Below are 63,536 nucleotides of genomic sequence, written 5' to 3'. Positions count from 1 at the left end.
TACTAATCTTATAAGTAAAGTGTGGTACTGTGTAAGTAATGTGACCTTAGTTTTTCATAGTGTGTGTGTGGCTGTTAAAAGTCAACCATGCATTTTAATATTGTGATAGATAGCACAGCACGTGTCCTTGTCTCTTAATAAATACATGAATTAGTGCACAATTTACTGATTTCCAGATACATACATGTGTTAGTTTGGTGTAAGATACATATGTGTGTTTACCCCAGGCCCCATCCTCCCTGCTGTGACATTAGAAGCTGCCTTCTACTCTAACCTCTCTCCTCACAGCCACACTGTCCTCACTGTGGTTTCGCCTAATTGACTCATAAACAGTGCTCTCTCTCTCTGCCTCCAGACCTCTGATCATTCCAATGCTTACCGTCTGCACCAGTCTCTGTTGTTCATCTTGTTTTAATGATTATTATTAACTGATGATATGTGTATCCACTATAATATAAACACAATAGTTTCAGCTGGACAACCTGTCATGCTTGTTCCTCTCTCTCTCCTTCGTCCACTCTGTCCTGTCTACATCTTCTTCTACTCCTCTACCGACTGTCAGCAGGAAGGTTCTCCTCTATTTTGAATGTATGCGCTATATAAATAAAATCTTTCATATAATAGCATCTAATAATGGAATCTCCGTTGAGACCCAGACACAAACCACTCTCCATCCAGCAGCCCTGCTCCTTTGAAACACTGGTTTCCCTTTGGTGCTTTGATATGCCAGGTGGTACTCTCAAGCACTAAGCGAGGGTTTCTGTGAAGAGCTTTACTACATGTCACACACAGGCCACTCAGCTGCCTCGCTTTTCTTCTGTCTTGGATACGTTGATCTTGTCTGATGTGCACTCTTCACTCTGGTCCCTGGAGATCCCTCGTTCCCCGCATGCAGTCCGTCTTCTCCATCTGTTTGTATGCACATACACTCAGTGGAAGCCCTTGATCTGAGCCTTCAGCTGTGATGGAAGATGATCATGTGCTGCTGTTGTCACAGAAAGGCAAGTACCTCACCTGTAAAGCACCTTGAGACATTTCTGATTGTAAAAAGCACCATATAAATAAAATGGAATGGAACTGAATTCAAATGATAATTTGGTGTATTTATTGAAACAACAATTGCAAATGAGGGACTTCTGCTTTTTGAGGACTTTTACACTTGCATTTTGATAGGGAACTTTGCACACTGGTTTGGAATCAGCATCAAACTGGTTTGGCAAAAAAAAAAAAAACACTACAGGAAAACCACCTAAATGTTTCCTCATCCTTTGTGATGGTAGATCTGGACTGGAGGTGACAGAAATTTGATGGGAAGTCTCATTTAAACACATCAGTTAAATGGTTAAGCTTAACTCACATTTTTCATTTGTGGGACACATTGTTAATTATATGCACTGTGACTTTGGGCTGGGTCATTATGTGCGCTCCATTGGTGACTTGACGCCTACAAGTGGTTAAATCCCTTAAGTCCTCCGTGCTGTTGTGTTTCCATGGCACATGTCGTTTGTTGTTTGATTGTGATGTTTGTGTGTATGTGTCACGCGGGTGTGTTCCTTACATTGGGTAACTAATTATAAGAAGTGTAAGGAGTGTGTTTGTTTGCGAGTGTGTGCACCAGCGTGATTCGTCAGAGGAGGTCAGAGTGAGCTGGGTGTGCTGGTCTCTCATAAGCTGCTGGATTTGACTAATCTGACCAACGAGGATGTGGAGAGGAGGGTCAGCGTGGGCTTGTGACCCTGACAACACACACACGCACACTGAGCGAAACAAACACCACTTACACAACTCCGCCAATCACATTTCCATACACACACCAGGTAGGCTGTGTCAATATGCTCAGCTGGAGTGTGTTGTACTTGGCTCAGGCGGAGCTGCATTGCGGCATCTGTCTCCTGTTTCATTAGACGTAAAGTGTGTCTTTTGGTTTACTGCAGTTGGAGTGGGCTAAAACTAAAGGATTATCATAGACAGACAGACGCAGTGTGCACACGTTCTGATTGCCCTGGCCACTTTCACTGTGCTCAGCCTCTCTCAAGCCTCTCCTTGACACCCCTGACCCATGCTTTACCTCCCCCGCAGCATAGCCTGACCTCAACACTGTACAGTCCACAAAAACAAGGCAGACACACACAGCTCAACTTTCAATGACAATTAGGATGCAGACAGTTTTATTTGTTAATATACTGTTGTGGTGCGTCTTTAAGATAATTCAGCTATTTGTTAGTTGTTTTATTTTATGGACTGCCATAGGCTTCGAAACATATAAGCTGTACTGCAATGACAGGTCTTGGGGAAAAACATCACACCAATTCCTGTTTTCTGTGGGTTACCAATTATGTAGTTCCTGCATCACTTCATTTATGTCAGCTACTTCAGATGGAGCGACTCACAACCATACAAAAACATGTGTAAACAGAACAGAAACAGAAATGAACAATAACGTCTAACATCTACAGACGTCTACAGCCATGCTATTGTGGCTATTTATCTATTTATGTGTTGTTTGGAGCGTTGTGTCTGTTGGTGCTCACACTGACGCTAAAATGTCGACACTGAATAGTACGCTGTGTGGATTTAATTACTGTCAGGTGATGTGTATTTGTGTAAAGGTTGGAGAATGGGTGCATCTAAGCTTGTCAGTCCTGATGTAGGATCCATGATTGAATCTGGTGAGGTGTCACGGAGCGATCTGCGATTTATTTGTATTTATTTTTCTATGGTTCTCTTCCCCTCTCAGCAGTCAAGACAGCTCAGAGAAGGATGCGGGATTCTACGCCTCCACCCCCATCTCCAATTCTGGCTTTGTGTGTGTATTGCTTATTGAGCAGCAGTCAGATGGCTGAGATCACACAAGCCTGGGATTTGGCCAACAGATTACTCTGAAACACAGTGGATGGCTGGCGAGGACCAGGCCCCCATGGAGGCTTTCTTTTCATCTCCTGTGCAAAAAACCTCCTCATTACTGTCTATTCAACCTCCACATGACAATTATTCAGGAAACCGGTGGGCCTTCAATTGTCCTCTCAGTGTAATTATTGCTGAAGCATTAGTCTTGAATAACAAATAAGACCATGACTAGAAGATAGGTAGGTAAACAAGGGTTTCAAATGTTTAATTTTTTTTTACTATTACTGGCAAATATAAATTGCTGCTCCACAATTCGTTGTCAAAGGTTTTTTTTTTCCCCATTTGAAGTGATTTATTGAGAAGATAAAGACAGTGTCCAAATTCTCCAATCCTTAAAAAGTAAGTGCACAAAACGTCCACCTTATTCAGCAAATAGACATTAGACCTTTCTGAGGAGAAAGGCCGGCATGGAGCTGTGATGCAGTGTGTGTTTGTAATGCATGAAAGCACCACGCCTGAGACCGTCACAATGAAAAGGAATGACCTTTGTGAAACATACATCATAAACACTCATACATATCATAAACTTCGGTCAGGTTTTACATTTGTGTCTGTTTTAAGGCATTACTAGCCACTTTGTATGCAGGGACAATATATGCAACAAAAAAAACAAACAAAACCCAAAACAAACAAACAAACAAATATATACATGAACATGAGTTTCCCCTGATGCTGAAAGCTGTAGCTTAAATAACTGGTGTGACTGTAGTCTTGTTCTTTGAGAGATTCCACACCTGCTTCCTAAGGCAGATGCTGAGAGCACCAGGGTCTTTGTTTTGGAGGAGGGGTGAGGGAGGTGGCAGTTGAGACATTCAGTCACTGCCCCCACCTAACTCACTGCTCCTGCACCATGGACACACACGGAAGACAGACAAGAGGCCACGGATGGGGACAAAAAAGAAGGAAACATGAGACTCCCACAAACAAATAATGCTCAGGTTCATAGATGACTGGGTTTTGTGTGTGTGTTTTTTTTTACTAGAAAACAAACCAGAACAGAAACACAGCCTTACCATTTTTTATACCACCCGCCCTCAACCACCCCCCCCCCGAAAAAATTCTCTCTGAAGACAGTGACGCAATAAACACACACACACACACTTACTGTATACACATGCACACGCTGACAGATGGCATTTCAGTGAACACACCTGCCCACTCACACCTACTTTTCGATACATTTCTCCTGTAAGTGTGGCTACATCTGAAAGGGTTCAACAAAAAATATGCAGCCTTCCACACTCGAAGACCAAACAATCCTATATTTATTTTTCTGCTTTTCTTTTTCTTCTTTTTTTTTGGTGTACCATCTTCATGCTTTATAACTGAGATTTGCAAGTGGCGCATGCACGAGCAGGGAGCTTCCTTTGGCAACGTGCTGCTACACTGCAGGGGTTGAGGACATGTACATTCAAAAAGCTGCAATCCCTTCCCTGCCAATGATAATTCTGAACCACATGAAAGGGCTAGAGTCTCATGAGGGTGAGCAGCCATTTTGTCTGAGGTTCTTAGGCATGGGATGAGGATAGATTGGAGGTGCAATGCTACTCTGCCAGAGGGAACTACCCCTGCCCTCAGCCTGGCCACTGGCTCCTCTCATTTTTTATACTTTTTAATTCACATTTTTATGAGTTATTCTGATTTTTTTTTACTTATTATACCTCCATTAAAAAGGGCAAGATGGCTTAAAAACAGCTAAAACTAGAATCAACCACAAAAAAAACATTTCATTTTCTAGGAGAACTGTGCCAAATTCAACACAGACACAGAAGCCTGGAGGCACAACAGACATTTCTAAATATTCTATGGATTGACTAGGCTGTGCAAACAAACTACATATAAGAAACTCTTAATAAACCTCACGAGAAGAACATAAGCTATGACTAATTAAATAGATTTTTATATATTCATCTATATATTTAGGATATCTAATAAATACATTTGCTGATAGACATAGAGATCTTTCTGTAAACTATTTACATTAAAAGGTGTACATTTTTGCAGAAACAGTAATAATAATAATATGAAGGCAAGGCAAAGGAGAGAAGATCTGTGGTTTTAACATTTTTAGTGCTTTTCAGATGTAAAAACAGTTAAAGAGCATGCTTCCACTGAAAAGTCTAAGCCAGTCGCCTCGTCTAAAACTCAACTCTCCCTTCATAAATAATTAGCAGGAACATCCACTTGCAAACAAAAAATAATGCTCAGTATCACCTGCCTGTCTCTCTATATAGTGGAATGTGCTCCAGTCTATTGACTGCTCTCAGTATATAGGCTCTTCCTTTCCTATTAATACCTGGTGAATTGGGGCAGTGAAGGAGGAGTGTACAAAAATGTACCAGCACCTGCCAAAATATACCAGCATTCGGCCTAGTGGCTGGTGTTTTTAAGTTTCCAAACCTGCTAACAGCCGCCATCTTCGCCAGGGCCTGATGTGACACACACACACAGACACACGCACACATACTTTATGAGAAAAGGATGCTGTAAAAACGCCACAGTCATCAGAGAGAGGAAGAGAACATCAGACCCCACCCCCTAATCCTTCCCATTACCCCCTGAAATCCTTCACAATCTCATGCTGCAATGCAACCTTTTTTTTTTAGTTTTTCTGTTACTGTTTTTTCTCTGTATGGCAGATGTGGACATAAAATTACAAGGTAGCTGCAAGCTGGTCTGCCAAATCCTGGGTACCAAGGGACATATTGCTGTCGGCCCCAACAGTTTAACACCACACATTGTCTAGTTTTGTGTCCACAAAGTCTGCTGACGCATGTTTTTCAAACACTTACTTCATCTGGTAACAACCGCTGCCCAAGCTCCAGTGGGAATGGGGGGGGGGCGCTTACATTTTTGAGACAGCGTTTGAAAAAAATCACACAGTTTTGTTTACAAAAACAATTTTAAGTGCAAGTACCATGCACAGATGGTTGACTGGTGAGTGGGGCAGAAAAAAAAGCCCCAGGTCATAACAGCGTCGCACCTTTGGGAGGTCTCACTGGACAACTAGGAGCGATGGAGGTGTGTGTATATGTGTGTGTGAATGTATGCATGTGTGTGAAGAAAGGGTGAAATCTCATAAGTGCTTCCCATGGCTCTTGAGGCATAGAAAAAGAGGCAGTGGGACATTGTGTGGTAACATTCTCTGGCTGAAAGTTGTGTTTCTGAAGGACGGAGGGGGAGGAGTGTCTTTTAAAATCCCACTCATTTGATTGGTGCAGAGCAGAGTGGGTGACACCCTAAAGACTGACCGCTGATGATGGGCTTGATGTGGGCGGGTGTCTCAGTCTGAATGGAAGTCATCGTGCGGATGTGAAGTCCGCAGAGGCCTGGCAGGGAGAGGCCTCAGACTTGGTCAGTCCTGGAGGGAGGGAGGGAGGGAGAAGGGGGCAGGAGAGAGGGAAGGGGAGGTGAGGTCTGAACAGGACCAAACTTGGGAAGGGGTTGGCTGAGGGAAGAAAGTGGGTATTGGGTCGGTGACCAGTGCTGTTTATAGGCTGCAGGCCAGCTGCTTGGCCCTCTCCTGAGTGTCCTGCAGGTGCTGCAGGCTGGCGCTGGAGTAGCCCTCGTCGCTATAGCTGCTGCGCAGGCTGCCTCGCTCATCCCCTGAGTCGCTCACGCTGCTGGTGCTCCACTCTAGATCACCCAGCAGGAAGTCCGTCCCCTCGACGTCCACATCCAGGTCCTCTGCAGGAACACAGGCAAAACAAAGACAACATTAGTTTGGTTTATTTTTTTTTTTACCACCGCAGGAACTCCTGAAAAACAACAAGTGAGAAAGGGGCTTGTTGTTGTCTACTACAGCAGCTGTGTGTCTTGATAGTATTCTAAATGTAGGTACTTAAACTGATAGTCCTGTAGGTGTGATGAAGAAATAATCTGATTTAAGAGAGGACAGCAGGAGAAATTCTGAATATTTACATAACATAAAACATCAAAAATGATCATGTCTGCACAAAAGACTGAAACTGTAACACTTGCGTCTGTGTTGCTGCTTTACCTTGGTCAGAATCAGACTTGTCAGAGGACCGAGTGGAGCCAGTACTGTCCATGCGGGTCCTCTCCACCCCCAGCTGCTCTAGACGCCTCCTCAGGTGTCTCTGCTCCCGTTGTAGCTGCTCCAAGGTGTGCTGAGATCTCCTATCGCTCTCCTCCAACCTCTGAACGGTAAAAAAGACACAAAATACACTTGAAGTACAGCTGTGGATGTGTTTGTGTGTCTTCATGTCCACTGCAGCTTATTAGAGACATTTCAGGTACTCACACAATACTAACACACTTAACCACTGCAGCAGTCAACAGCCCTCGTCACACCGATTAGGTGAATAGTCGTCGCACGTGCACACTCACCTTGATGTGATCTTTGGCCTTCATCAGCAGGCTGAGGGTAGTATGCCTGTTAGCATCTGGGCCCAAGGGAACAAGGGATTTCAAGCGCTCTAAACACAGCCGTAGATGTGCCCGTCTGGAAGGGGAGAGACGAGAAAAACAAAGATGGCAGAAATTGTTAAACATCATATCTGTGTTTTACGGTCAAATACACAAATGACAGGGATGAGAGGAAGTTTGTACCTGGTGAGATCTTACAACGCTGACTGTAAAATAGCTAGTCAAAAACAGTAACTGATGAAGCCGAGTTTTTCAATACCTGTCAACTTTTGCCACAAACACCATGCGACCTGGAGTATCATTAGATTTTACTGCTATGTCAAAAGTCAAGTGTGGACCTGATTCACTCAGCCTGCTACGCACATGTCCACATTTTTCTCCACCTATGGCCTGACATCCACTAAAAGGGTCAGATTTAAAAGCATGAAGTCACAGCCAGCCTAATTAGCTTCCTTTGTGGGATAGAATGGGATAACTTCCTTGTTATTGATAGTAACACAGTCAAAATTGAGCCTGCCTCAATTACCCACTACTCCACCACTAACAGTTTGCACTGGATGTTAGAATAGTAGCAGCCTATGAGTTGCACACACTAAATGAGGAGGGAGCTACAGGGGGAGTCTGATAGGTCTCTTCTTTCCAACCCTGCACCACTGCAGCCCCACCTGAAGCGGACTCAGGTGTCATCACATATCAGATTTTGCTCAGTAGCATCCCTCAAGATCTGTTCCAAGACATTGAAGTCTTGTTAATAAAAGAAGGTTCTCCTCTAAAGCAACTTTGTGATGATGAAATCACAAAGAAATATTTATTTGAAAAATGTATATACTGTGTAGTATACATGTGTTTTGAAGTTTAATTATCCATATTAAGAAGTAGTGAATTAATACTGACAGGATGCCCTAAATTAAATGATGACACAATCCTGTGCATGTTTCAGGAAGCCACCTTTGTAACATTATTGTTATTATTATGTTACTACAAAGAGCAACAGAGTAGAACCCCTTCCTATACCAAGTCAAAATTTGAATGTGCTCAAATCTTTGCAACATGTGCTCAGACCAGACGTGATTATTAATGTGAACTATGCTGTAACACAGCTCACATTCCCATTTCTCATCTCCTCTCCATTTCCTCCTGTATGGGTGTCAGCTGCACTAAGTTGGCAGTTGCTAAGGTCTGGTGGGTGTTGGTGACCACTTGACCCTGCTGTTACACAACACACACCTCCAGCTCCAGCCTTGTCAGAGTGTGTACGTGTCTGTAAACTTGTGTTGGGCTGAGCGAGTGGGTGTGTGTACGTCAGACTCTTCCTGACAGTTAGTGTATTTGGTTTTTTTTGTTTGTTTTATTTGTATGGACAACTAAGTGCTTGTTGAGCTGCCCATTTATTGTCTGCTGCAGGTAATCCTGATGCCAGCGTCACTGCCGGGAAGGCTTCATTCAAATCAGACCCATCAAGAGGTGTAAGGTGAATTTGAATGCACACAAATATATTTGCCACTTAAAACCTAACCCTTTAGCCCTTGCATGAACATACAAAGCAGTATTTATGGCCAGAGACCAAGAGCCTTTTCCTCAGCTGACCCAGTCCAAAGGGCATGCAGACTGCCATTACATAACATGGAAATGCCCTGGTCTGTGTTGTTCTGACATAATAAGGAATCGGCAGGGCTAGCTAATGTTTGTTATACACTGATGAGATGCAGACTCATCAAACAGCAGAGGTCACATGGTGTGAGTGCAGGACACAGCAAGACATAGCCCTAACACACACTGCTATTTGAGCAACAGGTTATTCTGGTTCAGTGTGTCAATAGGTGATACTGAAGTATGTTGAGCTACAGACTTGGGCACTTTTTTGCCCTAAATTCACACTGTGCTTTAAATGCTTACAACCAATCACAAGTGCATATTTGGTCCAAATTGTTAAAACACAAGATGAGATTGTTACATAACTGAAAAGGTTTCCCTTTAAGCAGCTGTTTCCTGCTAAAAAAAACTACACCTAGGTCACCCGGTGCCCTTTGCCTGACCAGCAGTAAATCACCCCTGTCCTCACTCTTGTCACCTGATCCCTTTACAGTCAGTGTCCAGTGGCTAGCTTTAAGAAACTTGCATGTTAAAGGGTGTGGTGGTGGCTGGAGTCATGTTACGTGGACATAAACATGCTCACATGAACACACCCTCTGTGAGCAACAACAGAGAAGAAAACAAAACAGGAATGTACAGACAGTGATTTCGGATTCATGAAAGGGGGTCTTGTTGAACTCTTGTGGCTTTGCTAGCAGTGGGTCGCCGTGACTAATTTACTCTAGGTTTTCTATTATTAGGTGTGGTGAGAGAAACTAGCTAAAGGCTGTTAATGTTCTCCAGTGGTCATAGTTTTGACTTACTGCTGAACGTGAGGTGTCTCCAGACACACAGTACTACACACACATGCAGAGGGCTAAAAACCTGTCACAGGCTTCAGTGACATATATTATTCAAGCTGCTGGTTTGGATCAACTAGCACAAGCAGGATGAAAGCACTGAGCAGTGACAGGGACTCACAAATATATTAGACCAATATATTAAAATGCAATGCAATTCAAATGCAAAATGAGTCTGACTGTCATCTGCTGACTGTCATCATGACAAAATACATTAGTAAACATATAAAATGCCAAAAATTATGAAAAAAGCCTGTTTAAATTTGACTCACAGAGGTATAATGCAAAATACAAGATGCTTAATATTTTATATATGATAAATAAAAGCTTGCCCTTGAAGCTCTAATCATTTCACCTTAGTTAAGCCATACTATCGTGTCTGATAACCATGACTATTTATATTAACACATCAAACAATCGAATACTGTACATTTACCAGCTATCAGGGCAGCACTTTTGCATGATATCGAAACAAGATCAGGCGCGTACAGGAGCCAAAGGGCACAGTGTGTCACTTGATACAACTATTGACACCTCATTTGTCTCATCTGAGTCAGGAGGCCATGGTGAAAAAACAATGGCTCTTTTAGCAACGACCTATTTAGGCAATGAACCTAAAGAATTGCTGTATCCATCAATCTATGTCATGTGAGAATATACTTTAAAAAAATCTTATCTTTGTGAACCTCCTCTACTTTAAATTGTGTGTTTGGGTCATGATATAACTAATTTAAAACACATATTTTCCTACATAGGCCTTAAGCACAGCTACAAAGCTACAAGTGATATTGCCCAGGTCCCTGGGCCAGTTTGGTATGATCTGTTTTCCACTTCTGCATTTTAAACTGGCCCAAAGCTCATTTCCATGTACGATTCCTCAACCACTCATTTTAGTTATGGGTTTACAAAATGATAACGTGGCCTACTGTGTGGACAGACACACCCAGAAAAACCACTGACTCACATATGGCAGCAAAACAGCTGATGTTCCTGCTTATTACAGGTTATCTAGGGACTTTACATAACCCTGCAAGAGCATAATAAAATGATCACTAGTATAAAAGTTACCGCACAGGGTAAATAATGAATAACTAGCTCATCTTGTCTGTCTGCAGCACTTGGAATATGTAGACATGCACCAAAGAAATCAGGTTCCACAGGAAGCCAATGACGTGTTGTCGTTCATTGTAGTGAACTGGTAAAATCACTGTTAAGCTATGATGATGAGTAATCAGCTTTAATTTGTAACCATCTCTTCAAGCATGTTTAGACCTTGCTCATGATGTATGATGGTTCTACTGATTTAAGATGCACATTTACTGGGTAAAAGGTTACATTTCAGTTTCATTTCTATGTGTCTATATATTTGCCCACACAGAAAGATCACTCTATCTTTCTATTTAAATTTTCAAATAACATATTTTGTTTTCAGTTAAATAATGTTACTTTTAGAGTTTCTCTCCCATACTTACCAATGATTCTTACTAATTCAATATGAGTAAAATGTCTTCTATTGGCAACCCATAATTTTCACATAGGTGACAGTGGGGGAGGGATTTTGGTGGTGTAATTTGATATTCACAGGGATTGAGGGACAGCACAAACACACACAGATATGAAGATTTTTAGGCTTTTTTTTTTTTACATACCTGTTCTTTTCCATTTCATTGTGCGTAGACCTGCAGAGATAAAACAAAACACAAATGAGAAACTGCACATAATAATAACAGAGTCTCTGATTAAACTGGATTCCCTTTTCTGTGTACCATCACTGCAGTGAAGGGCAGGGTAGTGAGTGTGAGAGAAAAGGCTGTGTGGGAGTCTATGAGCAGTCAGAATGGCTGACAAAATGAAATTCTATGGAAAAATAAAATGGAGAAAAGGCTGGGTGTTCTGATGCCTGAGGCCTGTTCTATGAAGGAAGCTTTTTTAAGGACTGCACTCGCACAGAGATACGTGGTGAGGAGGCCCGGGGGTAAACATAGTAACAGTAACCAGAAACAGCAGGAAGGAGTAGATGAGACTATGCCCCCTTCATATTGCCTGATTATCTATTGTGCATGTAGTGCTGAGAAGGGTGGGGGTGGGGAAGTTAAGGTGAAAGGATGGAAAGAGATGGAGGTGTGCTAGTGGCCAGCGTGACTCCTGCATTGCAGAGCCAAAGCAGCACAAACACACGCATACACAGAGAAATAGAAATTAGGTCAAGTGTAGACCTTGGAAGAAATATGGCAGTCTGACCTGTGTGTAAACAGATTGGTGGAGCGGTAGAAGGAAAAGAAGAAGTTCCCTGCATTCCTGAACTGTCCTCCACCTCCACTGACCCCCTGCTCCCAACACCCCAAAATAGCCTTTGCAGTTTCAGCTTTGCTAGGCTCTACACTCACACCAGCTCTCACTCACTGCTTCATTGATGCACCTTCATGTTGTTGCTACATTTAAAAAATTACTTCCAAGATTAACCACAAGTTACAACCCGTGCCGAGGTTTTCTTCTTGTCGCCACATAAGAGCACAGAAAAGGGATACAGCAGACCCCTTTTTTCCTTGTGTCACACAGTGTTCCTGCCTGTGTGTGTGACCGCAGGGTATCATCTTATTTCAGCTAGCTGCTTTGGGTGCTCTCTTTCTCACTTGGCCCCCTCCAGCCAGTGTGCATTTCTGTGGAGGGTAGACAGCCGCTGGTGACATCACAGCACTAGCAGGGAAGCGATCCCACATATTCAGGCCAGATTTCAGGCTCTGGGACACCTCCTGCCATCATCCCTCAACCCTCTACAGCCATGCCAATACAATGGAAAAGTGTGTAATACAGCTAGGATTAATGTTTCACTTTACATCACTAAATTACTCTGAAACCCGGCCAATAGAATCACACTGACTTAATCATTGTTAAATGCTACACGTGATTATGTTAAATCACAGCTTACATCCTGCTATCTGACTTGAGGTTTCTGGGTGTTTTTTCACTCCTGCTCACCTCAAGAACTAGAGAGAATCCAAATATGTATTTTGCGCAGTATAACATTTTTCAATGTGGTGTGATTTAGACCAAATACTATATACTATAAATTTTTGTATTTTCATCGAATCTTCCCCGTGGGATTAATAAAGTATTTCTGATTCTGATTGTTGGTGCAAATTGTTTATTTTGAGAAGTAATTGTGTGATGATCTTGGCCTTACGTTGGTCGTTTTGCCTGTCCTCCTACCTCAATCAATCTACCAGTAGGTTAACTGGACAACCCCAGGTTTTGCACTGAGGGTTCATTTTGTTGACAATTATGACAAGATGGAGAATTCAAGAAACTATCAACACCACTCAGTTGTAACAGAAAGAGTCAGCAATGAATAATGCATTTTTTGTTGGCTTGGTCTGCAAGACTCGTCTGGCCTCACCAAGCGACCTGAACATCAACACTGTGATGAGTACTGGGAGGGTTTCATTTGCCTGCACACGGATGGCAAAATGACTGTATGATTTCCATACTGCAATGTAGTTACATACTGTGTGACTGTATGTGTGAGGTGGGGGAGGACTCTCCATCTCTGTAATGGAGGAGCTGGTGTTCTCCACTGACTGCCAAGAGTGAGAGCAGAGCAGGGAAGACACAGAAGGGTGGAGGAGGTGAGGAGAGAGAGAGAGAGGGGAAAAAAGGCAAGAGAGAGTAAGCGATGAGGGGGAGGGGGAGTCACTACTACTGACACACAGGCACACATACACACCAGAAAAAAACGTGACTCCCCTCCCCCAATAGTCACACATCCTTGCTTTAGGGAAACAACAGAAGCTGGAGGAGCTTGTACATACAGGATTGAATGGCTTCAAATGCACACTAGGCTTCCTGCCCTACATTTCACCAAGTCTTACCAGCAACAAAAAATAACTAATCGTGCATGATCAATTAATGATATGTTCTTCTCTGACAGAACTCAACTCTTTCCCCTAGAGGCAAATTCATTCAGTGCTAGCACTAGTCTGCCTATTAATGAACGAGAGCCAACATCATATCAGACCATATCAAATCATCTAGGCTGTGCAGAAACCTTTATTAATAACAAGTGTGGCTCTGCTGCCCTTAAATAGAAACGAGTAATAGCTGAAAAGGTGTTCAGAGCCGACGGAGGGGTCGCTGCACCTTAACATAACCTTATAGTTTGGTTTTATGACTGGAAACAGGGACAGGCTGAAAGGCTACTTGACATATAAGGCTAGTCCCACCTTTTTCTTCACTAGGCATGTCAAACTGTAGTGCCACCCAAGCATGTTAAGGCATGATCTGAGCTGGAAGTGTGTTCTTGCAGCCCTGCTGTGTCTTTTAAAACATGGTGGCAATGGAAACGCACAACAAATCTCTCACTGACAGCATTGTCAAACAAAACTGATGTATCTCTGGCTATATTTAATTAATACCACGATTCGTTTTTTTCTTTTTTAGCGGCTAGGCTTTGCTGCATCTGTATACACAAACAATGAATGGAAATGGCTTTCCTGTTTATCACTAATAAGGTAAATGCAGGTAATTATGCTGGATTCTTAAATTGGAGCTTTGCAGCTGATTGCAGCTAGAACAATTTGCCAGTTGACAGGAAATGGACAAATTAAATTCAATCATCTCATAAGCATTTAGGTTACAAACACATACCGTAAATGCAGACTTTTTTTATAACATCGTTTTTTTTGCACTGATGGATGGATATAGGAAGATGCTACTTTGCACAACACACAAGCAGTTGTAATTCAGTACTGGTGGTGTATATAAATATCTATATATAAAGCAGGCTTGTATAAGGGGTTGCAATTAGTGTGTTCTGTGCTCTGGACACTTTGATGTTGGTGAAATGTGTCATCCGAACATCAAATACAAACTGTTCACAGTGGTTTCATAAGGTCTATTCCAATTTTTACACAAAAGTAACATCATAACATGATAAGTTTAGTGGTGCAACCCACGAGTTATAATCCAACAGATGGGTCCTTAAACAGTATAGTACTGGGTTTCTCAATCTTCTTTGCTCTGGTTATTATTCTTATCAGTAGTAGTACCAATATAACAGGATTGACGACTTAAGAACTTTGTGTTGGACCACAGTGACCCAAAAGCTAGCAGAATAAGCATGAGATATTCTAAAGCCATGATCAGACTTAAAGATAATGGGGGCCTCATGGTGGCCCATTTGGCCCCGAACTGGGCACCCCTTCTCTAAAGAGACAGACCCATCCCATGTCAGAAAAATGTATAACTGAGCCATATCCCCACACTGTAGGGGTCAAGCATACAGGACAGCACTGTTCTTTTGGTGTACCCACACATGCACTCACCCACATCAAGCATATGGTGAAGGATGACTCATGTGCATAGAGTGCATTTCTCCATTCAGATGCAGATTTTGCAAAGGCTTTCTACTCTCCAAACAAACAGGAAACATACGTACAGTGCATCCCTCTGTACAGAATCATCAAACCACTCTAATCACATTGATCTGTGGGGTGTGGATGCCAGATAAATCTGTCCTCATATGATTGATTTATGGAATACGGGTTACAGACTCTGAATGCACTACTGTCCATTCAGTGGACTTCCACCCTCACTGTCATGTCTTCTGCATTCACCTTGACTGACCCAGTTTGCCTTACTGAGTGGTCATTTACCTTAAGTAAATAAAGTAAATAAAGGAATTCTGATGTTTGCTGCTGTTAGTCACACACTTTGGAAGACACAATGGGATTTTAACTAACTTCTAATACATAACTGAGCATTCCGTAGCATGAATGGACTGAATGCCAAATATCTAAACTGGGTAACGCATGCAGCAAGTTGTGTTGTAAATAGATTACCTGCCAGACCTTTGATGGCAGGCTGCATATGATTGAAGTGTAGTGTCTCTAAAGCACAATCCAACTTACTGGTGTAGGTTTACACAGAATATTACTACATACATGCTTCCAAGTGGCTTCCTAAAACTGTTAATGTTTTTAGGATCTATGAGTATGTAGATAGGAAATGTGGCTCCTACTTTAAAACACACACTACTTTCCACAAAGGGTGCTAAAGGGTACATAAAATAAACAAGTCTGTCATCACAAATAGCGAATTATGACTGACCTGAAAAACACACACACACACACACACACACACCCACACACACACACACACACACACACACACACACATCTGACTGGGAACAATAGCTTAATCATGTACTCAGTGGGGGTACACTTGAATTGCAAAAATGGGCTGTTGTTGCAGATGTTAAAACACAAAATCACAAAAATTCAAGTGTGTAGGTTTTGGCCACATGAGAGAGAACCACATTTACCTGCTACTTGTGTTTTTCTTGCTTTTGCTTTTCCTTTTCAAGCTATCCCTCTCTCGACTGCTGAGGAAGGGTGGCATGGAGGCATAGCCGTGTTCAGCTTCTGCAGGCAAATAAACAACATAGTGGTCACATGTCCTGATATCTTGCAACAGAAAATACAGCCACAGTGAAAAGAAGCCTTACAGAGAGTTAAGAATATGTCACATTTAGGCTTGATTTTTTTTTCCATTTAGCAGTAATGTCTTCGCTGAATACATTGCTGTGGACAGCCATGCAGTGGATGGCTTTGGTGCAGTATTTTTATACAGTATTTCCCCCCTCAGCCTGGACAATGATGTCATCTTGAACTAGAATAAACCCCACTAGCAAACCACAACAGAAGGAAAGGAGGGGCCTCCATGAAAACAATGTCTCCCTGCACATCTGACTGCATCTGCCACATATGCATTCATTCTTTTACTCTGGGGAATGCGAATGTACGTTTTTATTTGCACATATTCATAAGCACTGAAATACATCTATATTAATCACAATATATATTTGGTAAGAAATACAGCCGACTTGTATTTATGCAAAATTTACCAACGTGTATATATTTAATGCATGGTCCGATTACTTGTAACACAAATAAATAAAGGGCAGCAACAGAATTTTGGAATTTATCGTTTAAATGCCATGTGCATACATTCTGGTGAATTGGGGGAGGGGTGTCATTGTAATATTTTGTGGGGGGAAAAAACAGCAGAGCATAGAATACTTTACCTCGTTCCCTGCGATCAAGGTACTCGGCTGCTTCGATCAACATCTGCACCATTCCGATCGCCGCCATTTTCAACAATAACACTGATAATTTAACAATCCGATGAAGGACTCCGTGACTGTACACAGGCTGCTTCAGGTCCTATCACTGACTCTCCTTCTAGCTCTCAGGTGGCTCGCTGCTCTGTTGGTTATTATTTTAAAAGCCGAGAGGCAACGGTAGAGTTCCTCCTGCAGTGTGCCAATGAAGGATATTTAAAAGTTAAAGGTTCTAAAACCAGCCGTTTCGTTAATAAAATAATAGTTTTAAATTGGCTTGTTGTTAGCTGCTAAAGCTGCCAAAATGACTTTTCCTCGCTATAAACCTAATTGATAGCTAAATATCGTTCATTTCCATGTAGCTCTTCGTGAAAAGGCGGCTTCTTGACAAAAATGAAAACGAATGGTTGTTGTCATACAAAAATAATCCGAGTGCTGCTCTATTTGGCAAAAACTGCAGCTGGCTAACGGTAGCGCAGATGACAAGCTGTCGAATTAACGATGGAAAGTTCTTGCTAGGACGGTTATTGTAAAGCTTCGGTCAGTGAAAAAAATAGAACGATAGCTTGTACAGTTGTCACACACTTGCCTGATATGTACTGAATATAAAAATGAGCAAGCTGTCTTAAAAGTTCAACCGACGATGTCATCCAATCTTATCTCTTCGGGGCTATGTGGTTTTGTGCTGGTTTATCGCTGATAACGCGGTTACCGACTAAAATCAACTGAGGAACAGTGACTGTTTGTCAAACTGCTTCCAAAATAGTGGCTTGTTGATCTGGACGGCAGCTAACTACTGTACTTTACCACAAAGCTTCTAAGTGCCGCGATATCATTGGCCAGCGAATATACCAGCTAAAGCTTCTATTGGCAGTTTAATCTATCAATCATATAGGGGCGTCGACACTAACAGCCACCGACGACCATTTTGGTTCTAACTCACATAGGTTAAAGCACATATTACGGAGCCACAATGGACAGAGTTTCAGGAGCGACACACTCTTTCACGGGATTGGTTGATTTCTGGTGAAGTTGTCAGCTATTGGCTCCGGTGTCCACGAGCTGAAGCGTCAACGCCCGCTCTTGACAAGTAAACACGCCCCTCTGCCATGCTGTTTCGCGGTGTATGTCAGCGATTGGCTCCCGTAATGTTGTTTGCCTTATTTTGTGTTTAGCGATTGGTCAGATTCACATGCTCTCTCATCATTTGACTCTTGTCGTTCCAATCGCAAAACACTACATCTGCGCAGGCGCATTCGTTATTCCCAAACAGCGAAGGCTTGCTTCCAATAAGACGGATGCTCATTTTTAAAAAACGATGACTGACAAACGACAATGGATTTATTATCTGAAAAATGTCCTTCACCCAGGACATGTTGTCCTCGATTAAAATCCACTCATTGCATACATACGTACACCAAATGAGAATAATTTTAATGACGTGTGTATTTACCAAGGAAATACACAGAAATACAAACCTGGGTATTATATCCTGCAGTATGAGTCACACTGAGTCTAATATATCTTTGTTATGTTACAAAAAAATACTACCACATACACAAAATGTCCCTTTACTTTTGTAAAAGTAAGCAAATGTAAATCCAGATGTTTTTAATAATGAAGTCACAAAACAGTGATTTACAATGCTTTTATTTCAAATAAAACACATCCCAGTTCAATAACATAAAGCTCACCTTCCAATGTTCAGTTATGACTTACTGCGAGTACTACTATTTACAACTGTGTGTTTACTTGTGAAAAAGGCATATACAGAACTGTTGCACCACACAAAACATATAACAGGAAATACCATGATAGCGTCCACTACTATATGTGGAAGAACAGGGGTAAAACATCCTGGGAAACACAAGCTGTTGATAGCTTCAAGCGATGAAGTCCAGCGGTCTGTTGAATCCACCTTTCCTGTTCATGTACTGCCTAACAAAAATAAATATATAAGAAAACATTACATCACTGTTTCCCTCGCAACACTTGCAGATTACATCATCGAGCACCAATGGGAGTGACGGAATCTCTGCGTTAATAAGACACCTGCAGAGGTGATTGGCTACTTTAACAGGGTGTTGATACTCTGAGTGCTTACTGCAGGGAGCTTAAAAGTTTGTCATCCTAACTTAACATAATAACACAATAACTTCAGAAAGCTCACAGCCTTACAAAACGAGGGCTTATAAAACATTTCCAAATACTATCTGTGTGCCATGTGAAACACTTTGCAATTTGTTGACATACCTGTATTTTCTCTTCATGGTCACATTAACAGCATATGCATTTACTGACCCATCGGTTTTCTTCCCCTGTTCAAAAACAGATTATTGACTCTCAAAAACATAAACACATGACAACAACAATGAGGTTTAGCTCCATTTCTGTTTGAATTATTCTTTTAATAACAAAACTACACTTTCTTCTAGATTTTGAAAATAAAATAGAGAAAATTCTTGATATGTATTTTACAACAACGTAGTAAAAGAAAAGAAAGCCCTCAGAAGAACCACACAGAAAAAGACATTAAACAAAGAGGTAAGCTGCTCCATTGATCCCAACTGCTCTGATAGTGCACAACTGGTCTATTACCAATACAGTGACTGCAATCATACAGTATGTGTCCTCTATTTAGCTGTAAATGCAGTTTTATGTGAAATAAACTGCACCTCCTTGTGGCTACACAATATAGAACACTCTTATTCTCTCACCTTAGTTGTATCAAAGGTAGAAAATCCCATCAGTTTCATCATCTCAATTTCCTCTTCTGTTTTGCCCTGCATGTCCTCCGCTGTTAAAAATATGATTGTATTACATTTGACCATTTAAGTGTGAATGCTGAGGGCACTGACAAACATTTCTGCTTAATATGCTCGCATGAAACGATAATCTAATACCTGAGATCTGAATAGGTTTTGCTGTCTTTTCCTTCATATCTTTGCGGTCATCATCACGCCTGTCCTTTTGTCTCACAGGGGAGAGAGAGGAGGAACGATGACGTCTGGGAGGAGACCTGCAACAGGAACACAAAGATGGCTGCAGGACAGGTTATCACAACGACTGAGAGCTGACACGTCTGCAACTCACCTGATGAGTTGCAGACGTGCAACTAATTGATTTTTTTAAGGTTTGTTCGAAGGTCAAAGGACAACATAAAGTGCTGCTCTCCACTAGAGATGTGTATCGCGCTGCCTCCCAGTACAGCTGTGCTCGCTGTCTGCCATCCATCGCTCCCACGCCGCTCGCAACTTTACTTTGAACGCGTTTCTGTCCATTACCATGGCAACCGAGAACAACAGCGAACGCTGACTTCTCGTGCCCCGTGGTCCGTATTGATACCGTGCTGGTTCTCTCCACATTTTGGTTCACAGGGATGTCGAAAGTAAGGGGGACTTCATCCATGTTGGTGATGTGGCTGGGTTGGATGTTTTTGCTGGCAATGTTGTCGGTGAATTGCTGCCAGCGTACGTAGTTTACGTATCACGTCCCCGTATCTGGTACTCAACCCATACACAAGACGCACGGCCGACTTCTGATAAAATTTTAGACTTTTGGGTGCGCCTTATGGTCGCGAGAATACGGTAGTAGTGGTGTGTAAATGAAACTCACAAAAATATCTGTATTTTAAAAACACATATAGCTATAAATAAATGAGGTCTGGAATCTATTCAGACATGAGCTCACCTTGAACGCCTCCTGTGCGGAGATCGCGAACGACTCCTGCGTCTGTCTCGGTCGCGATCTCTAGAACGAGAGCGATCCCTCTCCCTTCTTCTTCGCTCACGTTCACGGGACGTTGAGCGGGAACGTCTTCTCTCTGGGGGGAAGGTGAAAGTGATATCAGGATGCTATATGTACATCTTGGGAATTTTAAACTGCATGTACTGTATTAGATTTATTTTTTTCCCCTCTCACGAGGTGATTCACATTAAAATTTGTACAGCGCAGAATAATGCATAATTGTGCAAGTAGAAACACATGCAGGGGAATATGCTCTAAAGACAGATATTTAAACACCTTCAGAATTTGGAGACGCAACTAATGCTTCAAGAACTTGTGTAAAAAAACATTTGTGCTGAGAAATAGTTCATGCAGAAGCATAGACTACATTATGTGATAAACATTAACAGGGGAAAAAACCTTGGTGAGAATATTTTCTTAAACCCAAACTGACAAGTCCCTAATGTTAAAGAAATGTGATTATCAGTGATTCATCAGTAGTCACTGTCTTAAATTGTATTGGTACTTCAGAGGGCTACTACTGCTATTAATCTGTGTAGATGTCCATCATTAGTTGTGTTAAACATTATAAAAAGTCAGAGGTATTCTGCGAAGGAGGTATCTTAAACTTCGGACACATTGCAAAATGGCGCCCTCTGGTCAATTAAAGGTAATATGACAAATACACAAGTGGGTTAAATCAGGTTTCACATAACGCGAGTTCTTCATATCCAAAACTTTCTGTTAGCAACTTCAACACAAAGAGAGCGATACATAGCAGTTTAACGTCCTAATATGTGCTGGTATTTAAATGGATAGCATCAAATCGTTCAGACAACGTTATCGGCTCAAAATAATCATCGGCTAACATGAGCTAACATTAGCTTGCTAATTCTCGTTTCTTACCTCGTCTTGGGGGAGTTCGGCTCCTGCTCCTGCCCATTTTTCCTAAAACATCAAATATTACACTCTAAAATAAATATAAAGTCTAAACAGTAAACAAATTCTGGTAAGAGACTCGCACAAAATGAAGTGTTTCCTCGCAACCCTGTGTTCCTCTGTTGTTCCGCTTGGTTTGTGCGCAATTTCCGGTAACCTTACTGGAGAAGAGCGCCCTCTAACGACCCGGAGGAAGTCCACTACATGGTGAACCAATGGACAACTCGTATTTAACCATTGCTAGTAGTAGAGTTTAAAAATGGTAACTACAAGTAGTGGTTTTTGTTTGTTTGCTTTTTACATGTAAATATTATTTAATTTATTACGTGTCACATCAATATAGAATAGGCCTATGTGGAAAATTAAAACAAAACAGCAAGCAAAAATATGCAAGATAATTAAGCAACAAAAGATGGAAAGATATTTTCAGTGGATTTTAAATCAAACTTGATCTTTAATGACTGATACATGGTAACCTTGCAACACTCACTTATACATTCTAATATAAAATAAATTAAAATCATGAGCAAACATCACACATTAGCATTTTGATAACAGCTACTGGTTCAAACAGAAAGTCATTACTGTTAAGAGGTATTTTGCACACATACATTTAAAAGTAAAATGAGAAAAGTGGAATGTTTAGTACCTTCAGCATCATCTTTTACTGGGCTTCAGACTGCATTGACAAGCAACAAATTCCTTAGGCCTTATCCTTTTGGTTTTGACAATAGCGTTCATAGCTGCTTGCTTTGTTGCGAGTTTTGTTCCTTGTTCGGGCCTGCAGTATTAACAACAGCAGGCTGATAGTGTCACACAAAAACCAGCATTCAGAAGGGCACAATCAGTAGCTATCAGTATATTTTCTACATGTACTGCACCTGTGCTCACAGAGTATACCTGCAACATCTATTGGATAGTTAGAACCAAGTGGTGACTAGAAGATGTATGATGATGAACAAATGCGACGTACTAGAATGCCATTCTACACAGAAGTGCCTATACATGAATAAGAGGTGCATAAATCATGGAGCCTTTCTTTCCACTGTGCCTTGCAAAGTTGTGGATTTAAAAAAAAAAAAAAAAAAAAAAAAAATTCAAACAAATGTGACACCGGCCACTGCACAGTGTCACAGTAGCAATCCCTGTTTTCTGAGGGGACATGTCTGAATGCCTGTACAGTGAGATGATGGACCGATAGCACAGCAAGTGTAAAGAAGATGAGAGTAATAATAATAATACAGGGACTGTGTGTGATAAGAAGTGGTGTGACTAAATGTTGGGGTGTATCCGACCTGGGTCAAATAACATGTGAAAATAATTACCAGTGTTTTGGTTTTTTTTTTTAAACCTGCTTTAGATGAATCACCACACACACCCGGTGAGTAGCAGTGGTACAGTAAAGTATGTGATGGTTAGTTTGGTACACCGTGTCAGTGAATGACATCTCAAATGGCTCTTTGAACAGATCTGATGTGGTTAATTCCATTTGCTAAATCCATACACTAGGAAATATTTCACTGTAGTATTTCACCGCGGGTCGCCATGTTTGTTTGCACGTCTCAGGTCTCTGCTTTCTCTTTCTCCTTCTGCTTCTTGCTCTTTTTCAGGAACGACGGCGGTTTAAACTTCTTTTTCTTCTTGGACGGTGACTTGGAGGGTGAACCCTCAGGGGTGCCACCTTGTGGTTTAGTGGGTGGAGCAGCAGGCTGGGTGGAGGTGTCGTTGGTTGAAAGCGCTTTCATCCCTTTCTCCAGTTCCTCTGTCGTCTGCTTCTCCTCCTCGCCTCCGTTCTGAATGGCCGGAGAGTCGGTCTTTGCCTCTTCTGCTCCGAGTATCATTAAAGAGCAAACAAAGTAAAGAATGGTCAGCAATCAGGCACATCAGTCTGCAGTCGGGTGGAGCTGCAAAGCTACATGCTAGACATGTCATTGCAGATGAACATGCTTGCTTACTGAGAAATGGGTTGTCATACGGTTTCTATGTACTTACTAGTGAGACAAGACCATAGCACCTGAAGTGTGCCCTATGAACCAGTGTGGAGTGACACAGAAAAGGACAGACAGACAAACACAGATGGAGAGAGTACAACAACAGATACAGTAGGAACAGAGACAGATGGGTTGAAACATGTAAATCAACAGACCGTCAACAGACATTTTGACTCAACTAATTGCTGCATTCCATTTTTCTAGTCTCTACGCTTGCTTTAAGCTGTGTGTTCTTGGTATATGAAGTCAAAATGTCTTTAAGCATATACACAAAAAAGCAGACACCTGTGTTACTCCTTAGGGTATGTCAGCAGGTTTCATACTACGCAGAAACTTCTGACATCTTCAAAGATGATGAGAGAGACAAAAGCACGTCTGGGGATTTGTCCGCCATAATCCTGCTAACAGGATTTTTAAAGCCCTCATTCATGAATGCAGCACACTAAACGCTGCCCCGTTGTTTGTACACGGACAAATCTGACAAATCAAATTATACAACTTAATTCAATGAAAGGACATTTGGATAGAGGCACTCAAATCAAAGATCGGAAGTAAATGGACACCGTGCGTTATCGTCCAGCTGTCGGTAGAAATCAAAATACTCCCGTCTACCCGATCTGCAGCTGATAATTGTTTGAATTATTGATTGATTGTACATGATCAATTAAACAATGTATTCTGACGATATGTATATAAACCAATGCAGCATGTATGTACCCTTCATCAGACTTTACAAATGATTAATGGGCTGGACAGGGAAGTAGAACAGTGGAGAAACAAAGAAGACAGAGGTCCATGTCCTACAAGTTAAAGGTAGAGCTTGCAGCATTTGTCAGTTGTTTCTCAAAACAACAGAAGCCCCGGGAAACATTGTTAAGTGTTTCCAATCTGCCCAGTTATGTCTGATGTGTGTTTTTATCGGACTGAGACATTGTGTACTGCATGTGAGGAGGAGTAACACAGCTGTCGGTGTATCCAAAGCACAAGAGGGCAGAAGCAGCTCTGAGTCACACGTGTGTATATGCAGAGTGTAAGGCAAGCCGGGCGGACAGTCAGTGTTCAGCCAGGCCTCACCTGACAGAGGAGGGTGGCTGGGTGGAGGACCCTTTGTGGGGGAGGTAGCAGGGGAAGACTCCTTTTCATTTGCCACCTCCTCCCCTACTTAAGCAGGCACACACACACACAAACAGTGAGGGACAGTGAGCTGTGTTAGATTTGTGCGAGGAGTGAACACAGTGAACACAAGTGAGGTCTGCTGTGTGTAGCATTTTCACTTAAATGTTAGTAGTTTGGTGTTTAAAAATGTTACACACAACACATTAACACCGACACAAAGGTGCGAGGAAGCAAGAAGAGTTACAGCATATTAAACACATCTATATACAATCTTGCCGAAAGTAAGCAGACACCCGTATGGCAGCAGAAGTTTGTCAGTCAAGTTAGGAAAGTCAAAACATTAATAAACAATAAACAAGGAAAAATATCTTTCAGTTAACTACCATAGCTTAACTTCCTCCCCAAAACACACTTGCCCATGATTGATAGAGCATCAGACAATGGGAGGACATCAGGAGCATTAGGAGGTGTCTGTATACTTCGATGTGTACAATATTTTCTGTACTGTAACACTGCTTTAAGGATTTATCTACTTTAAAAAAATTGTTAGGTTCCTATGTTGTAAAGTTAATAAGCTGGTTGAGGAGTACCGTTGGTCCCTCCATCCTGTTTCCTCTGCACCTCCTTGCGGTACTCCTCCAGCTCCTGGTCTGTCAGCTGGTTGAAGGGATTGGGAGGTTCTGGCTCTGGTGGGGCTTTGGGTGGGCTGACCGGAGACTAATGGACAGGCAAAAACACAAAATCATAGTTTTCAACTGTGAATATGGAAGAAAACTTTGAACTTGGAGAGGGAAAGTGTGATGTTTGGCAAGCAGTGAGACTGCCATTTACCGGAGGGCTGTCATCCGTTATAACGCTGGCGAGGACTTGAGACTGCGGCCCTGCTGTTTTCATGTCCTGGCGGTTCTGCTGTCGGATCTGAGGAGGATCACTTCTTTGTAAGCAGTTGTGTTCCACATAAAATTGTGAGAAAGGCAAGACAATAACAGCGTGGGAGACAGAAATGTCCAAACCACAGCTACCTTGTTTCGTGTCTCGATCACCTCCTGAGGGTTGGTGAACAGAGGCACAAACAGGTTTGGGTTCTCTATCTTGATGGATGTGCTGCCAGCTTGTGTCACTTCCTCTGTCTTCAACCACTGAGGAACAAAAAAAAACAAAACAAAAAAACAACACCATGTCACACATCACATCTTACAGTGAAAAAAACACAGCTTCCTATAGAAAGTACTTTTTTCCCCATGTGATAGATTGATTATTATGGAGTGTGTTTTGCCACCAGAGGGCAGACTCCACACTGCAGTAGTCTTCACAGAGCTTAATGGGCTTTCCCCTGCAATGCAGAGAAGAGAGGAGAGAGAGAAGAGTGGGTGGGACAGAAGAGGAGGAGAGAAAACAGAGAGGGACAGCCAAGCTCCTCCCAATGATGTAAAACATCCACTCTCATCAGCACATTTCATCTGTCCTCTAAGGTATCTGAAAAAGCAAACAAAAGCTCCACAGTCCACATCAGCCTCCATATGAATCAGAAGGAAAGCAGTTGATTTTGGATGCCTTAGATCATGCAAATTAAACATAATGTGTAACTTTAGCTTCAAGCCCTCTCCTCCCTTTAATCTCGTCTGATCCCACTGATCTGCAGCCCCCCCATTATGCTGTGTTATCCCTCTACATTCTCCCTTTGAAACATTGCTCTATAATTAGGTCACAGGTTTCCTCCCCAGAGCCTCACAGTGGTGCGCTGGTGTCCTGGGCTGGCTTGGTCCTGGTTGACTTTCTGGTAGGTGTTGGGGGTGTTGAGCCATCGGGTCCTCTCCTGCTGCTGGCGCTGAGCAAAAGGATGCTGCCTCAGGGCCGGGTGGACTCCGTCATCGTCAAACTGGTGGAAGGCTGTGGCGGTCGCCGGTACCTCCACCTCCCTCCGCGTCCGTGATCGCTCCAGCAGCACGGGGAACCGGTAGGCATAGCCAGTACGGTAGCCCTGGAAATCCAACACAGGGGTAGGTTAGTAGCAGTTAATTGATCCTGTGGATTTGTGGAAAGTGAGGAACATTTCTGAAAGTCAGCCCGTGTTCAGCTTCTAGTGGCGTTTCTGTGGTTGATTCTTTTATTCCACAGAGCAGCTGCATCAGTACTGTGTTAAGATAATGCTTATACCAACTGAACATCTCATGCTGCTGCTTAAAAGATTAAGATTAAGATAAAGATTAAGAAAAGCATCTATTGTCAAACCACAGGAAGGCTTTTGTGCTTTTATTTTGAAACAGCTGCAGGAAATGGCGCAGCAGGGTGTGTATTCAGTGTTAAACAAGCCAAAAACACATTGGACCCTCCAGACTGACTAGCATCTATACTCTAAAGGAACTTGTCTCTGTGCTCACCAGGTTATCCAGAGTCCTCATCAGGGCTTCAAACTCGTGCTCCCCTACACGGCTCTTGTGCAGGGGTCCGAAGGTGGAGCCAGCCCAGCCCACGGTGCCGGCAGGGTTGGGTTTATGGATGGTCCTGTCAAGCAGGATCAAGTTCTGTTCTCCACCGGCACAACACAATGCTGACACCTAGCAAAAACACACAAGGCACTTTTAATTCAAGAAACCTTTTGTTACAGGAAAGGTCAGTGCATTTCCAACGTTCATGCAAACGCAGCCCTTTGGTGAGGAAGCTCTCACCACACAATGTGCACACTGGAAGGATTGATGACCTTACAGTCACATATCTGCCTCCACTGTAGGAGTGCTGCAGTGATTCACTGGTATTATGCTGCAGTGCAGGGCTGCTGGAGGAATTACAGTGTAAGGGTACCAATAGAAGGGCAACTGTAAAATTGACGCATGTACGTTACCTACACATGCCAGTTCTTTTTCCTGCTCACACACACCTACATGTGCGTGAGCAGCACTCCAGCACGTCAGCTGTTTGTCAGAACAAAGTGTGTGTGTGTGTGCTACCTGGATCTGGCAGGCAGCCTGGATGTGGTAGATTGTGTAGAAGGCCTCCTCCATAGACTCCCCCAGGGCCACAATGCCATGATTCCTTAGCACCAGAACCTGGGATGCATTAGAAGCTCAACATTAGCACTGGAATAAAACCAACTACAGCATCAGCTTCAGATTAAATTAGCATAAGGCCACTTAACCTCGAATATTAAATTCCTAAAGCTCAAAGCCATGTGGGAGGCAGAGCAGCATCAAGTAATGGTATTCAAGTTTTACATTTAGCCTTGTGGTCTGCTCACCTTACAGGTGGGTCCTAAGCTTTTCTGCAGCTCCACTCTGTCCTCCTCGCCTTCCATGACTCCATTGTAGTCATAATAAGCCACATCACCCACCAGCAGAGCCTCATGGGACAGCGGCAGGAGCCCGCACTTCATTGCTGAGACCTGGACACAGTGAGCTGTCAGTTGTGTCATATCCACAGAGAAAGGTGACACTAGTACTGCTGTAGTGATAAAACAACATTCGTAAATATTTTTTTGTTTAGGTAAAAATTAATGAGTCATTCAGCCTAGGATTCAGCACAGGCTGACTCACCGCGGCCGTAGCCGGTGTGTGGAGGTGAAGTAGGCAGCGAACATCTGGCCGGGCCGAGTAGATGGCGGAGTGCAGGCTAAACTTTTCAGTGTCCACCCTAAGGTTGGTGCTGCCTTTCTCCACAACCTCTCCAAGGATATTCACCTTTACCTGAGACACCAGATAGGCACAGGGTTTGTCATGTTATTGTTGTGATGATTCAGTGAACAGGAAAGGTTCAAAAATTAGCATTGAATTAATTGATGTCAGATATGTATGACACTAATCCAACTCACCAGACTAGATCCAGTCACCTCGCTGTAGGCCATGCCGTCTGGAAGCACCAGGAAGTGTTCCTGTTCTTTGCTCACACGCAGCTGCCGGGGAGGGAGAGAGGTCAGTAAGAAAATACAATGCCAGAAATATTGTGTAGTCCTGCAACAGCAGATCTTTTTAAAAGATTGGCTGCTCGAACATTATTAATCTCCACAAAAGTGACACTAACTGTGAGACAGGCTCGGCTGATCTGAGCCCAGCCGTAGAGGTCGAACAGGCGGTGGGTGCTGGCCAGTTTGCAGCGCATCAGCCTCTCTCCCTTCACCATGCTGCCAGGCTCCCAGCCATGCAGGTCGTTGATGGGAGTCACCATCATCATGTCTGCGTGGTGGGAGAAGAAGGAAAAAAACCAGAGGGAAGGTGATGAAGGGTGGCTGAGGGACAGTGTTTGTGTACATGAGGCTGATTGTTGAGCTATACGTTGAAAGATCTCTGACACATACTGGAAGGGGAGACTGGCAGAGCGGCTGGAGAGCCATGTGACACCATGAAATCAGCCAGCTGCCTCAGTGCCCATAGGTTGGACGAGCTGCCACCTTTCTTCATCTGTTCCTGGATCAGCACATCCAGCTCCTCTTTGAATGACTGCAGGCATACACACACACACACACAGGTCAGATAAGAATATCACACATCAACAGAAGAGATATGGATCTGAACATTCCCATCTAACATGTCCCTCAGATTGTCTCATTTTCTGAATCTCCTGTCATCAGATGAGCTTGACAGATGCTCTAACTGCATAAAAATGTGTGGAGGCTACGAACACATGCACTGATGAACAAACACTCCCACTCTGCAGAGTCCAGGGTGAGTAAACATATTTCATGAGTCAGACACTTTTCCATCACTCCTTTCACTCCTCTCCACACGTCATGTAGCTACATGACTGTTCCATGTGCTTCATATGCACCACCACGCAGTCATGCACTCAAACCGGGGCCGGGCCCTCAATTCGACTGCAAGCTGTCAAGTGACATTTGAGGACAGATGTATTCTGATAATGATGTGGAGATAATCACATCTACAGAGGACAGAGGGAAAAGGGTACACCACAGAGTCCAACAGCCTTCTCACCGGACTCTGAAGGAGGCTGGAGATGCGTTTCTTATGCTGTGGTCCCGAGCCGGGGGTAGAATGCTGTGGGGACTGGAGGCCCTCGGGGACCCCATCACTGGGGCTGCGCTGCACCGGAGTGCCCTTTGGGGTGGGAGACTTGCTCATCTTTTACTCTTTTGCAGAGGGTGTCTCACAACCAGTTGTGCAGAACTGTAAGGAAGAGGATGTAAATAACAGTGTTATAATTATCATGTGTATATTGCACTTCTGACAAGCTGCCAAACAACGCACATTGTAAACTGGAAATTATACAAGCTCCACCGATTTATGTGTTAGAGGCTGAACATGACAGCAATATTTCATACTAAAATATTGCTTAGGGGCAACTTCTCTGGACTGTACAACCACATATGAGACCTGCAGAAGACTGAGCATTTAACATCAATATTTTGTGACCAAGGTGTCACAAGACATTCATCTTTTTTACCCAATCATTTATCATCATTTCGCTACAATATACCACATGACATCCCTTCAGCCATAATGTCATTTAGCACTTCTTAATCTCAAGATACAGTCCACTTAACCAACCAGAGAATACAGCTTGGAGGTTCAGATAGGAAGAAGTTGCTCCATTGTGGAGTATTTCAAAGGATATTATATTTTTAAATTAGGTTTAAATTAGGTTTAAATCTGAACCTGAATCCAGAGTCCAGCAGATGGACTATTGGAGTGTGGATTTGGGTTTCATTTAAAATTAAAGGAGTTGAAACACATTACAAAAATCTACAAAATTTGGTTGTAAACTATTCTCATTATGCAAGCTATACTAAAGCAGCAGCTGTAACCATTTTCAGATTAAAAAGCAACTTCCATTAAGGCTTATGTAAAGCAAAGTAATAATCTTCCTATGCTTTCAAGAGTGCTGAAGGATCCCATGGTGCACATCAGCCCAGAGAGAGCTAAAAGTCTGAAGAGATCCACGATCAAATATTAAATAACAACAGTCCATTCAATCAACATGTACTTATTCAACTTTAAATCCCTTTGTATCGCACGCAGATGCAGAGGCTCCTTGTTTGCAATATAAAATAAACAGCATGCAGGATGCACATCCAACCTTGATTTTCCCAGCACCAAGATGAGAAACATACCTCGCATTAAGGATGCTGTATTCCTCTGGGCCCTGGCTGGTGGGAGTGTAGAGCACCAGAAAATGCAGCATTAGCAGTAAGAGCTTGCATGCAGCATCAGAACCACTAACAGGAAGTTAGCGAGTGATTCAGCTCAGTAATTGGAGAAAGAGTAAAGAGTTACTGTAAGGATCTTTAGTAAAGAGCTGGCCACTCCCCGACTGAAGCTCACACACACACACACACACACACACTGTGCTGCAGGGAGCAGATAAGGCCCCAAACACACCACACCCTCCTCGGCTACATCTCTCTAACTGACTTCATTACACACTTACTTGATGAGTTGCTGTAACACAACCTGAACTGACATGCACTCTATTTAGACTCCAGTCTTCAATGCATGCTTTAAGGAGCTCATTCCAAAGATGCAGGAGTAAGTAGCATCAGATCCATGTGCATTCCTAAAAATCTCTGCAATGGCAGATGACTAAACCTTTAATGGAGTTTCTGAATAAACGGTGCACTTTAACCCAACAACATCAGGCTTTCTGGGCTCAGGAACACTCAAATATTGCATCAGCTGTGCAAAACATCAGTTTTTCCCTAAAGCATTAGCTACACTCTACACAAACACAAACAAATGAGCATTATGTTATGTAGGCAAACTAAAGTGGAGAAAAAACACAATGCTCAACTCTACATTATTTCTTTTGTAATGGCAGGTATTAAGCTGAAGTGAGTCTATTAAGCAGGAGCTCTCCGTTTCCCCTCTCGTAATAGAGAAAGGTTGATGGTGTGTATGACTCCCTCTCTGGGGGCAGAGGGGGCCCAGCTGCTGACAGGCAGCAGGCAGAGAGCCTGGCTCTCCAGGGAGGGTCTTAATGACTAAAGGCAGAGAGATTGGGTTCTGGCTGCTGTTATGGCTGACCATGCTGCATCATCATCATCTTACATTTGTTTCATAAAAGCTCAGGATGTAATGGAGCTGACTTCCTGCCAGTCTTTCCTCTATTATAGTCAGCTTTTTACAAGATGCAAGGTACATTTGACATCTGATCCTAAACGGTAAATAAATCACTTTGATGCATGTGCAGGTTAACTCATCAAGTGATTGTGTAGTAAATTCTCTTTATTTAATGGAAAAAATGTGAGTCAGGAAATGGAAAATAAAGTCGGTGCAGGGCTAATCAGGAATACCACATAATCTGAATCAACATTTTCACATTTTTCCGTTACACATATTCATCTAGCTCAGCAGCATGTACAACAAACCAGAGCTGTACAACTCATCCACTCTCTGGATAGGATTTATTTGCATTTTGTGTTGACAGCTAACTGCAGTGGTTTTAGGTCTGTGTCTCTGAGCATTGACATCCAACACCACATAGGCAGACAGGAGAATGACCTAAGCAGCTCTGGATTGATTGTAATTGGCTCAACTTTCTTCAAGTTTATGTCATAATGGCTGCTCAGCAAATCCCTTGCTGCTTGTGTTTATAACAAAATAATAACTACATACATTTTCTAAACTAACTGCAGCTCATCTCACCAGCCATTAACTGAATGATTTCTGCCTTAAGACTAGGCAAGCTGACACTACATTGTTATTTTATGGGATATTTATCCACATATAGGCCTACTTTGCTCACTATAAATGAACCGACATAAACATCCATTCTCTGCAGCTTCTAATAGGAAATATGGCTTTTATCCTGGCAAAATGTGCTAACTGTAAGTCATCAGTATCTTTACAAAAGAGGAAATAAACATGATGAGTGAGTGGATAATCATTCCTGATATAACAAAGTGAAAAGTGCTTATTAGCACATGGCCTCATATAATTCCAACAACACTGATTTCTACAATGCTGCAGGAGATATGCTGTGAAATAATCTGCAAAGCCCACTGCCACATCTGATAATGTGTCACATGGGGGAGCAAGAGAAGAGGCCTATTGATCCGACAGTCATGTGAAGGCAGCACACAACACAGAGGATCTGACGCTCCTTTTAACGTCAAAGCGCAATATTGTTTTGTTTTTTTGTTGTTTGTTTTTGTGGAATTTGAGCATCCTCCGTTCCGCCACCTGCTTATTGGGCCGCGCTCTGCATGGCTGCCTAGCAACACTCGCACGCGCTGCAGCATCAGCACCAGCAGAGCGGAGGATCCGCTAATGGCCTCCCGCACAACGCCAAGGCCGGCGGCGACGACACACAAAACACAACACTGCGCGGCCGAGCAACAGCTATAAAGACACGAGCAAATTGGCACCGTAAGCCGGGTGACCAAAAACATAGCGCCTTATTGTGTCCCGCATGAGGAGCAGAGTGAAACACAAAGCTGCCGCTGGTGCCACAGGCGCTGCCATCACAGGCCCACTCTGTTAAAACGGGGATGCCACGCAAACATCAGGACGCTGCACCCACACGGCCTCTGTCTGCGGACACTGGTGGCAAAATTAAACACGCGTTGTTGCTGCTATGCTATAATCAGTCGTGCGCGACGCGATGTGTTATTTGGATGCTTCCGGGGAAGCCGAGCGAGGCGCACTAATAACAACACGGCAATCATGAAGCAGCATCGTGTCAGACATCACCAGAGAAAAGCGCACACACCGCTCATGCACGCGACAGGGAGGACCCTGCGCTACGCCCAGTCATTTCACCATAATTGCTCGATACAGATTAACCCAAATATCAGCAGTGTACTTACCTCAGTGCATCCTCAGGACCGCGACCGTTGCGTGGGTGCGGCACGCCCGCAGCCCACAGCCGTCCTCAGAAGAAGCAGTTAATTACAACAAATGTGTGCAGAGGGTTGCGACACCACCAATCCTTTGTCAGTCTGTTTCAGGCCTCAGCTGATACCAAGTCAATGGACCCTTGTGTTTTTCATCGCTTGGTGCGCCTGGACCTGCCCACTGCCACGCCTGTCCACAGTCTGACACCCAAACATCCCCCCGTCAGTGAAGTACAGCGGCAATCTTGGCAGCGCACACGGGTATTGTGTTTATAAAGGCTGGTGAAGTCCTGGTGGATTTCTAGCGCTGTCCTCCTAAAGCTGCTCAGATGTTCAGGCCCAGTACATGTGGAACAAAAAATAACACCCAACAGGCGCCACCTTCTGTTGTAACAGAGAAGAACCTGTGCACCACAATGTGGAGTCTTAACATTTTTAGGGTGTCACAATAAAAATTATAATTACCCTCAGGCCCGGCCCTATAACCAATAGGTATGATAGGTATAGTGCCCTAGGTAAGATTTCAGGTGGCGCCTGCATCGCAGTACAAGTACGTCCAGTTCTTAGTGATGATCCTGCACTGTGGACAAACTCCATTGATGACAATATACTGGTCATCATATCTTTGATTGTGTTGTACAGAGAGTACATATTTTGATTGTGTTACACAAAGTTTTTTATATAATAAAATTATATTTTCATGTGTGTTCGCACATTATTTAAATAAAATGGTTGCTTATATAATCATCACTGGTGGTTCCTTCTTGCCTGGGGCCCCTATAGAGTCTAGCAGGAGTACATTATATTAGCTGTGCCACATTGTTTCTGACTTTGTGGACTTTCTGCTCTGTCTCTCTCAGTTTCGGCCGTCTCTGGCTGTCAGAGGACTCAACCATAGGGTTGTGAGTCTGAAATGAAATGAGGCGAGGCAAACTGCACTGGCCTAAAGTGCTCGCCTGAGGGCCAGCCATAAAATGGTTAACAATACAAACAACATTGAATAGAAGTGAAAACAACATACATTATAAACCTTATTGTTTTATTGCTGGTTTCTTCTTTATGGATGTATAGATGTCTCTATAAAGGAAACAGTAGATGTTTCATGCATGTTGAAAAGCATGGGTGTGCACACATTGTTAATAAAAACATTAGTGATTTAAAGTGTGTTAGGATTTTTAAAGATTTCTGTTTAATGACACCCAAAATATCTGCTGATTTTCACACAGTCACAATATACTGTCTTGTGTTCAGGAAAAAGGTCCAACATGACATCTCCACGAGTGTCGAACGTATGTGACACTCTGGAACCAGCAGTTTATTTAAAGACCAAATAATCAATTTGTAACTCCAATAATGGAGTGAGAATCAGGTGGTAGTGAGTGCCATGTTTGTATCATGGTACAAAAAAACTGTCTAGACAATGTACAAATACAAATAATACAACATAAAACAGCATCTTGGAAAGCCATCTGGAGAACGTTGACATGGCTTGCGCCTGCAACTAGTTGACAGACATTACTCCCATCTGCAGGTTTGGCTGGGGTGTACATGATGTCACCTCTGACATGTCATTAAAAACATGTCATATAGCATATGGTCTCTATTGTGACCATTTAAGGTCTATGGACAAGACTGGGTTCATATTTACACTACTAGACTTGGAATACACCCTTTGGTTAAGATGAGATGAGCAGCACCACTGCTGAGAATATTAGGACAAATCAAAGGAACTAAAACACAGAGCGAGTGAACAAAACACAGATCACTGTAATTAAATGTGGGTCACGTGATCAATGAAACCTCTCATTGAGATGTTACTCAATTCTGCTTCATCAGAAACCTTCAGAGCAGCAGTGTTATTTGTGATTATTCTGATGAACAGTGCTGGAATCATCCCATTCAAAGGTGCAGAGTGAATGGTAACACTAACAGAAAACTGCTGAGTCAGCAAATAATAACAATCTGTAAATCTGTTTTACCAGTGGATGAAATGAAAACACAACATCTTGTGCATTTTGAGTTGCGTCTGTATTTTTGTAATCAAGGTTAGCAGGTAACAGTCATGTGATGAAAATCAAACCTGAAATTAAAGTTCAATAATGAACAACTTAGTCATACAAAGACCAGAAATGTTCTGGCACAAGTTCTTTGCCCCAAAGCACAGTTCATAAAAGGTGATAAGATTAATATTTACAAAACAAAAGTCTTTGTAAAACAAAAGTGCTGGGGTTAAATGAACAGGAACCTGACGGAAAATAAAAAAAGACATTAAAAAATCTTTTACCCACAAGAGTTGGGGTGGATAGTTTTTAAAATGAAAACATTTATACTTCAACAAAATTTAAATAATCTCAGAAGTAAAATTAAATAAGACACTGTTTTCTTCAAGGTTGTTTTTTCTTCCAACAACTCCCTAAAAAACAAAAGAATCACAATGTCAAAAACACAGTTGCTGTATGTTGGCACATACACACCATATCGTGTGTCATCACACTAATTATTACTATATTCACTTCCTGGTTGGCTGAAACGATTGTCTTTGATCAAAAAAGAAAAGACCTTTTTAAAGATGTAGGATCAGTGTCCTTTTTTATGGTTATGATGGTGACAAACAATGACATCACTGTAAGGTCTAGATGCAGGTGCAACAGATCACAACACTGCTCAGGGAAGGCAGAGATGGCGTGTGCAAAAAGCTTCACCAACATTTAACCACAAGAGGGCAGTGTAACAATGCATTTTAAACTGTTAGGGAAAGGTAAGGATATTCTCTTTGTATAACCAGAGTGAAGGAATAAGAGCTGTATTACTACGACTTAATGCAAGAGTTTAGTGACGACACAAAAATCATTAGCGTGACTCAAGTTTATCTTTAGCAGAGGTCTAATCAGACCGGAGGCCTCTCTATCAGTGTGCTGGGCCCATGAGCATGAACATGTTTTAACTATCCACACACAATATTTACTAGTATTAGTATGAAAACTGTAACAGGCCTACTCAAAAGATACAGTAATGCATCATTGTAACAGGAAATCCACTGATATGACAAAGTAACATGTCTACTTAGTGATCATTTCGACCAGAGGGGGGAAATCTGTATGCTACAAGAAATAAGGCAATTTGGAAGAAACGACTATATTACCTACTCCACACAATTATCTGATAAAACCTCCCTGATAATACAAATTTGTCCAAACTTTCAACAGTTTAGGTCAGTGACATGAAAATGAATTTCAATTTTTTTGATTTTTTGTCAACCATGTGTAATAAACACAAAACAAAATCCAACCTGGTATCAAATATTGGTCTAGGCCATCTGCTCCCAACAGCCCTCAGCAGGGAAGAGACATCTGTTGATGAAGAAAGGATTTCTGAGTGGTAAGTCCTTTCTGCAATTTGCCTCAATTTTTCCTTCTAATAACTTTCCTCAACTGAACCATACTGCGATTTCAGTGTTGTACAAAAAAACACCCAGGCACAGAAAAAACTGTGCTGTCTGTGATCACCATCATGTGTGGATACTATCAAAAAGACAATTCGTGATCTAAACCTCTTCACCTTTAATTATCCAATCAGATGACGAGGTACTTGTGAGGATAGTCGGAATGTTTCAGATGTTAGGGCCACACTGACAACAATCAACTGCTTTGTGTTGATTACCGGTTGTAATTGTAGTGTATTTCTGCCAGATCAATCCTTAAATTAAACATGTGCCTGATTACCTATTGTTTGCAGGTTCAGCTTTAGAGAATATGAATATGAAGACTATGTTTCTTATATTGGAAAGAACGTGCTATTTGTCAACAACAAATAACATTTCACATGCCTCAGGGGAATTCTTCATACATAGCTCAGATTTTTGGTCAGGTGCGTTAGGAGAAGCTGTAACTAAATTCTGTGGGGGGAAACACATACAGTGTGACCATTGACCATTCATTTTCAAGTTTTGGAAACGGTACTGTTTAATAAAGAGGAGACGTATGAGCATGAGGAAAGCGAACAATAATGAATATATGGTTGGATTTAGATCAGAGGCACAAATAAAGGATGAAAACTTTCCTATTGCAGCTACACTGCATATCCTCTTGTGTGGGTATTTCCAGACAATATTATGCAAGGAGAGCACAATACAAATTTTTCAGAGCATCCTTGCTGATGTTTCCTCACATCCTGTGGATACGTGTTTCTTTTTAAATCAAACTATCCACCATCACATGCTGTACCTTTAGCCCATTTTTTCTTAGGGTACATATAAAAGTTTGCCCAAATATTTTCCCTCACTAAAAATGGGTAATGTTTTTCTTTAATTGCACCATGATAATATTTGTTAAGATAAGTTACCGAAGTCTGATCAGGCGTTACTTGGATGATGAACTGGTACGCAGGCATCACGCAGTGCTGTAACACCAGCCTGGTCATATCTCCATCCTCTGTCGCTGGATCTGGGGATGTGGGGAATGCATCTCCCATGTGCTCCTCTGACATGTCCAGTAACTTTAGGCAAGAAAACATGCAAGTAACATTATCATCAAATACTTGGCTGCTGTAAGTGTAAAAGAGACAAGTAGTTGAATCACATATTAAAAGTACTCTCACAGTTGCATCAGTATATAGCTGGAGTTTAGTAAGACACATAGGTCAAAAACAATTACATTATAATATATAAAAATATTGTCATAATAAGAAATGTTCTGATATTTTGTTCAATGTACAGTTTGCTCCCCCCACTCCACCCAAAGCTGTAAACGTGGGGGAATTACTGTGCATCTTAGAAAACTTTTGAGCCAATCACATGGCCAAACATACATACTGGCCACAAGAGACACACTCAACCGGATTTTAATTTGAACAAAAATGTAAGTATTTAAAGCAATATTACAGAGGAAAACAGATAATGAAAATAACATACCATGGCCCTCTTGTTACAGCAGTCCCTTTAAATAAGCAAATGATTCCGCAGTCCTTTGAAGACAGTACCCTAACTATTTTAAGAGCTAAATGGTAGAAGTGAATTACACAGCCTTAATATCCTAAGATTGGCCATAGTAATAGTTTACTTCTTCTGGTAAAGCTGGGGACACACTACACGACTTTCCTCGTCCTAACAGATACTATTATTACAACTACACTGGCTTCAGCAGATTTGTGTATGATGATGGGGGTCACGCACTTAACAACTGCTCCTGGTGAGGGATCACAGACTACATGATTTGTCAACCCAACTAAAGACAACTGAATGCAGCAAACATACCAGCTGGTGGTGGTAATGTGGCAATTTGTTGTTTGCCAAGTTCCAAAACACATGAAGAAGAAAAAGAAGGAAGAGAAAGCCAGCCGACTTCTCATATTTGCAATGCATGACCTGTATTGCTCTGACTGTCGGTGTTGTATTACTGCTGGTACCCAAATTTCCCAGAGGGACCTTCCCAAAGGGATTAATAAAGTATATTCTATTCTATTCTATGTCAGCACCGTTAGGATAAGATCTATGAGCTATGATCTAAGATAAGCAGACAATTTCTTTAGTCTGACATTTGATTAGAATGTTTCATCAGCAACATCACCAACAGTCACAAAATTTGTAGATTTGAAGCCCACCTTTTCTAACAATACAAGTTCATATGAACAATGCTTTGTGGAAAAAACAACCAACAATACTTACATCATCCACTCTCCATAGGTCATTGCCAGGGCCTTCAGTATGGCCATGAGTGATTGCATTCTTTAGGAAATCACTCCCACTGCCATCATCCTAAAAAAGACAAGAAAACAACACTAATCAATTTCTCAAAATAAGTGGCCCTTGGAAAACAACAAGGGACACTTACCATCTGACAGAGTCCTGCTGACCGCAGTACTTACTCTGTCTGTGTCCTGCAAAACGGCCAGAAGCAATCGAATGTATTCTGTTGCAGCTTTAAGTGTGTCCACTTTACTTGGCTTTCGGTCTGGTCGCATCAGTGGCACCATGCGTTTCAAGCGGGAGAACATTGTATTCAAGTTTCTGATCTGCACAAAATAGATTGGCACTGATAAATAAAATCAACAACACACATTATACTGTTTACCAGCAGATAATATTAAGAAACCTGGATAAATGCAACAGTGTGATGGTTTCTGTGTGATGCTCAGTATACTCCACATCGTTGACTGTGTAGACAGATGATGTAGCTCCACATTCACCTGCTGTACAATAGTGAGGCCAACATATTTTTGCTTAACGGTGCTGCAATGTTGGAAAAAGTTGCCACCTTAGAGCTAAAGTCTGTGCAGTAAAGGTTGAGAGATGAAGCCGTGTCATGCTGTTCCACCCAAACACCCATCCACTTCCTTGTCAAGCACCATCCTCCCTAAACTTTTGCACAGCTTGGCTGCTGAAAGTGACACACCGTTTTTAGGCAACAATAACTAATTAAATACGGACATAAAAACATGAGCATCTGCACACAGATCTGAATAATAGGGGCTAGTATCTTTACTAACTATAAGTTGGGTCAATGTCCCATACATTCACATGGAGGAGGGGTTAAGGAGCCAGCCAGGCCTGACACATATTTGGAAATCTGTCTGTGTCTATGTTTACATAATCTATGGTTAGAAATATTACTCTGATCCACTGGCATGTGTTCGAGCTGTCAATTAAAACTTGGCATATAATGATATGCAATGTATGAAAAGTGAAAACGTACTAAAGCGATATTTGACCAGGAGATTCGGTGACTTATTAAAGTCGTGGCGACCACAGTGAAAATTAAAAAACAGTTTCACTCAGCAGCTAGCTTAATAAAGCGCAACGTTTAGCTAAGCTAAGCTAAGTGCTAGTCCTTTATGGATTTTCCTTCTCAGAAGAGTGAACCATGTTCCCAAACATTTATTTGTGGTTTGTCCAAGCATTTTCCAACAAATACTCACTCTTAGTCGCTCCTTGGCATTGACTAATTCTCTTTTTTTCACGGTTTCGCTGAAGTCCTCGGCCACAAAATATAAGCCTTCCTTTCCTCGTTTGAACTTCTCAATGTTGCTGAAAACAGGCAGCGCGGATTCACCGGTTAACTGCTTCAAAATATCGCTCATAGATTCCTCCTCCGGTACCTTCATACTGTATTAACACCGAGATAATGTTCGGCCTCCTCTCAGTTTGTTTTAATCTGCAGCCATCTCATGTGAAGATAGATAGAAGCTGCGGGAGGGCGGAGGATCACACCTGAGTTTAATGAGGGAGATCCTCCTCCGTTCAAAGTACAGTGCAGTCTATCCAATGGCCCCTTTCTTATACATTTATACATGAGTCATTTTTCTTAAGTAAGTATTTTAGCCCATTATTTATGTAAACTTGATATCAGCCACTCTGCAAGAGACAAAACATATTTCAGGCATTCGCCTAGTGGCCATCAGTTGTAACTGCAGGACCACCGACTGAAATTAGACTTCATGCCAGGACTGTTTTAGACCTTTAAATAAGGTTGTGCTGATCTGTTCTATTGTGTGAGTAATGGTTACTTACACTGAACAGAGAAAAGAATAGGTCAATAAACTAGAGGAGGAAAATCCTCAAAATCCCATTGTTGACATTTATTGTGACAATGATGACTAGCTGCCACAACAGAGGCTTGAATGAGTCCCATATAGTAACAGTGGAGGAAAGGGACCTGACAATGATAAAACATGATTTTTTTCCCCCATAGTTTGTTTGTCATTCAAAGATCCATATATTTTCCTACTATAGAGGCTACATATTGTTTCACATTTAATACTCCAATGCATGCACTCCACCAGAGCTGGAACATGGATATTTGAAAAGACAGATCAATGTAGTCATAATACGACTTTCCTTGTGTACAGCTGTTTCCAGCTCTCTATAATATTGTTTAGTTTTGGTGCTGGCACACCCAAGCTTGTCAGACAGATCTGTCTTCAGGGACTGACATGGACATTAGGCGACATTCCAGAAATGCTTGAAGAAAGAATTTGAGAAACTGGGACATATTTAAAGAAGTATAATACACTTGGGATCATTATGTTGTCATATAGCAGCAGTTTAGTATTAAGTTTACCACCAGGTCCTCAAGACAGAATGAGAGGAAGAATAAAAGCTAGCAATTATTCTAAACATTTAACTGTATGTGTACATGGTGGTTCATGTTTACTGTAAGCTTCAGTTAATGAGCTGACCATTACACACAAATTGTGTGTGCCTAAACTGTGCCTAAATGCAATATCTGTAAGCTCTCAGTGGCACGTATTATTAAGGGTAGCACTTGTAATCAAAGCCCAATAACAATCAAGTGACACAACGCTGATGAAAATTAATTGTATACAAGTTACATGCTGACAGACTTCCTGCACATACATGACTGAATAGACTGCACTCCTGCTCACACTGATGACGAAAATTCTTCCCTGAAAGACCTTTTCAAGTTCACTCAGATTATTTGAACAAAGAGCACAGATTCATAAAAGCAATTGCACAATGTACAGCAGAATGCAACACTGTGATGATACAATGGTTATATTTATGTTCCATTTTTAGTGTGTAGCGTTTTGTGTTGATGTATCAGTGATTGCAGCCTGTTCCTATGTTACTTACTCATATTTCTACATTTACAATATTTGATTTTTTACCCTGACTGGATGAGATACAATCTTTAAATAAACAAATACTTTAATTAATTAATCCCTCTTAGACCAATCAACAATTAATGTTGTTCTTAGGGTCATGGCTGATACACATTGTGCCTACGTCTTCTACCTACACCTCACTTATTTTCTGCTTGAACTAACCAGTGTATATACATTATACAGCTTCTCTGTCCAGAAAAGTTGTTTGCTTTCTCATTGTTTATCATATGTCTGTGGAGACGTATGATTCAGAGCATTTCTTTTTACACTGTCGGCCATTCACAGATCAACACTCACCTTTTGGTCTGCTTGTTTTTGCTCATTTGAAGGTGCTGATGGGAGAGCGCATCAAGCTCATATCACATGAGGGAGTAAGGAGGTTTACTCAAGACGTTCGTCCATCAGCAGATATAGTTCTATTATGGCATCAAAGAGAGATAGCAAGTCCATGAAGAGCCTTGTAGGTTAGAAGAAGGATCTTGAAGTGTATTCTTGAGTCCACTGGGAGCCAGTGAAGAGACACTAGAACAGGAGAGATATGATCCCTTTGGCTGCTTCCTGTCAGAACTCTAGCTGCTGCGTTCTGGATCAGCTGCAGACTGTTGATGGAGTAATGTGGACATCCTGACAATAAAGAGTTGCAGTAGTCCAGTCTTGAAGTGACAAAAGCATGGATGAGCTTTTCAGCATCACTCTGAGAGAGGATGCTCCTGATCTTAGTAATATTACGCAGGTGAAAGAAAGCGGTCCTGGAGACCTGCTTAATATGAGAGACAAACGACATGTCTTGATCAAAGATAACTCCAAGGTTCCTCACAGTCGTACTGGAGGCCAGAGTAATTCCATCCAGAGAGAAAGTATTATCTGATAAACTAGTTCTGAGATGTTTCGGTCCAAAAACAATGACCTCAGTCTTGTCCGAGTTTAATAGTAAAAAGTTGGAGGACATCCAGTCCTTTATGTCCTTTAGACACGCCTGTAGTCTGACTAGCGGCTCCGTTTCTTCAGGCTTCATGGATAAATACAGCTGGGTATCATCAGCATAACAATGAAAGTTTATGCCGTGCTTCTGGATGATGTTTCCTAGAGGGAGCATGTAGAGGGTGAACAGGATCGGTCCGAGCACAGAACCCTGTGGAACACCGTGGTTAACCCTTGTACCTGTGGAAGACACATCGTTAGTGTGAACAAAATGAAATCTGTCAGATAAATATGATTTAAACCAGCGCAGTGCTGTTCCTGTAATCCTGATCTCGTGTTCCAATCTGTGTAGCAGGATGCGATGATCTACGGTGTCGAAGGCAGCACTGAGATCCAGTAGAACGAGTACAGAGACGAGACCCCGGTCCGATGCCATGAGGAGGTCATTGGTGACTTTAAGCAGTGCTGTTTCTGTGCTGTGATGGGCTCTGAATCCAGACTGGAAAGCATCGAACAGACTGTTCCTACGCAGGTGGTCGTTTAGCTGACTTACAACAGCTCTTTCGAGTAGTTTGGAGATAAAGGTGAGGTTGGAGATCGGTCTGTAGTTTCCTAGGACGTCCGGGTCCAGTGAAGGTTTTTTAAGTATCGGAATGATCACAGCAGTTTTAAAAGCCTGTGGTACATATCCTGTTTCCAGAGACAAGTTGATCTGTCTTAATATAGAGTCTCCGATCAGAGGAATAGCATCTTTGAGGAGCCGTGAAGGGATCGGATCCAGAAGACAGGTAGTAGGTTTAGACTTGCTGATGCTGGTGGTCAGCTCAGGGAGGCCGATGGGCGCGAAGCAGTCCAGAGTTAGATCAGGATCCGTTTCCAGAAGTGGCGGTGTGTCCTCAGCGGTCACAGAGAGATTGTGGTTGATTTGTCCTCTAATAGTGGTGATTTTATCGGTGAAGAAGCTCATGAAGTCTTCACTACTAAGAGCTGCAGGAATGCGAGGCTCCACAGAGCCGTGGCTCTTTGTCAGCCTGGCCACGGCGTTAAAGAGAAAGCGCGGGTTGTTCTTGTTTTCTTCTATTAGTGATGAATAGTAGGCTGTCCTAGTTTTGCGAAGGGCCTTCTTATACGTCAGCAGACTGTCTCTCCAGATCCTCCGGGAGTCATCTGATTTAGAGGACTGCCACATCCTCTCCATCCTTCGTGTAATCCGTTTCAGTGATCGGATGTTTGAGTTGTACCACGGAGCTAGCCTCTTCTGGTTTGTAGTTTTCTTCTTCTTCAGTGGAGCAATCCTGTTTAAGTGTAGTGTGTAGTGTGTCTGCAGTGTTGTTGACAAAGCGGTCCAGCTCTGCAGGAGTAATATTTAAGTTGGTACCCCCCGTCATCACTGGAGTCTGAGTATGAGGCATGACAAAGGAACGGAATGTATGGTTGGTCGGTTAAATATATGAATATGAATAAGAAACTGAATAAGAAACTATATTGAATTTTGAAATACGTGTCCTTCTCAGAGACACTATTTAGGAAATCCAAACAAAGACATGTTTATGTTCTGATAAAAATGAGTCCATAAACACAATATCTTTTACCTATTAAAACCCTTTACCCTATAAAAACATACTAATAATTGTCTGAGTGGGTCTTATAATATTTGGCAACAACTTCAATTAAACTATAAAAGATGCCATTACTTATAAAAGTGTAGCAAAAAGAAAAAAAGAGCCAGCCATGACTTAAAAGGATGGTTTTGTGGATTTTTGTGAAAGGTCCCATCACAGCACTTCAGCTGGGTTGAAGTCTTGAAATGGTTTTATAAGTCTTTTCAGACCATGACCCTGCCCTGCAGGACAAGGCAGGTTTATGGATGATGGATGGATGGAGGCTTTTTTTCAGACTGAAATGATTCAACACCATTGGTTATGTCTTAACCTCTTGTATTAACACACACCTGAATGTGTTTTTAGGTCTGTACACCTGCTGATGATCAATACATCAAGGACTGATGATCAGCAGCACCTGCTGCAGCTCAACTCATTAAATCCTATGGAAGGAGTAAGGGCTGCTTAGTATTGTCCACGTGTATAGACACATACCATGTTCTTTTTGGGCCTTCCTTTTTTGGCCTCATTTTTACTAAATAGCACAGAAAAAAGTTGTTGTTTGTGTAAAAATTGCCTAATACTAACACTAACTATAATTCTTTTATTATTTTTTATGATTTCATATAAACAAAGGACAACATAGGATAAAAGACGGGGTACTGACTTTTGAACATGACTCTATATGTTGATAGGTTGTTCTGTGTAAAAAATCCAGCAAGATTTCTCCCCTGGTGCCCACGTGGATGGTCTTTAGAACCACTTTACAGCATCTGTGTTTGTCACCCTATTAAAGGTTATTGCTGCTGTTTAATTCTACTGTGCTCGGAGAACTAGAGACAATGCTGTGTTTGCTGCTAGGCATTATGGAACAATATAGAATGACTGTAAGAGACTATTCACTTAGATCTTTTTATTTGATCCATGCAATTTAATCAGGAGCCCCCTCAGTCACATGTTCTCTTCTTTTGGACGGCAGATAACTCATGTGACCATACATAACTTTAAAGTGCAGCCTATAAATAGTCATTCATCTGATACCTGAATCACTGCTCGAGAGGGCTGGCCTTACGTGCTTTGAAGTGTGTGTACACAGCAAAGATCAACAGGCAACTGAATAACTAGCTTCTGCTTGACCTGTTCTTTTATTAAAGGGGGACAAAGCTTTGGTCCAAAGCTGGCACACATGATATGAGTGTCTATGAAGAGTATGATCTACTGTATGAGGAGGAATACGCTGCCTGCGAGGTTGAGAGACTCAGTTCTTGTTTTATTAAACATTATCTAAAGCAAACAGAATAAATCATACTATTTCTGACACCACTTATCTGACCATGACATCATGACATGTTACCAACTCTGCAGGTGCCGGCCTCATCACAGATATAATCATCAATGTAATAACTACATATTTACATCTACAAGCGAATGTTTACAGTACACAGTTCATTATTATGCAATGACATTAGTTTAACCATAGTGGCCCCTTATTTATTTATTAATGTACTTAGTATTCATATTTTCTATACTTTTTATTACTTAGCTTTAATACTTTAGCTTGATAGGCTGCTACATATTTCTGCACTAGGGACTAATAAAGGATCACCGTAAAATACAGTGCAGTTGGTGAAAGTGGAACTTGTGACCGTCACGATCGGGTGTTTCTCTCATTTCGTCAGCTGCATCAGATGGACACGGTTTAGGAAAAAAGGGAACCACCCTACGGTAAATGAAACCACCGCGCCTTCTCTGCAGCCTATCAGCGCCATTAATGCTGAGTGACGTCACCGATCTACCAAGTCCAGGAAGCTGGAAGAAGTTTGTTACTGTACGACTCCGTTTTAACGACAGTTAAAGTCACTAATTTAGACAAGCGACCGAGCTGCGCGTGAAAACATCATCGTATTGTGTTTATTGTTGAATGCTGATAAACTTTCAGCAGGTCCGTAAAGCAGGAGGACTTGGAAGACCAAAAGTCGGCACACATCACTAAGTCAGGATGTTAGCTTCCAGTCTGCTGGCTAATTACTGTAGCGAACTCTATGATGACCAAGCACACAAGGTGAGTACCAGTGTGAAGCACTTGACCGGGTTTGCTTTGTTTCGTCCTTACGTGACATTTGGATGTGCTGCCCTGCTGCGAGGACATGTAAAGAGGGGTTATCCGGGTCGCTACACTGCTAGCATTTGTGACGCAGTGATGTCTCCGCGTCACTTCTTCCTCTGTCCTAATATCTGCATTAACCTTAACTTACAAATGTGTGCTCAGACAAGAGAAGAGTAAAGCTCTTTAATGTGTACTGTAGCTCTCTGTACTGCAGCTAATCCGTACCTGTGCTGCATGTGAGTGTTTGACATCCTCAGTCCTCTGTGCACAGAGGAAGGTTGTGGAAATGTAAAAAGATATAAACAGAATAAATTAATAACATACATTTAGTTTAGGCTGACATAAACTTAGCTTCTTTAAGCAAATGACAATGCTATTTATAGTGATGGAGCTCTATTCAGCTCAGTTTCGACTGAGTATCTTAGCAGACATATTGATAGAAGATAAAAGCACGGGTGAAGTCAAAAACATTATGATTATAAGCCTTGACAATAACACACTATAGCAGGAATGCCCCTATATCACCTGTGTCTTTCCTGGTATGACATTCAAAATTTCTGGTATGAAAATATTCTATTAATGATGATGATGATGATTCAGGAAAAAGTACATTTGTTATTTGTGGAGCATATTGTCATACTCAGAGGCAACCCTAGGTGCTTTACAGAGCATGACAACAACAAACACTACCCACACATTGAAGGGACACTGCAGCACAACAACCTGTCAGTCTGCCCTTCTTCAGAGATAACAGACAGAATGCCAAGAGATCAAGAGATATATAAATGGATATTGACATATTTTAATCTATGTTTTTTAGTCTGTCCCTCACTGTGGAAGCCAGCTGTGGATTGACTAAAATAGTTGGTATTGTATTGTCTATACAGTATTTTGTGTTTTACTTTCTAGTAGCCTACACATTTTACACATCGACGTCCACAACACTTAGATTTATGGACTAATGTCTCAAATGTTAAGCTCAATCTTGGGATTTTAAGAATTGGTATTATTAAATCCATATTAAATCCATTGCACTTCATAAAAAAAGGATTTTTTTTTTCCCTTCCGAGTTTTTTAGTGTCACTTGTCCGTCTTTCCCAAGTCATATTTACATTGTGAAAAGGGCATGACTTATTATTAATGAAAATGATGACAGGATATTGCACTGATATCCTGTCATCATTTTCATTTGACGTCTTATTTAGAGCTTCCTGGTCATAATCTTGCACAATCTGGTGCAGCAACGAACAGGAATAATTGAATTTGTCCTGCGTGGTAGTACAGTTATCCTGCCCTTTGATGTTTCCTGCTGTTTTTTTTGATTACTAGTTGAATGGAACTCATTTATCCCTTTGTCCTGCTGTTCCTTTTCTTTCATTTGCTTTTCTTGTTCAAAGACTCCATGAAACAGCTGCCCATTCTTCATGGCTGCTTACTTACACTGAACCTACAAGTATGAATAAGGAAGGAAATGTATAGAAAAAAATCCCCTTGTGGCTCCTTAAAAATTAGCATTTTATTTCAGTATACACTGATACATTACATTATATTTAATCTATTTAATTATAAAATGAACAATGATTCCTGTTGATCCACTTATTAACCCATCATGAAATACAAAAACATGTTTTTAGAATATTTTGCTATTTTAATAAAGCTTCTAAAGGGAAGAATTAGAAATCCCTTCTTAATAGCGACACATGTGCTCATCAAGTCAACTAGTGTCAATATGCAGTTGCTTGCCCCCAATCCTTTTTGTTGTTTTTTTTGTTGACCCTTCATTCCACAATTATTGAATTAGAACTTTGAATCTAATTGGGATACAATATAAAATGGTGTTATACATGTGGAAAATGGGGTTGTCTTGTTCTGACCTGTGTGTGTTGCCAAACCCTAAACCTGTCTCTCTAATTGATCTAATTGGTTAACTACAATAGTTACCAATTTACCATTTACCATATTGAGCACATTCAAATGGTGAATTATTATAGTATAAATGTTATTTCCTCTTGTCCAGTGTGTCATTCATTGTATTAGCAGCACAAAAGTTTTTTTTCTGCTTCTGACTGGAGCCGCACTTGTATATGGCTGTAGCAGAAATGTACCTGACAAGTTGGATGAGCTATCTGTACATACACTCTATATTTATGGTAGTGATACCGCCATGCGTGCCTGTGCACAGTGTAGAAAGTTGCAAGTTACTGTGGTTCTGTTTCATCATCAATAAATAATGGACCGTGTCAAATTTCAGCAACTGCTTAACTGCCTCAGAATTCAGTGTGGGGCCTGGATACATCCTCTGCAAAGTTACTGGTGAATACAGTAAATATAAGCAAAAACTGGCTGTGGCACGATGTCACTGCTGTTCATCCTGTTTGCCTTTAACTCACACACCTGGTACCCTAAGAAATCGCAAATAAAATGTGTCTGTATTATATTACATATCATAAGCTTCTGGTGTTTTCAATGCTGCATCTAAACCTGAGGATTTTTTTGTTTGTTTTTGATACACGTTTCTTCACAGACTGTTAAAAACACTGCATACAAGAACCTGTAAAACAAAAGGGAGAGCTGTCTAAATGTATAACAATATATTAATTTAATTTTTATTTCTTAAGGTGGACAAATACCTGCAATGTCTCCAGCTGTCAGATGAAACCTTGATGGATGTCTCAATGAGATTTCGGCGTGAAATGGACAAAGGTCTGTGCAGAGACACCAACCCTGCGGCTGCGGTCAAGATGCTGCCCACATTTGTGCGCTCCACACCTGATGGGACAGGTAATACCCCTTTTGTACACATTGTCAGGAGGCACATGGGTTCCATTGAACACAAACTTGGTATACAAGTATATACCAGTCAGGTATAACAGTATGACCACCTGCTTAATATTGCATTAGTTAGCACCGACCCACTAAGGCATGCACTCCACATCCATATGATGTAAAAGGAAACGTGATTCATCAGACCAGACCACCTTCTTCCATTGCACCGTAGTCCCATTCTGATGCTCACATGCACATTGTCTGTGCTTTTGGTGATGAACAGGGGTTAGCGTGGCACCTTTCTATCAGAACTAGCATTGACTTCATCAGACATTAGAGAGCAACAGTAGCTTGTCTGTTGGGTCAGACCACACAGGCATCATGACAGAGTCATGGCTGCCCATGACTCTGTCACCAGTTCACCACTGTTCATACCTTGGACTACTTTTGATAGATACTGACCACTGTAGACTAGAAACACTCCACAAAAGCTTCATTTTTGGAGAAGCTGTGATCCGTTCGCCTAACCATCACAGCTTAGCCCTTGTCAGACTCTTTAGGCTTGCCCAGCTTTCCTGCTTCTAACATCAGCTTTAAGGACAAACTGTTCCCTTGCTGCCTGATATATCCCACCTACTAACAGGTGCCATAATGAAGAGATAATCAGTGTTATTCACTTCTCCTGTCAGTGCTCCTGTCATGTTATGCACGATTGGTGTATAAATATGTGAAAAAGAAGTTGTAGTAAGAACTCAATATTAGGTACGAGGAAAACCACAGATTTCAGGATTTGTTTTTTATTCCAGTAGTGGTATTACCTCACAGCATTAGGGTGTTTCATCATAGCACTGAATGCACTAAAGCAGGGGTCGGCAACACGCGGCTCCAAAGCCGCATGAGGCTCTTTCATCCCTCTGTTGTGGCTCCCAGGCGGCGAGCTCATTTTTAGAAAAAAATAATAATAATCTGAATAAATAATGGCCGTTTAATTTAAATGTATTTTATTTTATTCATTGAGTTTTTTCATAATAATAGTTGTTTCTTTGGAGATTAAGATGCTCTTGTGATATTAAAATAATACTTTTAATATTTTGTCAAAATATGCGTCACGGTCGCGCATTGTACGCAGCACCCTTGACACCGGACAAACTCGTGTTCGATAGCCAACATTGAATGACATTCCTGACACTTATATGAACATGGAAGTTTGCATTTGGAGTCCTGTCAACCTTTGCGAGCTGGTGTTTTCCATCATGAACTACATTAAAAGTAAACACCGCTCCAGCCAGATCAGAGCTCAATCCTTCGTGAAAATCAAAGTGACGTCTTACAGCCCTGAAATGGATAGGATACACTGTGCAGTGAAGTTCAGGAGCAGAACTCACATTAACGAGGTGAAAGAAATAATTACACAAGCTGTTATTCTGAAAATACATATTTTTATATCGGACCCTGAACGATGTGTTTTTATAATTCAGGCTGACTACTGTAGCCTACGGCATGGAGGGAATTAATGATGCACACTGAAATCAAAATAACATATAAACTGGCCTTTTTTGTTCAGATTATCTATATCTATCTATAGATTAATATTACCTTCAGTTTAGTGGTCAAATAGGTGTAGATTTTAAATTTGGTAGAGTGAGTGTGCTCTATTCAGTGGGAAACCGGCCCAAATGGCTCTTTTAATGCTGAAGGTTGCCGACCCCTGCACTAAAGGAACAGCTCTAAGCGCTTCAGTTGCACAAACAATGTAATACTGTATAATAGAACATCCATACTGCAGATGGTCTGGATGAAGATCACACATGTCGTTTTTGAGTGGTGTAAGACCTAACAATGACGGAAGTGTCATTAATGAGAGCCAATAAAACAAAAGATTTTCAAAGTTGCCTGGCTGATATTATTATTCTAATTTCATTGTAAATAGCAGGAAATCAATAAGGGATTTCCAGCCACAAATTCATGCATTGCATATTGCCCTGGCCCCCTTACAGTAGACCCTATGTTGGATAAGTTATATTGTTTTTTATGTTGCATATTTGACACAGGCATAATTAAGAGTTAATGTATATTTTCTGCATATGTAAAGCTATTTATTCAAATGTTAAACTTAGAATATGCTGTAAAGTTCAGAATTGCAAATGTAAACGTTCTGCTCTCTCATGCAGAGAGTACGATTTATCTTACCTCCTTAATATACCTTCAGCACTCCTCTGCAACAGACGCCTACAGTTGTCCATCTTTTATCTACCAGTCTGAGCCAAATATCTCACGTTCTCTCTAATACGTGTGAGTTATAATTGTGCAAGCATTTTTACTAGAACTGGAAGATGAAATTGTTAATTAGCTGACAGAATGGTAATGTCAAATTTGATTTGGTAGATTGTCAAAACTGATACCAATATATGCACATATTGTCCTTCCTACTAATTACATGTCAAATCCGTTGTTGTTGAAATATTATTATTATATTATTATGCCTAGCTTTAATGATCCACTGCTAGATGCAGGGATAAAATGTGTTGTGTTTTTCACTTTTACTCTGCAGTATGGAAAGTATTGTCAGTGGAAGCTGATCTGTGATGTACTGGGCTGATGCTGATATTTAGTTTTGTCGCTTGGTGTGCAGATATCATTGTGCATTCCTAAACAGCTCAGCTCGTGACTCTACCCATTAACAGTGGTGGAAAAAATACCACAATTTGTTTTTTTCCCTAATATTTGATGTGTAAGTTGAATTACATTCTTCTCTGTTTGTGTTCAAAGAGCAAGGTGAATTCCTGGCTCTTGATCTTGGTGGATCCAACTTCCGAGTGCTCCTGGTCAAAGTCATGGCTGATGGCATGCAAAAGGTGGAGATGGAGAGTCAGATTTACGCCATTCCTGAACACATCATGAGAGGCAGTGGGTCTGAGGTAATATGAAATCCACACCTTTCAGAGTATATATGCACACAACAAGAGATTCACTGTTCATCTCGTTCATCTCGCAGCTTACCAGAGCCTCAGCTGTGTGTGCTATGCATGTATATAGAAACACAGAAAGTCACAAGAGACCACAAGAAAAACTGAGAATATAAAGAAATTTGCAGTATCAACATGAAACATTTAATAGCATATATTTCAAATGTTTTAATTAAAATGAAAATACATTAGAAATGCGTATCTTGAGGGATATGTGAGTTCGATTGCTGCAGTTGAACCACTGCTCTGAATTGCAAATGAAAGATCTGAAACCTGAAAAGATAATTATCTTTATTGTTGAAAGGCTTAAAACATTTGAATGTATGACAGATATGAATGATAAACTGCTGGATTTTTGAAAAATATGAAATTAATGATGTAGAAGAAAAGATTCACACAGTATAGACAGTGGAGTCATCTGAGCAATGAAATGCTTAAAACCAGGCAGGCAGGCAGGCACCTCCAAGTAAAGTACTAATAAACAAGGAAAAACAAAAGGCCTAAGTAAATAGATAAAAAAATAAAAGTATCACATGTGCAAATGAAAGGGAGTGAGTATGAGAATGTACACTAGAACTACTGGTTAAGTAGTCTAATGGCTGAGGGGAAAAAACTGTTTTTGAGTGTGGTGGTCTGAGAGCGGATGCTCCGGTAGCGTCTACCAGTCGGCAGCAGTGAAAAGACCCTTTGGCTGGGGTGAGTGGGGTCTCCGATGATTTTCTGAGCGTTGCTGAGGCAGTGTGTGTTGAGGATGGTTTGCAGGAAGGGGAGGTGACAGCCGGTGATGCGCTCTGCTGTCTTCAACACTCGTCCGAGCAGCGGCTGCTGTGCCAGGTGGTGGTGGATGAGGCCAGCCAGTGCACTCTCTATAGTGCCCTTGTAGAAGGTGCAGGGGGCAGAGGTGCTTAGTCTAAACTCCTCAGTCTCCTGAGGAAATAAAGTCTTTTATGTGCTGTCTCAGCCACTGCAGTGGTGTGAATGGACCAGCAGAGGTCCTCACCGACGTGCACAGCTGGGAGTTATACCCATAGCCATATATACCTAGAAGCCTCATTGAGCGATGAATCTTGCGTCGCCACCGCTGCCATCTTGCATGTGGCAAAAAGTGGAGGGAACCCCTGTATAGATGTTTGTACATAAATAACCCCTGTAGAGACGTGTGTGTGTGTGTGTGTGTACATATGTTCATAAGTGCCTCAAGTATAGACGTGTGTGTTCGTATGTTTGTAAATGTTAATCAATGTCAATATGAAAACGATTTATAACAATTAATTGTATTATATGTAAACATTTGTGCTCTTTATTCAGAAAACCCCCAAATAATTATAATACATTAAAAAGTTATAATTTCTTAAACTTATTCAAATTATTATACATACAAAAATACTATGGTTTAATAAATGAATATTAATGACTGTGTGTGTGAGACAAAGAGTGTGTAAGCAATGATGGTAAACTGAATGAATTAACAATGACATTATCAATGATCAATCTATAATTTAATTGGTAGGTTTATTTGAACAGTGAGAGTAAGAACACTACCAAAAAAATCCAGAAAAGGCATTTTAAAAAAGTTAAATTCTCATTTTCATGAATGAAATAAGTATTTGATCTCCTATCAGTCAGAAGGATTTCTGGCTCCCACCTGTCCACAGGAACAAGCAATCAATCCAGAATGTTTGGTAATGCTACTAGTATGTTGACAAAATCATATTTTGCAGCAACATGGTTATTTGTGTGATTCCTTGCTTGATACAGGAGTCATGTGGTTCAAATAATCCTGTGTTGTATTGAGCAATTTAAAATGCTCCAATGTTTTCAAAGTGTGACAGGTCCAGACTGCAGGCAGGCCAGTTCAGCAACTAAAATCCTTTACCTTATTTTTTTGGTAATACGTGCAGAATGCAGTTTGGCATTGTTTTACTGAAATCACATCATCTAGATGACAGCGTTAGTTTGAACAAGTTTTTGAAGTTGAACATGTCTATATGTCTATATATATATGTCTATATATATTCCTTGGTATGTGGCACTACATTTATTTACATTATTTAGCACCACTCTGTGAGAGCATGATCAAAGTCTTAAGCTTGTTACATACTCCACGAGAACAGAGAAATTTGTCCTTGCTCTGGTTTGGGAGTTCTCGCAGCTTGTGAGCTCAATAAAAGTAGAGAACAGATTAAATAGGTTGCAAAAACTAGAGGTGTCTGCTCATATCCATTTGTAAAACATCTGTCTCACTTACTAATGATGTGATACATAGGCTACTGTAATGACACATGTATATGTTGCAGCCTTGAAGCACAGATGACAGCTGAGCTGTCTTTTTGTAGAAAAGTTTTCTTTGACACATGTATTGGTAGCTCCTCACTTCAGCGATCTCTTGGCTGTGGGAGTTTGACTCAGAGTAATGTTCCAGGTACATTTAAAAAGAAAAAAAAAAAAAGCTATTCTAACCAACATGCTGAGGCGGTAATTTTGGAAATCAGCGGTCTAATTCACGTCTAATTTACAGGGTGCCTGTAAACTGCACAACAACCTCAAAACAGTTTAACAAAAACAGGTACATCACCGACAATCAGGGCCTTACACTGTATCCCTCACATACACACTGTGCTAAAAAATGAAAGCTGCATTGTGAGCTGACTGACCTTCTCTCTCCTGTAGTTATTTGATCACGTCGTTGACTGTCTGGCCAATTTTGTGGACAAGATGGGCATAAAGGATAAAAAGCTTCCTCTGGGTTTCACCTTCTCTTTTCCCTGTCAACAGACCAAGCTGGATGAGGTGAGTGATGACGAAGTTCTTATGTCTTTTGGAAGAAAGTCTACTTATCACGTAGTAACATGCTGTTCCGTTAGTTCTGTTAATGTGGTGATCCACAGTTAGATTAGTTTCATGCTAGATTTTTTTACATTCTTGAGAAGCAACATTTTAAGTGCTCTGAGTCACTTCTGATTAGCCGTTTCCTCTGCAGGAGAATCTCTGCAGCTGTGCCCAGGCTGTAGATATTGTTGCTTTTGCTGAATTATTATTTGCCGCCACACTGCCTCCATCATGTTTTACAGAAGATGTGGTGTGTTTTGGATTATGAGCAATGAGCAAAGCCTTCACCACTTCTTTCTTCTTTCCGTTATTCTGGTACAAGATGATCTTAGTTTCATCTATCTAAAGAATGCCATTTCAGAACTGGGCTGTCTTCTTTAGATGTCAAGTCTAATCTGGCCTTTCTATTTTTGAGGCTGGTTAATGGTTTGCACTGTGTGAACTCTCTGCATTTGCTCTCATGAAGACTTTATGGTAGACTTAGATACTGATACAACCTGGAAAGCCCATAGCACATGCTGAACATGAAATAGCTTTTGAATCAATGCCCGATTACTTTTGTCCCTTGAAAAAGGGAACGTTCCATATTAATGGGCTATAATTCCCTTATAATGACCCCTTCCTCTAATGGATATGAAGACCCTCAAATTAAAACTAAGAGTTGCACTGTAAGCCATATTAATTATATAACTGTATCTTGAATATATTTTGGTGAACAGCTAAAATAACATGTATCAGTGTTGTCACGACAAAACTGGAGACCACACAAGACTGTGTAATGATTTTTTTCAAGCAAGCTCAGGAAAATAATTAATAAGTAAATCAGCTTGTCAGTAGTGTGTGACTTGATGTTGTATCTCTTTTAAGGGCTTTGATATTCACTAAAATGGAGGATGGTTTATTGTCTACCTGACTTGACTCTGTACTGTCTTGTCTTATTTGCAGAGTGTTTTATTGTCTTGGACCAAAGGCTTCAGGTCAAGCGGAGTAGAGGGAAAGGATGTAGTCAGTCTTCTGAGGAAATCGATCAAGAAAAGAGGGGTAAATAGAAATGATGGTGTTCATTTTCATGAAGTGTGCCATCATATTTCACTTCATTCTTAATTGTGAATGCTATCATGATGCAAGTCTACCTCAATAATAACTACCCTGTGTGTGACTTTAGTGTAGCCAACAACAAAAACTACAATCTGTGCTTTCTAACCTCGCCTACAAGCACCTTGATTTGTGTGTTTGGTTCTCTCTTCCATGACAAGCTTTAATTACGCTCTAATCAGCCGAGTCTTTTCTCTTCATCAATATTCATGAACTGCTTTGCATTGACTTTTTAGGGTTAAATGTGGGTATGTAGAAGGTGAGGTATAAGGCATAATCTACATGCACACATTTCCAGGAAGACTCTGGTTTGTTACATTAAGGTGCGTGGGGTGCATCTTATAAAAAATATGTTTTATGTACGCCATTTCTGTGCATACACATTTATGTGTATTTATTTACATTTTATAAGACCCCTGGAAGGACAAACAAGTGTAGCTAAATCCTTGTCAAACCCACAAAGTTACTATTACTGGAAGTCCTAACAAAAACAAAAATGTTTTTCCCTTTAGATTAGAAAAATGTATTTATAAGATTTGTTTTCCTGCTGTATGTAAATACTAGTGACTTAATATTAATATAAGTGCTGCTTTGAATGTGTCCAATCATATGTTATCTCATTGCAGGACTTTGATATTGACATTGTGGCAGTGGTCAATGACACAGTGGGAACAATGATGACTTGTGGTTATGATGATCAACACTGTGAAATAGGGCTCATTGTGGGTAAGTCTGACCAAACTGTGAAAAGGATTGTGAAGGTTTGTGTTTTATTATTCCAGTTAACTGAATACAGACTCAGAACACCATTTCAGGAGAAGACAGGCAGTATCTTTGAACATTGTATACAGTAAAGTTATTAGTGGGTCCCAGCTCTCATCCATTGCATGTGAATTGTGCAAGACTGTTTGATTTTTCTTAAATCACTCTATGAGTCCCTCATATTATGGTTCATTTTGTGCCATTTGCACTGACCTTGCAACAACAGACTGCAGTGGCATTATTGAAAATCATGTCTCATGTTAGTAGATGAAGAGTAATTGTTATGGTAACATCTCTCACATCAAGGAACTGGGACTAATGCCTGTTACATGGAGCAGATGAGGAACATTGAGCTGCTGGATGGCGATGAGGGGCGGATGTGTGTTAATACAGAATGGGGAGCTTTTGGGGACGATGGTGCACTGGAGGACCTGCGGACTGACATTGACCGGGAAATAGATGCGGGCTCGCTAAATCCTGGCAAGCAGCTGTGAGTGACCTCATTTGAAGCGTTTATCAGCGGTGGCTTTACCTAACTGTAGAAGGACTTGGACTACAGATAATGTAGTTTATAATTTCCTTTCCAAATTGGTATATTGGTCATATTTTAGTTAGTTTAGCTCTCACATCTGACCTGCTTCTGTATGCAGTAGCATTATTTTTTTATGGATTATCATTGTCATTTCTTGACAATTGGTCTTATGCAGTATAGGCAAGAGGCAATAAATGGAACGAACATAAGTGTTTCCTTATTTTCTCCTCCCGTGCACAGCTCAGAGCACAGAGCAGCCCCAATTTAGGTAAAAACACTGTTACTGTAGACATTTTTTGGTGTTAAAACTAATCAAACAAAATCCCAAAGGCTGTAAAAGTTAGGCAAGAAATGTGTGTTTTGAAGAGTACCTGACAGCAGCAACAGTCAACAGGAAAATGTGATGACACTTAGAAAAAAGTGAAAGAAAAGGTGAAAATGTGTTAGGAGAGGGGGCATTGACATAACATGTTGGGCTCGACATGTGTGACTGCACAACTCTGCTGCTTTTTATTGATTTTTGAATGACCATTCTGTTTTCATTCACCTGACCAGGTCTGCTATAGGCCACTGGGATCGAAAGCATGCTTTCCTTTGGGTGAATGCAATATCTTAAGAACACTTTGAGGAAATTTCCCAAAATTTAGCACAAATTTCGACTGGGATTCATTAATTATGACATAAAATGAATGAGGAAAGGTTTATCAGAAAGGTTTTGTGAGGCCACACAACTGGGATTGCTGCTCATGTAGTTGAATACATTCAGCTGATTTATACAGACACTGCTGCAAATTCTTAACCAGCTCCTGAAGGGCAAAAGACAGTATGTGTTTGTTTGTATGCAACAGTGCGACATTTAGAGTGTATGCTAAGGATGACTGCTAATATTCTTGGGCTTTAAAATTCACAAAGTGTACGTTTATGTTATCCTGTACTTTTTGCTAACCTTTATGTATGCAGTTAAAAATTTATAAATTAGGTCATAAATTTATAAATATCGAGAAAATATACTGCCTTTGTAGAATACAGTTTTGTGTATGCTAATGGTTTGCCTTGGCTAAATGGCTTACTCTCAAAGTGAAATGACTTAGTGTGGATCTAAAATCCATATATTGGTATTTGTCATCTCATTCCACATAATCACTAGAAAAATGGAATGCATAACTTCATGGTGTTGGACTCCATTTATGTCAAGCAATTCTGATAAAACAACAAGCCTGCGACTGATTGTGAGCAAAGATGTGACTGTATATTCATCAGCATAACACAAAACAGTTTTGGGTCTACTGCAGTGTTAAATATCACCTTTGTGTTCAAGATCATTTGCTACAAGAAGAAAAACTGAAATGTCACACAGATGGTGTTTTGTACCCAACTTACAGGCGTTCTCAGAAATAGAAGATTCAGCTTTCAGTTGTCTGTTTTTATGCGCATGTAAATATGCAGTGTTAGAACATGGATTTAAGGTTTAACTTACTGTCCTTAATTATACATTATGGATCAGCATTTTTCTCTTGATGCTTGTTGACGTGCAGGTTTGAGAAGATGATCAGTGGGATGTACCTTGGGGAACTGGTGCGTCTCATCCTGGTAAAAATGGCCAGAGAGCAGCTGCTGTTCCAGGGAAAGACAACGCCAGACCTCCTCACCACTGGGCGCTTCAGTACCAGCTACATCTACTCCATTGAGAATGACAAGTTAGTTTTTTTTTAGTTGATCATTTCTTTCGTGTCTTTTGTGTCCTTAATGCAATTTATTTTTTTGACTGTGATTTGTTGCCTGCCTTATTTATAGCAATGAGGAAGGTCTGACAAGTGCTGAGAAGGTGCTCCGTGGCCTCAGTCTGGACCCATCTGTGGAGGACTGCATAGCGACTCGAAGGGTGTGTCAGATAGTATCTACACGGGCTGCACACTTGTGTGCTGCCTCTCTAGCAGCGGTGCTGAGACAAATCCGGGATAACAAAGCCGCTGAGAAGCTGCGTTCTACTATTGGAGTGGATGGCTCTGTTTACAAGAATCATCCAGAGTAAGTGAGCTGCACATCTATCATGTTCTGCCATCAACTTGATCTGTGGAACTTTGTTTGTGAGCAGTTGTTACTATAGATGTACCTAAAGTGACTACAGGATTATGGAGGTATCTTCACTATTATCCAGTGTGTTTGCATGTCCTTGAACTGAAAAACAAGAGTGCAGCGTGCATTTTCGTTTTTTCAACAATCCTGAGTGATTAGACGCCTGTCAGTCAAACATTTTCTAGATAATATATCAATAATTCAATATATCTAGATAATTCTTACAACTATTTTTATCAAAGTTGCACAATTGTGTAAAATCCATCCATATGAATCTAATTATTTAATTGGACCATTATGTTACTTTATGTCTTGCTTAACTTGATTTACTGTATAGCTCCTTAGTACTGAAGCTTCACATTTTGCCATGCCTTCTTCCATACAGTCTGTTTGGCTGTATGATATCCAACTGTTGGCCAAAGAATGCACAGGTTTTTTGTCTGAGTTCAGGCAATGAGAATTGAATGGTTTCAGACTCCTTAATATACAGTAGATTGACAAGAGAACAGTTATGGATATGGCTGATATTGTTTGGGCAACAAGGGGTAAAAAGACTACTTTGGAAATTAAAAGGTTGAGATTATAGTATAGCTAGTCAACAAAAGGCCAGTCAACAAAATCCATTAATCTTAGTTCCCTTTGAGTATGATAATGTGAAGTATGTGATTGCCTGTCTGGTCCCTTGTTGTAAACAACATGTTTTTATGACTTTATAAACACAAGTACCTGCAAAAAGAAGCGGGAACAAAATGCCCCCAACATTTTATTCAAAGATGATGTCTAAGAATAATCAAGGATCAGTGGTGTTAATATTTCTGCACATCCGAAAACACTGCAGTAGTCCATGTCAATCTGTGCAGCAGACAATGGCAGAAGACACACACATTGACCAAATGTGTTTTCTTTCTATAGGTTTCCCAGGAGGCTTAACAAAATGTTACGGCGACTGGTGCCGGATTGCGATGTGCGTTTTTTGTTGTCACAGGATGGTAGTGGGAAAGGATCAGCTATGGTAACCGCAGTAGCCTACCGTCTTGCTGCTCAACACGCTGAACGACAGCGCATCCTCGACACCCTCCGCCTGAGCCGTGAACAGCTACTGGAGGTCAAGAAGCGAATGAGTGAGGAGATGGTGCGAGGCCTGTCAAAGCAAACCCATGAACAGGCAAGCGTCAAGATGCTTCCCACGTACGTCAGATCCACTCCAGATGGAACAGGTAGTGAAAGATCTAGTTTGGTCTGATCCTGCTCTGCCCTAGTTTGGAGATAAGATTCTATAATGGTGTGTGTTGTGTTTTGGTCAGAGCATGGTGACTTCTTGGCTTTGGACCTTGGAGGTTCCAGTTTCCGTGTACTGCTGGTGCAAGTGCGAAGTGGAAAAAGACATAATGTAGATATGCATCACAAGATCTACAGTATCCCACAGGAGACCATGCAAGGCACAGGTGAAGAGGTAATAAATCATTCGAATATTGAACAGAAATTACACACCTAAAATTATTTGTAAGATGATAATGTTGGGTGTATTTGTATGTTCCAGCTGTTCAATCACATTGTGTACTGCATCACTGACTTTCTGGAATACATGGGTATGAGAGGAGCATCCTTACCACTGGGATTTACATTCTCCTTCCCCTGTCATCAAAGCAGACTGGATCAGGTAATCAGGCCTTTATTCACTATTCAGCAATCATTCAAGGTTAGATAAAATATAGCTGTTAAACTTTTTAATGTTTTTATGAACTGCAGGGGTCAGTGACATTAAGTTGGATTTGCAGATCTCTTTTCTCTTATTTTCTTTTATATAAACTAGTCAATGGATTTTATTTGCAGTAATGATCTATCTGGTTTCTGGTAGAGAAGCCAGTCTAGACAATACATTCGGTACCATGCAAAGGGGTGAGCTTAGTTTTCACATTAAAAAAACAAAACAAATTCTAACAATCAACTGTTCCAAGCAGCTTGAAGTTTTAACAATCAGTGCACTGTGGGGAGTGTTGTTTACGTGATGACAACAATAAGAAGCAGTGGGTGAAGAACTTCTACTCTGAATCACCACCTCATTCTAATGTCTAAAATAAGGCATTGTTCTAGTGGAGTGTTTATGTTATTTTGTTATTGCCATTGTTTTTTATGCTTGAATATGTGAAGCATAACTAAATGACAAGTCCCACATTCAATAATGGGTTTATGCTGATAAGTCAGCATGCTTGTTTGAAAGTAATTTTGGTTTTAACAGTTGTTACAGGATTACTCAGACATACTCAGGAAGTATAAATTATAGTAAATCTAAAATATGTTTGTGTTCAAAATTTACCCGAGCAATTAGAGCTGGATGAAGCTTATTACATAATCCACGAGAACAGAGAAACAGAATAGAATAGATAGAATAGAAGAAGTTGTTCTTTCTCTCAGTGCTCCGACGAGAAGAGGATGTCACTTTGGTCTTGGAGCAGTGCTTTGGGGAGGCCTTGCAGCTTGTTCTCGACACATCGTCTGAGCATAACTTTTTTCTTGGTTGTGTCCGAGAACTATTGTGTGGTTGATCAGAGTGGGTGGGGTTAATGTAGAGAAGCAGAAAAGCTTCTTCAGCTGCGCAAATTCCACACAGGTCAAACAATGCTGTCTGCCTGTTGTTCAATCTATTAACATGATTAACAAGCAAAACCGTGACATCCCAAATAGTGGCAACAAATCTTCCTTCTCCGCTTCAATGCTCGTATAAACTGCTGTTTTTCTGCCGTTGTTGAGCAGTGAAATGTCTTCAAAATCTATGTATGCATGCTACGTATGCTGCAGTGGGAGGGCCATATGAGAAATTCTGCACACACGTTTCTTGTGAAGTATGAAATGTCCGGGCCAAAACAAACTTTGTTCTGGTTTTTGCCACCTGGGGAACACAAACAGATTTTTCTGTTGTATGTAACAAGGTTAAGTTTGCTGCACCTTCTGCAGTTAGAACATTTTGTGTGACAGTTATTCTTTGCCCACGCACAGAACCACACACACACACAAATTCCTTCTGTCATCTGTTCAAGGGCATTCTTCTGAAGTGGACAAAGGGGTTCAAAGCCAGCGGATGTGAGGGCCAAGATGTTGTTATGTTACTAAAAGAAGCTGTCCAACGCAAAAAGGTCAGTGTCCATATCTCAAATGTGACAGATGTCCCATGTAATAAAAAAGGCGAAAATGCCTCACACACAGAGCCAGTCATAAAGCTTTGTTGCATGTGGGAGCCACAGAGCAACAACAAACTATGGAGCAACATTTACATCACTGCTGGTTGTAGCTGTGGTCAGTACATACCTGTAGACTGCAAAAAAAAAAACAGATGTTAGTAAGTCATTTTACTGTGTTTAGTTGCCATTTATCTTGGCATCTGTCAAATATTGTAAAAGCCATCAACAGCTTCTTAAGATTTATTTAATTCTTGAAGGATATTTACAACTGTCCTTGTAACTTATAAAAGATATTTCTATATTAACACTGAAATAGCTCATATATAATACTGTGAAGGTTTGCTTAGATCAATATACAGGTGAGCAGTAAGAGCAGTTTCTCCTGTTTTGTGAGGACATTTCTTTTCATGCTTTTATGTTATATAATGATGATTTTTGTTTGTCTCTGCTTCCAGGCATTTGATTTGAATTACGTGGCAGTAGTTAATGACACGGTAGGAACCATGATGACCTGCGGCTACGAGGACCCCAAATGTGAGGTGGGACTCATCGTAGGTAAGTCAGTCTTGTGGCATTTAAGTGATTGTCACCTACTGCAAACCCAGTACCATTTCAATAGTATCTGAATATTCTGTGATATACTTGTTTGAGTGGCTGTGTGCTCACTTTTAATGAAGCTGAAACTTA

At 41.1% G+C, this 63,536-nt stretch overlaps 5 protein-coding genes across 10 annotated transcripts in view; 1 reads left to right on the top strand and 4 right to left on the bottom strand.

Annotated features, from left to right (window-relative positions):
* Positions 1-3,091: 3,091 nt before the first annotated feature.
* On the bottom strand, positions 3,092-17,626 carry mxd1 (MAX dimerization protein 1). The gene is made up of 6 exons (XM_028413274.1): positions 16,810-17,626; positions 16,048-16,147; positions 11,378-11,407; positions 7,258-7,372; positions 6,908-7,067; positions 3,092-6,594 (listed from the first exon to the last, which is right to left on the bottom strand). The coding sequence occupies exons 1-6, from the start codon at positions 16,874-16,876 to the stop codon at positions 6,398-6,400; spliced, it is 669 nt and encodes a 222-aa protein (XP_028269075.1). The 5' UTR covers positions 16,877-17,626; the 3' UTR covers positions 3,092-6,397.
* Positions 17,627-18,476: 850 nt separating this feature from the next.
* Positions 18,477-21,645, bottom strand: snrnp27 (small nuclear ribonucleoprotein 27 (U4/U6.U5)). 2 transcript variants are annotated; one of them, XM_028413276.1, is made up of 7 exons: positions 21,596-21,644; positions 21,478-21,519; positions 20,536-20,668; positions 19,749-19,864; positions 19,563-19,642; positions 19,099-19,163; positions 18,477-18,783 (listed from the first exon to the last, which is right to left on the bottom strand). In XM_028413276.1, the coding sequence occupies exons 2-7, from the start codon at positions 21,512-21,514 to the stop codon at positions 18,729-18,731; spliced, it is 486 nt and encodes a 161-aa protein (XP_028269077.1). In that variant the 5' UTR covers positions 21,515-21,519; positions 21,596-21,644; the 3' UTR covers positions 18,477-18,728. The 2 variants fall into 2 exon arrangements, with proteins under 2 accessions (XP_028269077.1, XP_028269076.1); XM_028413275.1 differs by having other exon boundaries at positions 21,478-21,645.
* Positions 21,646-22,809: 1,164 nt separating this feature from the next.
* On the bottom strand, positions 22,810-33,716 carry add2 (adducin 2 (beta)). Of its 5 annotated transcripts, none has more exons than XM_028413271.1 (15): positions 33,370-33,716; positions 29,540-29,731; positions 28,906-29,047; positions 28,632-28,783; positions 28,423-28,503; positions 28,148-28,297; positions 27,853-27,996; positions 27,566-27,664; positions 26,999-27,175; positions 26,350-26,598; positions 25,640-25,756; positions 25,449-25,535; positions 25,208-25,334; positions 24,576-24,659; positions 22,810-23,335 (listed from the first exon to the last, which is right to left on the bottom strand). In XM_028413271.1, exons 2-15 carry the CDS (start codon positions 29,684-29,686, stop codon positions 23,073-23,075), a joined length of 2,019 nt encoding a protein of 672 aa, XP_028269072.1. In that variant the 5' UTR covers positions 29,687-29,731; positions 33,370-33,716; the 3' UTR covers positions 22,810-23,072. The 5 variants fall into 5 exon arrangements, 4 of the variants coding, with proteins under 4 accessions (XP_028269072.1, XP_028269071.1, XP_028269073.1 ...); XM_028413270.1 differs by lacking the exon at positions 33,370-33,716 and adding an exon at positions 30,676-30,809; XM_028413273.1 differs by lacking the exons at positions 24,576-24,659; positions 33,370-33,716 and adding exons at positions 23,503-23,536; positions 30,676-30,809 and having other exon boundaries at positions 23,197-23,335.
* A 2,020-nt stretch (positions 33,717-35,736) lies between these two features.
* figla (folliculogenesis specific bHLH transcription factor) lies at positions 35,737-40,559 on the bottom strand. Its single transcript, XM_028414725.1, has 6 exons — positions 40,309-40,559; positions 39,259-39,405; positions 39,059-39,148; positions 37,738-37,890; positions 36,686-36,746; positions 35,737-35,809 (listed from the first exon to the last, which is right to left on the bottom strand). The coding sequence occupies exons 1-5, from the start codon at positions 40,492-40,494 to the stop codon at positions 36,729-36,731; spliced, it is 594 nt and encodes a 197-aa protein (XP_028270526.1). The 5' UTR covers positions 40,495-40,559; the 3' UTR covers positions 35,737-35,809; positions 36,686-36,728.
* A 5,750-nt stretch (positions 40,560-46,309) lies between these two features.
* The window catches only part of hk2 (hexokinase 2), a 24,775-nt gene continuing 7,548 nt past the window's right edge, over positions 46,310-63,536 (top strand). Inside the window, exons 1-14 of the mRNA XM_028413523.1 lie at positions 46,310-46,599; positions 49,263-49,425; positions 52,180-52,328; positions 55,047-55,166; positions 56,151-56,246; positions 56,927-57,026; positions 57,369-57,552; positions 59,130-59,291; positions 59,389-59,622; positions 60,583-60,887; positions 60,975-61,123; positions 61,211-61,330; positions 62,709-62,804; positions 63,305-63,404. Of these exons, the coding sequence (XP_028269324.1) occupies positions 46,537-46,599; positions 49,263-49,425; positions 52,180-52,328; positions 55,047-55,166; positions 56,151-56,246; positions 56,927-57,026; positions 57,369-57,552; positions 59,130-59,291; positions 59,389-59,622; positions 60,583-60,887; positions 60,975-61,123; positions 61,211-61,330; positions 62,709-62,804; positions 63,305-63,404 (2,041 nt within the window). The 5' untranslated portion in view covers positions 46,310-46,536. The remainder of the gene's footprint in view (positions 46,600-49,262; positions 49,426-52,179; positions 52,329-55,046; positions 55,167-56,150; positions 56,247-56,926; positions 57,027-57,368; positions 57,553-59,129; positions 59,292-59,388; positions 59,623-60,582; positions 60,888-60,974; positions 61,124-61,210; positions 61,331-62,708; positions 62,805-63,304; positions 63,405-63,536) is intronic.

This window comes from Parambassis ranga, chromosome 9 (genome assembly GCF_900634625.1).
Source record: "Parambassis ranga chromosome 9, fParRan2.1, whole genome shotgun sequence".
Lineage (NCBI taxonomy): Eukaryota > Metazoa > Chordata > Actinopteri > Ambassidae > Parambassis > Parambassis ranga.
The sequence above is the reverse complement of the archived record's forward strand: the minus strand, read 5'-3'. Positions and strand labels throughout refer to the sequence as shown.

Coding starts and splice junctions, on each gene's coding strand:
- mxd1 (XM_028413274.1), bottom strand. CDS start 16,876: ATGGCGGCGATCGGAATGGTGCAGATGTTGATCGAAGCAGCCGAGTAC. Junction 16,148..16,809: donor CCTTGATCGCAGGGAACGAG/GTAAAGTATTCT, acceptor ATTTGCCTGCAG/AAGCTGAACACGGCTATGCC. Junction 7,373..11,377: donor AATGAAATGGAAAAGAACAG/GTATGTAAAAAA, acceptor CTCCCCTTCCAG/ACGGGCACATCTACGGCTGT.
- snrnp27 (XM_028413275.1), bottom strand. CDS start 21,514: ATGGGCAGGAGCAGGAGCCGAACTCCCCCAAGACGAG. Junction 19,865..20,535: donor CCGCACAGGAGGCGTTCAAG/GTGAGCTCATGT, acceptor TTCCTGTTGCAG/GTCTCCTCCCAGACGTCATC. Junction 19,164..19,562: donor CTACCTTTGATACAACTAAG/GTGAGAGAATAA, acceptor GTTTTTGAACAG/GGGAAGAAAACCGATGGGTC.
- add2 (XM_028413271.1), bottom strand. CDS start 29,686: ATGAGCAAGTCTCCCACCCCAAAGGGCACTCCGGTGCAGCGCAGCCCC. Junction 25,757..26,349: donor CAGGACACCAGCGCACCACT/GTGAGGCTCTGG, acceptor TTTGTTCCTCAG/TGGTTGAAGACAGAGGAAGT. Junction 25,536..25,639: donor TGATCGAGACACGAAACAAG/GTAGCTGTGGTT, acceptor GATCCTCCTCAG/ATCCGACAGCAGAACCGCCA.
- figla (XM_028414725.1), bottom strand. CDS start 40,494: ATGAAGGTACCGGAGGAGGAATCTATGAGCGATATTTTGAAGCAGTTA. Junction 39,149..39,258: donor TTTTGCAGGACACAGACAGA/GTAAGTACTGCG, acceptor TGTCTTTTTTAG/GATGATGGCAGTGGGAGTGA. Junction 37,891..39,058: donor ACCTATGGAGAGTGGATGAT/GTAAGTATTGTT, acceptor TCTTGCCTAAAG/TTACTGGACATGTCAGAGGA.